General features: G+C 46.6%; 1 protein-coding gene across 2 annotated transcripts; it reads right to left on the reverse strand.

Annotated features, from left to right (window-relative positions):
• Window positions 1–25473: 25473 nt before the first annotated feature.
• h2az2a (H2A.Z variant histone 2a) lies at window positions 25474–39821 on the reverse strand. Of its 2 annotated transcripts, none has more exons than XM_085971360.1 (5): window positions 39716–39821; window positions 35480–35557; window positions 29715–29828; window positions 28739–28868; window positions 25474–25827 (listed from the first exon to the last, which is right to left on the reverse strand). In XM_085971360.1, the coding sequence occupies exons 1-5, from the start codon at window positions 39716–39718 to the stop codon at window positions 25766–25768; spliced, it is 387 nt and encodes a 128-aa protein (XP_085827486.1). In that variant the 5' UTR covers window positions 39719–39821; the 3' UTR covers window positions 25474–25765. The 2 variants fall into 2 exon arrangements, with proteins under 2 accessions (XP_085827486.1, XP_085827487.1); XM_085971361.1 differs by lacking the exon at window positions 39716–39821 and adding an exon at window positions 39600–39706.
• Window positions 39822–72089: the final 32268 nt, after the last annotated feature.

Below are 72089 nucleotides of genomic sequence, written 5' to 3' on the forward strand. Positions count from 1 at the left end.
TCCCATCTTAGTATCATCTGCAAACTTTGATATGTTACACTCGGTCCCCTCCTCCAAATCGTTAATATAGATTGTAAAGAGTTGAGGACCCAGCACTGACCCCTGCAAACACCACTAGTTACTGATTGCCAGTCTGAGAATGAACCATTTATCCCAACTCTCTGCCTTCTGTTAGATAGCCAATCCTCTATCCATGCCAGAATATTACCCCCAATCCCGTGATTTTTTATCTTAAGCAATAATCTTTTGTGTGGCACCTTGTCAAATGCCTTTTGGACGTCTAAATACACTACGTCCACTGGTTCCCCTTTATCCACCCTATACGTTACTTCCTCAAAGAACTCCAGCAAATTTGTCAAACATGACTTCCCCTTCATAAAACCATGCTGACTTTGTCCTATTAAATTATGTTTATCCAAATGTCCTGTTACTGTCTCCTTAATAATGGACTCCAAAATTTTACCTGCCACAGATGTTAGGCTAACCGGTCTATAGTTTCCAGCCTTCTGTCTACTGCCCTTTTTAAATAAGGGTGTTACATTAGCAGTTTTCCAGTCTGCCGGGACCTTTGCCGAGTCCAGGGAGTTTTGGAAAATTATTACCAATGCATCCACAATCCCTACCGCCACTTCCCTTAAGACCCTAGGATGTAAGCCATCAGGTCCAGGTGATTTATCCGCCTTGAGTCCCATTATTTTACCGAGTACCATTTCCTTAGTGATTTTGATTGTGTTTAGCTCCTCCCCCCCTTTAGCCCCCTGTTTGTCCAGTGTTGGGATATTCTTAGTGTCTTCTACTGTAAAGACTGATGTAAAATATTCATTCAGTGTTTTTGCCATCTCCATATTTCCCACCATTAATTTCCCGGTCTCATCCTCTAAGGGACCAACATTTACTTTAGCCACCCTTTTTCTTTTTATATAACTATAAAAACTCTTACTATCTGTTTTTATATTTTTTGCTAATTTACTTTCATAATCTATCTTCCCTTTCTTAATCAATCTTTTAGTTATTTTTTGCTGTCTTTTAAAGACTTCCCAATCCTCTATCCTCCCACTAGATTTGCCTACCTTATATGCCCTTGTTTTTAGTCGAATACTATCCTTAATTTCTTTACTTAGCCACGGATGGCTGTCTTTTCTTTTACACCCATTTCTTCTCAGTGGAATATATATTTTTTGGAAGTTGTAAAATAACTCCTTAAATGTACACCACTGATCATGTATCGTCTTACCCTTTAATCTATTTTCCCAATCCACTCTACTCAATTCCGCTCTCATACCTTCATAGTCTCCTTTATTCAAGCTTAGCACGCTTGTTTGAGATCCAACCTTCTCACCCTCTAATTGAATATGGAATTCAACCATGTTATGGTCACTCATTCCAAGGGGATCCTTTACTAGGACATTTTTAATTAATCCCGTCTCGTTACACAGGACCAGATCTAAGGTTGCTTGCCCCCTGGTCGGTTCAGTTACATACTGCTCAAGAAACCCATCCCTAATAGACTCAATGAACTCATCCTCAAGGCTGCCCTGCCCAATTTGATTTGTCCAATTAATATGATAGTTAAAATCCCCCATAATTATAGATGTTCCCTTATTACAAGCCTCAACTAGTTCCTGTCCGCGCCGGCCATCAAGCCCTGTCTAATCTAATCCCATTTTCCAGCACTTGGTCCATAGCCTTGTATGCTATGGCATTTCAAGTGCTCATCCAAATGCTTCTTGAATGTTGTGAGGGTTCCTGCCTCTACCACCCTTTCGGGCAGTGAGTTCCAGATTCCAACCACCCTCTGGGTGAAAAAGTTTTTCCTCAAATCCCCTCTAAACCTCCTGTCCCTTACCTTGAATCTATGCCCCCTTGTTATTGACCCCTCTACTAAGGGGAAAAGTTCCTTTCTATCCACCCTATCTATGCCCCTCATAATTTTATATACCTCAATCAGGTCCCCCCTCAGCCTTCTCTGCTCCAAGGAAAACAACCCCAGCCTGTCCAGTCTCTCTTCATAGCTGAAGCGCTCCAGCCCAGGTAACATCCTGGTAAATCTCCTCTGCACCCTCTCCAAAGCCATCACATCCTTCCTATAGTGTGGCGACCAGAACTGCACACAGTGCTCCAGCTGTGGCCTTACCAGCGTTTTGTACAGCTCCATCATAACCTCCCTGCTCTTCTATGCCTCGGCTAATGAAGGCAAGTATCCCATATGCCTTTTTAACCACCTTATCCACCTGTTGTGCTGCCTTCAGGGATCTATGTACATGCACACCAAGGTCCCTCTGATCCTGCCTTTCGTAGGGTCTTACCATTCATTGTGTATTCCCTTGCCTTGTTAGTCCGTCCAAAATGCATCACCTCACACTTTTCAGGGTTAAATTCCATTTGCCACTGTTCCGCCCATCTGACCAACCCATCTATATCGTCCTGTAGCCTGAGGCTTCCCGCCTCGCTATTTACCACCCCACCAATTTTCGTGTCATCTGCGAACTTACTGTGAAATTACACATTGCAACGATCTTGATTACTCTCCAGCAGGCAATATCAAATTACACATTCCAGACAAACTGTTTGGTGTGTCTTGCCCTCCAAGTGACCAATCAGAAATCTGGTCTGGTCTGGTCCTCCATGGGGACAAATCAGAAATTTGCGTTTAGATTTTCAGTGTGCCGCGAGGCGGGCTTTTAGGCGTGCAGGGGGCAAAAATCACGAATTCAGGGGTGGGTCCCGACACCATCCCGCCCAAAACCCGCCTCCACGTAAGTTTCAGAGGAGGCGATACCCGCCCCGCACTGGGACCCCGCCGACCCGAGGCGGGAAGGGATTAGTGCCAATTAACTGCCTGATAACAGGTAGTTAACAGGCAGTTTTTAGCCTAATCCCTATTTTGAAGGGTGTCGTGTGGGATTCCCAACGGCTCCAAACCACGCCAGGTTAGAGCAGGCGGGCTGTCGGGTTTAAGGACTTGGAGGGGTCGAGATGTCAGTGTTCAGGTGAGTGATGGGTGCATGAGTGCAAAGGTAAGTGTGTTTGGTGTGTCTAAAGTGTGTAAAGAAGTTTAAATTACCTGTACTTACCTTAACAGCCTTCCTTCCTCTAGGCATCGGGAGTCCATCACCCAGCCGGCACTGAAAGCAGAATGGCTGCGATCTGTCAAAAGTGACAGCCTTCAGCTTACATTGCCGGTGAGAGTTCTAACTGAGTCTGTGGAGAAGGACTCAGGTTAGAAGTCAGACTGTCAGTGTTTGACAGCTTCAAACAGCTGTGAAACACTGATATTTCATCTGTCAACACCTCTTGACAGATGAAATTTCAGTCTGTGACGTCACCTGTTGCCGGGTGGCCCTTAATTGGCCTGCTGAGCACGCTGGGCGGGCTCGACAAGGTCAACCAAGGGAAAATCGCGTGGATTGGCCGGACGGCGATGGAGGCGGGACTACAACTCGAAAGTTGTAGTCCCGCCTCCTTCCCGACTGCTGAATGAAAATCCAGCCCTTGGTGTTGCAAATAGACACGGCTATTTGTGTGGTGCGAATGTTACTGGAGGCCTTGAAACTAATGACCATTCTAGCTGTAAGGAAATTCTAACTTAAACAGCATTCTCTTTACTAATTCTAATAAAGGAGAAAATAAAGCTGTAGTCTAGCAAACTTAATATTAAACTGCAACCTAGCAAAGTTTTAGTACTGAAAAATGATAAAAGGGAATGTTATATTTGGGAGTTATTTAGTACACATGACTACATCTAGGAGTGATAAGAGGTAACAGTACAGGTGGCTTCATGTCTCAAACTGGTCCTGCCTTTCTTAGCCTGCGATAACACTCGTGTGTAAATCGGACATCCTCCGCCTGCCACCAGTTGATTTAAAAGCCAAAAAGCAGTTCATTTTTTTCTGCAGAACAGTAATTCCAGCCAAAGCTTTAGTTATTTAACCCCTTCAAGCCTAGTCCCTCTAAACACCCTCCTAAGCTTATATTCTTACAGTCCCTTCCTTAAGGCGGAGGATCTACCTCCGTCCCCTCACTCAATCATATTTCTTATCCTTCTGCAGGAGGCCCCCTAATTCTAGGTTATTAGTACGTCGGCCAAGTCTTCTCAGCATACGTCTCAAGCAACACATCATGATACAGACAAAGAAAATCATAATACATTGTGCAGAAAGCTACAGCGTGCCATCATCAATAAATCATGGACTTAAAAGATTCTCCAGCTCTTCCTTTACCCGTATCCATCTTGTGAATAATCCTTGCTAAGTATTATTTCTCCCTAGCCCTCAATGGTTCCAATCCAAATTCTTTATGGCTCTTTACTTAAAGTTTAATCCCTCTGACAGGTACCAGTGTGTTTAACTCTATCTTTGTTGTTTCAAAGTTGGGTTCTCTATGTGTCAGTGCCTTGATGATTTAAAAAGTTGTCTCACTCTCCTGAGCCACATTAACCACTTCATATCGTGCTGTTATCAATAACTGAGCGTGTCTGAGACCCATTCTTCAGTGCAAATTCATCATGCATTTCGGCATGCGAGTTGCTTCACCTGTAACAAATCACATTTGCACACACACACCGGTATCCCAATATCAACCCACATGTGACATCAGATGCAAGCCATTCTTGGGCTTTCAGGTGATGTTATCAAAAGTTCAGAGGTGCCTGGAGATCTTTGCTCATCTCCCCCCACCATGGTCCTGATGTCTCAGATAGTGGCCAGGCTATCAAAAGCGGTTTTCGTAAAAAAAATGTTCATAGGCAAGGACACAAACATCTCCAAAAGGAAACTATCAATTAACTATTCTTAACTACACTTTCCTGACTTTCACTAGAATGTACGTTAATACCAGATTGATCTATTTTAGTGAATTGCACCCAGGTAATTTATTCCAATTCACCCAAGAAAAAAATGATATTAGAAAAAATTCCCATTTGGTGGTGTAATTTTCCAATTTCTATCTTATATCCTCAATCACTTCCTCTCAGTCAATTTTACACAGTAATTACTATTCTATGCTCATTCATGAGCCCTGAAGGAACTTTACTGTCCAATACAATATTCTCATAATATCTTTAAAACATGGATCAAACGTTCCCACTTGGTCCAAGTTTTAACACATTTTATAGGAACATAAGACGTAGGAGCAGGAGTCGGTCATTTGGCCCCTCGCGCCTGCTCCGCCATTCAATGGCTGATCTGATCTTGGCCTCAAGAAATTCCTCCTCATTTCCAATTTAAATGGGTGCCCCCTTATTCTGAAATTATGCCCCCTAGTTCTAGATTTCCCCACGAGGGGAAACATCCTCTCTGCATCTACCCTGTCAAGCCCCCTCAGAATCTTTTGTTTCAATAAGATCCCCTCTCATTCTTCTAAACTCCAATGAGTATAGGCCCAACCTGCTCAACCTTTCTTCATAAGACAACCCCTTCATCTCCGGAATCAACCGAGTGAACCTTCTCTGAACTGCCTCCAAAGCAAGTATATCCTTCCTTAAATAAGGAGACCAAAACTGTACGCAGTACTCCAGGAGTGGTCTCACCAACGCCCTGTACAGTTATAATAGGACTAACCTACTTTTATACTCCATTCCCTTTGCAATAAAGGCCAACACTCCATTTGCCTTCCTAATTACTTGCTGTACCTGCATACTAACTTTTTGTGATTCATGTACAAGGACCCCCAGATCCCTCTGTACCTCAGCATTTTGTAATCTCTCCCCATTTTGTTTAGTTTTACTTGACTGAACCTCTTCTTGGATCTTTTACTTCACAAAATAACCTGCTGTATTGTGCGAGAGTCTGTTTTATCATTTCAAAATGATTCCAAATCCAAACAGCAGTATTGTTGGACTGACAGGTCTTTTCAATGTTCAATTTTATTTCCCCACCCCAAAGATTAACTTTCTTCCTGGGACCCCCTAGACTGCACCCCTCGCTTTCCTTTTAATGAAAAACTTGATTACTCCCTTAAACTTCAGGTAAATTTTCCCTTCTTGAGTGCTTGAAACAGCAAATCATATCAATTTATCTTATTAATTCCAATTTCAGAATCAAATGATGCCCAGGCTTTGTGGTTTTACATTAGAGACAGAAGTGCTTGCCATCTGGCTGGCTGCGGGCAGGAAACAGTGATTCTAAATGCTAATCAGGCCCTGCCGTTAAATTCAGTAGAGCCTGCGAGAAACCCGTTCTCCCGGGTTTCCCGACATTTTCCAATCCGTCCCCCCTGTTCTCTACCCACCTCCAAATTAAAATTCCTGCCCCTGTCTTGGAAGATAACAAATGACCCTGAATGGGTTAAGTCCAAGCCCTTGAAAGGCAAAAATCTTAAGTCCATATCGTCACCATGCTGTGGCATTTGATGTCTGCAGGTAAGTTCTTAAACTCTTGCTATGGATTTCTTGCTATGCCATCAATATTCATACCGTCCGAAAAGCCATGGTCCCCGTCTAAAAGAACAGAGAATCCATTGTGGCTCTGCTTAAGAGCCCAAGGGGTTAATTTGTCAATTCAAAATTTGTCAATTCATAATTACCTTCCGTCACTGTGGGGAAATATTCACTTAAAATTAAGAAACTTAATAATGCCCAATATATAAATTTGCATTCAGCAAAACAAAAGATGTTGCTTGCTGATTTTTTTTTAAACTGTCAGTGGAAAGGGTTAACTCCTTTGTAGGTTTATAAGGCGGAGCGAAACATTGTCAGATGCCATTGCGTCATTTCACGTAAATATAAAGAAAACTTTCCCATCTAAAAAACACTATTTATCACTTCCACCCAGCAACCCCCCAAGTCTTTGTAACTTTTAAAACTTGCACAAAATTTCCTGATACAATTAAATTCAGAAATAAATTTCAGCTTCTCCTTTACTTTCAATTTGTCAAAACGTGAGCCATGAAGGCACAAAAATGTTACCGAATTTTTATCCATCCCCGGGAATTAAAAATCAGTTAAAGACAGCAGAAATTGTTAATAACCCCACTATTAACTTTAAACATTCTGTGAAACAATCGAACTACAAGATGTCTACAGATGGTTATCATACTGCTCGATAGCAGTAACATTCCCTTCCCGCAGCCCCCCACACACATTCCAGTGCCACCAAGATAATTAAACAATCAGAATCACCTCAAATCATTGAGTCCTTGACATTGGTCAGAAACTCAAAAGTGCCAATTATTTACGTGGATGTCTCATGAACTGAACTAAAGACACAATTTACAACAACCAGAATTTCACTGTGGTCACAATGGAGGTTGGGTTTCCACAATTAGTTAACCTCAATGGTTCCAATTTAATTCAGACCAATATTTTAGTAACTAAACACAATACAGTCCAGATAAAATAAATCAAAATAACGCGTGCTTACAAAAACCCAGTAAATTGTGCCATCCTTTTCTTCAAGTGGCTTTCCAAATGACTGTAAAAATACTGAATATAACTGAAGAAAAGGTTAGCTTTCACAGTGAAATAAAACCTTCAACATTCTTACACAAAAGAGAAAAAGGGTGAGGAGCTTCCCACAGCTTGCATGCTCTGAATCACAGCAACATAGGAACAGGAGGAGGCCACTGAGCCCCTCGAGCCTGTTCCGCCATTCAATGAGATCATGACTGATCTGCGGCCTAACTCCATTATACCCGCCTTTGCCCCATATCGCTTAATACCTCTGGTTAACAAAAATCTATCAATCTCAGATTTAAAATGAACAACTGATCTAGCATCAATTGCCGTTCGCGGAAGAAAGTTCCAAACTTCTACCACCCTTTGTGTGTAGACGTGTTTCCTAATTTCACTTCTGAAAGGTCTGGCTCTAATTTTTAGACTCTGCCCCCAGTCCTAGAATCCCCAACTAGCGGAAATAGTTTCTCTCTATCTACCCTAGCTGTTCCCCTTAATATCCTGAAAACTTCGATCAAAACACCCCTTAACCTTCCAAATTCCAGGGAATGCAACCCTAGTTTGTGTAATCTCTCCTCGTAATTTAACCCCTGGAGCCCAGGTATCATTCTGGTAAATCTACCCTGCACTCCCTCCAAGGCCGATATATCCTTCCTAAGGTCTGGTGCCCAGAAACATTCACACAGGCTTTTTAAAGAGCCTTAGGTTGAAAACAACAGAACTCTTCCAACTTATGACAGTAGAAAAGGGACCAAATGTTTCCCTTTTCTCCTTCTTTATTCAATCATAGATTAATTTAGGTTACTTTCTCTCATCCCAATTTACAATTTCTGATGACTTTTTACTTGTCAAAACCTTAGGGGGCGGGGAGAGGTCAATCACAATAGCAGGTCTCGGATTTGCAGTAACAGTGCTTTGTAAATACTGATTTAAAACCAAACCAGGCATTTTTAATTTAAACTGCATAAAGCAATAGCATTTTTTTTTGCTGTAATCCAATTAAAACAAAGTGCTTTGTAAAGTTCAGATTGATCTAACACATTGCTTTTCACAGTTGCACAAGCAAGCTTTAATCAAAATAAATCCACACCAACATCTTTAACTTAAAAATGTAATTCAAAGTTTTTCCCAATTCTGGGTGCACAATCTTAAATTGAAGTGAACCTACACAGTCAACTATAGTCACTCTTTCATACTTACATGCAACTTAGAAATATTGATCCCTGTAATGGGTAATGAACTCAAAGCGCCAGATTTTATGTGATATTCCCAGGTCGCGAGCCCAAGAATATTCACAGTGTAAATCAGTTTAAAACCAAAAACATGACTCAAATATCTCACAAATAATACACACGTGTATACATACACAGAGCAGACAATTAACAAACTTAAACAGCACATGTCTGCAGAAAAGATATCAATTAAAAATGCTTAATACTTCCTACATCAAAGACAAGACTGCAGTGGGTTAAACAGCTTTTAGCTCTGTGAACAGAAGGGTAGGTGGTGCAGACACCAAACACTAACACAGCACAGACACTTTCTTTTACGACAGTCTGTCATTCGCAGGTCAGGAAACCTCCACACATTCACACATACTTTCGGAAACTTTCTCCTTTAAAATAAAAACAGAACATGCTGAAAACACTTTCCTATTTCTTTCTCACAGCAACTTTAACTTTTGCTGAAATGTCTTTCTCTTTTTCCCGAACCCTTGCGTTACACCTCAGTTGTTTAACCCAGGGCTTTTTATGGAACTTTCATTTTACAACATGTGCATGCTGTGAAAGGCCTGATCTTAAATCTGTTGATACTAACTCCCCCGTCCTCCTGCACAACCTCTTCTGTGATGCAATGCCTCAACTCTTCACCCCTCATTCCAGCACCCTTCACTACTTGTTGTGCTTTCTGCCACTCCTCTTTGAGAGCTAGTTATCAGAAAGCCTCCTGTTCTTCTGGCTCGAACGATCATTATCACACACGGTGCACACCACTTGCCACGGCTTCTCTCTCGCCGCTATTTGAGAACATAAGAAACAGGAGCTGGAGTAGGCCAATCAATAAGATCATGGCGGATCCAATCTTGGCCACTTTCCCGCTCTCTCCCCATACCCCTTGACTCCCTTGTAGTTCAAATGTCTGTCAATCTCCGCCTTGAATATATTCAATGACTCCGCCTCCACAGCTCTCTGGGGTAGAGACTTCCAAAGATTCACGACCCTCAGAGAAGAAATTCCTCCTCATCTTAGCCTGTGTGAATGTTTCTGGGCACCAGACCTTAGGAAGGATATATAGGCCTTGGAGGGAGTGCAGGGTAGATTTACCAGAATGATACCTGGGTGACCCCTTATTCTGAAACTATGCCCCCTAGTTCTAGATTCCCCCACTAGGGGAAACAGACTAGATGCAGGAAGGATGTTCCCAATGATGGGGGAGTCCAGGACCAGGGGTCACAGTCTAAGGATAAGGGGTAAGCCATTTAGGACTGAGAGGAGGAGGAATTTCTTCACCCAGAGAGTGGTGAACCTGTGGAATTCTCTACCACACAAGGCAGTTGAGGCCAATTCATTAAATATATTCAAGAAGGAATTAGATATATTTCTTAAGGCTAAAGGGATCAAGGGATATGGGGAGAAAGCAGGGACAGGGTACTGAATTTGGATGATCAGCCATGATCTCATTAAATGGCGGAGCAGGCTCGAGGGGCCAAATGGCCTACTCCTGCTCCTATCTTCTATGTTTCTATGAAACATTCTCTCAGCATCCACCCTGTCAAGCCCCCTCAGAATCTAAGGCCTAGAAATTCAGTATCGCCACATTTGGGACGCTACAGCTGGGCGTTCGCTAAATTTAGCGCCCGGCGCAACTTAGCGCCACCTTCGCCGAAATTGAGTTGCATCGCACCAAGAGGTTGCTGCTGCGCTAAAGCAGGTGATGCACGACCATCATAAGGCGCTAACACTGAGGGCGGGCGCAGCGCAGATGCGGCGAGTTGCTGATTGAAGGCAGACACGCTGGCGCCGGTCAGCTCTTAAAGGGGGAGGGTGGACTTGTTTAGCTGCCACGCCCTGCACACTGCAGCCCTGAAGCAAGGCCTGACCATTGCTGGATCATCATTTCTATGCCCAGGACCATGCAGAAGGCTAGGGAGCGAGCGGAGCGCTTCAGCGAGGGTGCCCTGAGGCTACTGGTTGGCGCAGTAGAGCGCAGGTGACCTGTCCTCTTCCCTGACAGTGGGAGGAGGTCGCTTCCCAGTGAATACCGAAAAGCCTGGAGGGAGGTGGCAAACAGAGTTGCCAGGACTCCACTTCAATGCAGGAAAAAGTTCAACGACCTCACTCGGGTTGTCAGGGTGAGTACCCTTTCCACTATCCTGTTCATCTCTGTATGTGCACCTCACTTTATGGCCAAAGGGACCTGAAAGCCCCAATGCCCAGCCCTCATCCAAGAGCTATGGGACTCTCATGAAAACCACTTGCACATTCAGCACTTTACACACTGTCAGGGCTATTCCACCATGGGAGGCAAGATGAGGGCTTGACACTGTTGGGGCTATTCCACCATGGGAGGCAGTGCAGGCAAGATCAGGGCTTGACACTGTCAGGGCTATTCCACCATGGGAGGCAGTGCAGGCAAGATCAGGGCTTGACACTGTACTTAGAGGCCATCCTTTCTCTTGCAGGGCAAGCTGGCCCACAATCACAGGCAGCAGCGACGGACCGAGGGAGGCCGTCCTGACCTCAAAGAACTCAGCGACCTGGAGCAGCGTGTGGAGCGCATTATGGCAGGCTGGCTGATTGGCCCCGTCGCCAGTGGAGATGCCGACCCTGTTCTGGACAGCAATGGTAAGGTCATCACCTTTTTGACCTCTCTCTTTCCACTTGTGCCTCACATCGGCATCCGTTGCCACTATCGAACCAATACAGTGCATAGCAGCACTCATGCCTCCCTCGCTGCCGCCCTGTCCTCACTCTAAAGCAACTCTTGTGCCTCCCTGCTTCCAGATGCTGATTCGCCAGGTGAGGAGGCGGGCCCTCAAGCTGCCACTGTCAGTGATTCTGAATTCGAGGAGGAGGAAGAGGAAGCCGGCCCATCAGTGCCACCCTCAGCCGAGGCTGCCCATGGCCATGATGGGGACACGTCTTCCCTGGAGGGGAGCAGGGGGGAAGGGTCTGAGGAGAGTGAAGCTCCGGGGCCCAGCGGGCTGTAGCAACGCGGGAGGGGTGGGGAAGCTCGGCGGCCTTCTCCCCAGAGGGTGAGTGTGGCCTCCAGTCCTGTTGCGGTGAGCGCAGAGGAGGTGCGGCTCCTTGGTGAAATGGGCGCCAAGGCTGAGCAGAAGCACACTGCAGTGGCAAGGATGCCTGACTCCATAGAGTCACTGGCAAGGAGTGCTCAGGAATTTGGGGCAGCACAGGCCAGGAGTCTGCAAGAATTCAGTGCAGCACAGGCCAGGAGTCTGCAGGACTTCACGGCAGCACAGGCTAGGAGTCAGCAGGACTTCGCTGCATCACAGGCGGCTTCCTGCCAAGTGCTCAGTCGTGCCGTGCATTCACTGGCTGGTCTGATGCAGACACAGATCAGGGCCACACGGGCACTAACTGCTGCCACCCTCGCTGGATCGGCCAGGCATCGCCGGGGCCCTCGCCGCGCCGCAGCAGCCCAGCAGGCTGTGATTCAGCAGATTGCTGCGCATGCTGCAGTGCTGGCCCGTGCGAGTGCCAGTGTATCAGCCGACCAGGGAGTGCCTGTGCTCTGTCAGGTTGGCAGCATTCCTGCAGCCAACACTGTCACTCCTCCACTGCAGCTGCCACCACCCGTAGGACAGACTGCTGCCGCCCAAACAGAGTTGGAGCAGTCAGCAGCCGGGCCCTCCAGGCCCAGAGCTGGTCCAAGCCGTCCCCCAAGGGCATCTGGCGTCTCACCATCTGACCGTCAGCAGCCTTGCTGCAGCCACTGGGGTCCCATTGAGGAGGAGCTGCAGGGCGGGAAGGGGCCATTCGCGGAAGCGAGGCGGATAACCCTCAGGGGAAAAAGTAGAAACTGTGGCCAAATGTTGTGTTTATATATGAAGGCCGAGAATATTTTTTTTTATATATGAAGGCCGAGACCGTTGTGTTTGTTTTTTTATATGAAGGCCGAGGATCATGGTCATTTTTGTTTAATTGTTTAACGGTGGCATAGAAGTTGAGAGCCACCGTCACCTTCACTGCCACCGACAGAGACGTCCTGCTCCTCAGCTGTGGCTGCAGATCTCTGCAAAGCAGGTGGCAGATCTCAGTGATCACCTCCCTTCTGAATCGCAGCCTCCGAACACACTGCTCCTCAGACATGTTCAGATATGAGAACTGCTGGCGGTATACCCTGGGTGGGTAAGGCCTCCTGTGCCGACACCTGTTGGCCCTTCTCTGTCTGGCCATGACTGGCACTCTCTCACGGCGTCTGAGCCCTTTGAATGCAATGCAGTAAGCCAACGTTTCCACCCATTGCAGCCCCCATTATATGTGGCGACTCAAGGCTATGACACTGAAAGTTAAATCCAAGTGCAAAGCTCTGGCCTGAAACCAGCGAGCGCTGAGTCAAAGCAGAAAGCTCTCTCCCTTTGTCTCTCTCCAAATATCCGTCTCTCACACAGAAGGATTGCCACAAAGTGGCTGCCACTTATAATGCAGGAGGAGTCCCCTTTAAAGAGCGCCCCCCCGCAGCGACTGGGAACCATTCCCCTCTACCAGTCGCTGGGGGCGCCAGGCGCACAGAAGGGCGGCGCCACTGAAATCCCGGTTCGGGGCGCACCAAGGGCGTTGCACCATGAAATGACATCAGGATCTGCGCGTGCAGCTGAGCGGGCGCTGCGGTTTTGCGCCGCCGCTAAATCTTGAGTGAAGTTCGCGAGAGGCGCAGATCGCGTCGCGCCCGGGCGCTAGCCACTTAGCGCCCCACTTCTCCTCCTAAGGCGCTAGCGGCTGGTGCTAACAACTGAATTTCTAGGCCCATGTGTTATAATAAGATCACCTCTCATTCTTCTAAACTCCAATGAGTATAGGCCCAACCTGCTCAACCTTTCATCATACGTCAACCCCTTCATCCCAGGAATCAACCTAGTGAACCTTCTCTGCACTGCCTCCAATGCAAGTATATCCCTCCTTAAATAAGGAAACCAAAATGGTACGCAGTACTCCAGGTGCGATCTCACCAGCGCCCTGTAAAGTTGCATCAAAACTTCCCTACTTTTATACTCCATACCCCTTGCAATAAAGGCCAACATTCCATTAGCCTTCCTAATTACTTGCTGTACCTGGATGCTAACGTTTTGTGTTTCCTGTACGAGGACCCCCCGATCCCTTTGTACCGCAGCATTTTGTAGTCTCACTCCATTTAAATAATAATTTGCTTTTTCATTCTTCCTTCCAAAGTGGATAACCTCACATTTTCCCACATTATATTCCATCTGCCAAATTTTTGCCCATTCACTTAACCTATCTATCTCCCTTTGCAGACTCTTTGTGTCCTCCTCACAACTTGCTTTCCCACCTATCTTTGTATCATCAGCAAACTTGGCTACAGTACACTCGGTCCCTTCATCCAAGTCATTAATATAGATTGTAGATAGTTGAGGCCCCAGCACTGATCCCTGTGGCACCCCACTAGTTACTGATTGCCAACTGGAAAATGACCCATTTATCCCGACTCTCTGTTTTCTGTTAGTTAGCCAATCCTCTATCCATGCTAATATATTACCCCCCAACCCCGTGCTCTCTTATCTTGTGGGGTAACCTTTTATGTGGCATCTTATCGAATGCCTTCTGGAAATCCAAATACACCACATCTACTGGTTCCCCTTTATCCACCCTGTTTGCTACATCCTCAAAGAACTCTAGCAAATTTGTCAAACACGATTTCCCTTTCATAAAACCATGTTGACTCTGCTTGATTGTCTTAATGATTTTCTAAATATCCTGCTATTACCTCCTTAATAATGGATTCCACCATTTTCCCAATGACAGATGCTAGGCTAACTGGGCTATAGTTTCCTGCTTTCTGTCTCCCTCCTCTCTTGAATAGTGGCATTATGCTTCAGCACATGGCCTCACACTGAGCACACAGCTCTTTCTCCAGGTACTTCGTTAGGTCTTCCATAGTAGCTGGTACAACCAACCTAGTCTACAAATCTATTCCGGTGGTCTGTCTTAGTGCTCAGGTCCCTTTTCGGGCACCAATTACTGTGGGAATTATTTATGACTTTTACACCTCCCACATTATGTGTTAGAGTGCGGTTCGTGGACTTGAACCCACCTCAACAGAAACACACGGATACACTATCTCGGAGAGATCTTTTATTTAACCACTAATACACAGATTAAATAAGAAACACAACTAGACCTGTCCTGCAGTTTTCCAAGCGCCCGGTGGACAAACCGACGATCACTTGCAGTCTGTTGAATCTTTCGACGTCTTCTTTCTGTTAAACCAGGACGTGTCTGTCCTAGCCGACTGCAGTAAAAAAGCTCAATATTGTATTAGTTCTTACATTCTTTGTGTCCACACGTCCTGTGATTCTCACACACATCTCAATGATTGGTTCCTTCAGGCGTGCCTATATCCCTTGTTGTTCATGGTTGGTTCAAAGTTTAGTGGAGTTACCTCATAATGCATGTTACCTGCTGCTGTTTAGTGGTGTCTTATCTCAAGACTGTTCGACTGATCCTGTAGCAACCCAAGATTTGCCCTTGGTTACCAGCTGCCTTTGTCTGACAGATAATGTTTGTTAAATGTTCCTCAGCTTGCAGTTAATGTGGTTTAGCCTTCATTAAAGTTCTTCTTGTTGTTAGGGATGTTTAAGACAGATTTTCCCTTCACTTCAGTCCTTTTAAATTTATACTCCTAGAAATAAATCCTAGTGCTGTTCGCATTTTTAATTGCTTTGCTGACCTGCGATGCTGCTTTTAATGATTTGGTTACCTGTATCCCTAGATCCTTTTGCTCTTCTACCCCATTTAGTTCCATGTTTCTATTTTTCCCTACCAAAGTGCATCGCCTCACATTTATGTTAAAGTTAGTTTGCCACTTAACTGCCCAGTCTGCAAGTTTTCGAATATCTTGTATTATGTTGCATTCTTCCTCAGTTTGGCATCATCTGCAAATTTTGATAACGAGTTACTTATTTCCAAGTCCAAATTATTAATGTAAATGATGAATGTTATCCCAGCACAGATCCTTGTGGATCACTGCTTTCTACCTTCCTCCAATCTGAATTGTAGGGGGTGGGTGGTGTGTGCCCAGCCAGCTTCACCTCTGACTGAGCGGTTCGAATCGCTCCCACACCCCTGGGTTCTCGACACTGGACTTAGGTACAGGCGGCGATACAGAAAATCGAGTAGACAAGTGGTTTGGTGCAAGAAAACCGCAAATTTTATTAAAGGCACAATAAAACACAATCTTACTGAGAATTACTGATATAGTTACAGGCATAAACAATTACACTTATATGGGAATGGGGGAACACATAGCACATCGAGGGAAACAAATAAATTAAAAATCCCCTTATCCTTATCCCACCCCCAATATCCAACTAGATTAAGCTACGAGGGGTCAGGAATTCATGCTCACCAATTCGGAACCTGTTGATATAACTGGTTGGGGGATTTGAAGTTCACTCTTGTTGTCCTTTGGGGTTCGTCGTCATCACGTGGTCACAGGGCGCGGCGATGGAGTGGTTTGTGTGAAGCACCCTCCTTTTCCTCCGTTAACGTCTTCGTTGGATACTTTGTCGCGATGGGTCTTCTTCGGGCAGTCGCCAACGGTATTACTGCGGTTGGGGTTCGGTTGGCGGTTTTCACTGTTAAGATTTTCCTACCCAAGCTTCAACCAGCTTATTCTTAATTGGGCTTTACTGTCCATGCATCAAACGCCAGCTTATAACTAGGCTGTTTGTCCCCCAACGCGTCTTTCCGCTGCCCTTCTCTGCCTTTACTGGTTTTACCGTTTTTCTCGTCTCGTCCGTTTGTGGCCCTGTGTGTCTTCGAATTCGGGTCTCGTTCTCCTCCTGCGTTTGGCCCCGGTGTAGCAATGGGCGTCCTTGGTGTCGAACGGCGCGAGAGGCAGGAGCCCGGGGCAAGCACTAAGAGACCGATCACTACTGGTGGGCCTACAATTATACGCGGTTCTTCACTCATCTGCGCGGCAAATCAGGTCAGTCCTTTGTCTTAACTTTTGGCGGGCTCATTTAAAATGATTACAGCCATTTACTTTAACGACTTCTGGGGCAGTTGTCTCCTGATATAATGGCTTCGATATCCTGGCTGTTTGTCATTTATGAAACTTAATCGGGTTTCCTGGCTTGGCAGCTACCTGTGAGCTGTTACCGATTATTTATGCGAAGAGTTGATGGCTTTCAGATTAGAGCCACCCTGGCTTGATCTGTTCCAAAGTGAAGAATGCATATTCTGTGTTTACCTAGCTGTCTGGCTTTACAAAGTCTTTTCACAGATTCATGCATGTTAGGTTTCATTTCAGGGCCTGCCTTTTTGCAGGGCCTTGCTTTTAAAATCCTGTCGGTTTTGGTCACGAGGTTTCAGAGGCCATTTTGGGTACCCCTTTTAATAACTTGTCCATACAGGGCCCCTTTATCCATAACTTTTCAGGGAATGTGGGAATTTTGAGAACCCTACAGAATAACCACCCTTTACCCCTATTCTCTACTCTACACTATTTTGTTAGCCATGGCAGTTCTATCGCGATTAATCCCAATGTTCTGCCATCTCTATATCTTTACTTTCCAAATAAGTATTTGCTTCCCTTTTAAGCAACTCAATTAACGCTGCAACCGTGGCTTTCTGGGGCAGTGCATTCCATGTTCTCAAAAAAAAGTGTAGACATTCTCCCTGGATTTACCTTAAACTAACATTGTTCTAATGTTGAAAGAATGTCTCCTTGTTCTGAATTCCCCAACGCGAGGGACGAGCCACTCCCTATTTATCTTAATTCCCATCATTACTTCAAGCACCTCAATCCAATTCTAAACCCACAATCTCTAGTCAGATACCCAATAGATCTCCGAGTAAACATCAGATATGAGCTCACAAACCCCAATTCATTAATTCATTTATCCTATTTAATTCCTATAATGGAGCTTCAACCCCATGGACACCAAATATAACAGCAGATCCTGTTTCTTTAGGAACATAGGAACAGGAGGAGGCCATTTAGCCCCTTGCGCCTGTTCCGCCATTCAATGAGGTCACGGCTGATCTTTTCCTCACCCACCGTTCACACACAAGCATTGTGGATGCTGGATAGCAATCAAAAGCAAAACGCCTCGCTGATTTTTCTGCTTCACCCATTCAGCCAATGATAAGTACACCAACTACAGCTGACGGAGATCAGCTACCACACCACAGACCGAGGATCAAACCAGAAACCTTCCTGGTCTGTATGGCTTAACTACTCACTGCCTTAATTAACTAAGCCATTGGGGGGGGGGGGGGGGGGGACCGTTTGTTACATGTTTTATGATACAGAGGAAGCAGCACTGTAATGTGAGTTACCAAACTCAGCCACACCACTTCCAGGGAGCTAGCAAGGAGAGGACAAATACCGACTCACAGGGAGGGACTATCAGAGGTGGGATCACTTGGCACCCAACAGGTTGTGAAGTGCTTAAAAATATCCGAAGGTTGCAAAAGGTGCTATATAAATGCAGGTTTGTTCTTTGTTTCAAAAAAAATGACAAGATTAACACCATGGTATCTAAAAATGGAAAATATCCCCCAAGATTATCTGGAGTCAAGTGGGAGAAATCCAGCCCCAAGTGACAAGTCTAGTATCCTCCAGGTTCCATTAATGAGCGAGAAAGAAAATATATATAATCTTGTGCATGCACTTCCTGTCAACTTTTCCCATCATAAGTTCCTATGTCCCCACTTATAATGGAAAGTGCTACCACTAGCAGGAGGTGCTAATTGCAGGCTGTCAAGTTTATAAAAGGCAGTTTCCATTGTAAATGCGGACATAGGAATTCACACTGGAAGCACAAACTAAACACAAGGGGAAAAATTCGGTTGATAGCGCCACTGATTAACGCCTAAAGAGGCCGAGAAGTGGGGTGCTAGCCAATTTCCGGGCGGGCGCTTAGCGCCTTGCCCCATATTGAGCATGCATTTAGCGCTGGCGCTAAATCTTAGCGCCCGCTCATGGGCGCAGGCTGATTATGATGTCATTTGAGTGTGCAACGCCTTTTGGGCGCCCTGGACCGGAAATTCAGTGGCGCCCCCCTCCGTAGCGCCTGGCGCTAATAGTGACAGCTTACCTGGAACCTTACCAAGTCGCTCTCGGGCTGGAGGAGCGTTATTTAAAGGGGACTGGTGTAGTTTAAAAGCAGCAGCCATTTTTGGAGCACAACTTCGACAGCTACAAAGAGTTGCTGAGCTGCACACAGAGCCATTTGACCACTGAGCCAGCGCAGGCAGACGATCTTCAGCCTTCTGACCATCACCTTGCTGTTGGTGAGCCTTGACAACGGGGAACCTTCCTGTGGGCACTTATTATGGGGGCTGCATTGGAAGGGAACGTCCTGCTGCTAAATCATCTGGAAAGGGCACTGAGACGCTGGGAGGGGGGCAGGCATGGCCAGACGGAGGAGGGCCAACAGACGTCACCACAGCAGACTTTACGCTGGCAGGGTTTTCCGACAGCAGTTTTCCTACATGAACATGCCGGAGGAGCAGTGTCAGAAGGCTGCGATTTAGAAAGGAGGTGGTGACTGAGCTGTGCCAGCTGCTTCAGCCAGATCTGCAGCCTCAGATAAGGTGCAGGACATCTCTGTCGGTGGCTGAGAAGATGCCTGCTGGCCTGAACTTCTACACGAGCGGCTCTTCTCAGGCTGCGTGTCAGAGGCTGATCAGAAGTAGCTTCTAGGCCCCTCTCACAGAATGCTTGCTGCCATTCCAAAAACAGGAATAGAACCGGTCCGATACCCCCAAGCCTGTGAAGGGCAAGATGGATGCATGTAAATAGCAGGCATGGCCATTGTAAATGAAGAAAGTGTTTCATTACACAAAATGTGGTTCCTTCAAACATGAGAAAGCTATGGCAACAGAAACAAAACTAATACAGACACATAACTGCTTCTCACACCCGGGAGACTGTCCAAAACATAAATCACATTCTGACCATCTTCCTTGGCCTTGATTCCACTGCGCCAACCAAAGCATTCAATGCCCCATCAGTGAGGCGTTCCGCCCTCTGCCTCACCCTTTCCATTTCTTGCTAGGCTGGTGCGCCACAGGTAGGCTCCCACTGCTTTGAAGGCCTACAAGGCAGAGTGTCTGGTGATGCCAATTGACCTGCCCCTTTAAGAGCTGGCCGGCGCCAGTGTCTCTCAGGGAAAGTGATTGACAGCACCCTCGCTGCCGCGAAATTGGGTTGCGCCGCCGGTTTAGCGCCTTAAGAGTAGCGCGCAGCGCCTGATTTAGCGCCGCAATCACCTTTAGGGGCGCTGCAACCCAATATCGCGCTAGGTGGCGCTAAACTTTGCGCATCACCAGGACTAGCGCCCCAAACGCGGCTATACCGAATTTCTAGGCCAAGGCGTTTAATTTTAAAATGGGTTCTGAATTACATTACATTACACCCTGGTCGAATCATTCCTTGCTCTCTAATCCCACTTCTTGTGAAGATTAGACTTTACCTTGTCTAAACAGCCAATCACATTGAAGAATTCTCAGGCAGCAAACCAGGAAATAAAAAGCACTGATTTTCCTTCACTTTAAAAAAAAATTTCTTAACAGAGAGCAAAACAACGAGGCTACAGTAGAAGCTGAAATATCAAACATTTACTTTAAAAATCTTGTAATTATCAGAATGGAGAAATTGGACATTCCACAAATATAAAATTAATTTTTCGGGACCAGAACGGTTGTTCAGCAGTCAATATGCCATTAAAACTCCAGTTACACCTATCCCAACAAGGCTTAACTGTTTATGGTGTGTTTAACAGCGATATTAGATTAGAAAAGCTCCCATTTTCATCAATTCAACTTATTTCACTGATTGCCGGTTGTGGGGAGTTCCACATCGCAGCTTGTGGGGGAGCAGGGAATTACTGACCGCAACTTCAGGATTTCCACACATACACTAAATCCTTAAGTTATGGTCAGTTTCAGAGGAGTAATGACAGCGAACAGAGTTTCGGCATCATTACCACCACAAAATCCATGCCATTTAGTGTCAGTGCACAGAAGATCCTAGATCGCATTCTTTTGTTTTGGAAGTTTTTAAACTGTAAACTTTGCTTGACTGAGATATACAAAAGGCAGAGAATTCTCTTATCTGGTGGAAATCCTAGCTGATTTTTCCCTTCCTTAGCCTAGTAGTGTTCACCACGGTTAATTGTAATTAACTGCTGCCCTCGCTAGCGGAATCACCTGGTCTACATAGCTTAGTACATATAGTGACTTTACCTACTGAGCCATTACAGCCCATATATTTGCAGCGTAATGGAGGTGTGTTTTTGTGCTCTTAAATTCAGCATTTGTGGAGGTAAAGAAGTTTCAGTAACAAAGCTACCGCTCACTTTACCCCAGCTAAGTGAAGTTATTGCTGATGCTTTACTATTAGTTAGGTTCAGAGACAATGGCCCAGAAATTCGGGTCGGGAGCTTCCCATGGGTGTAAGCCCCCGACCTGCACTTACCTTGCGCGCCGGCTGTTGTGCTTTGGGCCCCTGTGGAATTCCGATCCTGGGCCTCCTCCAACTGCCAGCGCGCAGTGCTTGCGTATCCCAGGGGCGCAGTTAGTTCGATGCATCCCCTGGGATCACATGGGCCACGGAGAGCCAATGGTAGCAGGGAATGCTTCATTCATAAGTTTGACAGGAAGGGCTGTCAAACTTATAAATACTATAAGCCCCAAAACATCACAATCCTCAAATAAATTTTTAAAAATCACTTTTTAAACTATAAATTACATGAAATAACTATTTTAAACAATAATTTAAATTTTTGAAAAAAATAATTTTATTTTCTAACAGGGCTAAAAAATAAACTTACCTTTCTTTAAAGTATTTAAAAATAATAAACCTGTGGAAAAAATGTTTTAATTTTAATTACTTCTCCACTTACCTTGTAAAAAGCAGGCCTTGCGACTGCTTTTTATGTGTAACTTGTGGAGACTTCCCCTCCCGGGAAAACCTGCAAAAAAAACGTAAGTTCGATGCGCACGCGCAACCTCTCCTGCGCACACGTTCGACTTCTGAACCCCTTCTTTTAGGGGAACAGAAGTGCCGGTTTCCCGCGCATGCGCAGTGCATGCAAGAAACCGGCACTTCCATTGGGCTTACGGGCGAGTACCCCGTGCGTTCTCACCCGTGGAGACCCGAATTTCTGGGCCAATATTTTAAAGCAAGATTTTTTTCTTTAAAGAAAATACTCCATTTATAATTTGCAAGGGAGTTTTTTCTGTACCCAAGAAATAAGTTTGGTATTCTTTTCCTTATAATGGAAGTCACCGGGCCACGTCCAAACTAATTGATTTAAGTTCAGTAGAGGTTAACTGAAACCCATTCACTACTTGACACAGCACTGACCAACAAGTGTATTGGATGGTAGTTTGATACTGTGCCAGCCAGGTCATTGTTCGGAGAACAGGTCAAGTTTGAACATTCTGATCAATGTTTGGTTCAATTATTTGGACTGAATCAGGCAATCCTGTGTAAACTGTTGGATTCCTAGTCACAAAAAAGCCAACAGGAGAGGCAGAGAGAGAAATAGCACTATCCGCACATCAGGAAACATTCAGGATGAACTAGATTTAGCAATTAAATCACAAAGACAAGGTTTTGCACCAATTGCTGCTTTAGCTATATAATGGATTCAATTACATTGGGAAAGTACAAATAATTACACCTGACTGGTATGTCAAAGAGTTGACAATTTCTACTACACAGGAACAGAAGAGCACAGATTTAAGTAACAAATAGGGATTCAAAAATGCAGATTTAGGAAATAAATTGTACACAAGTGACGATAATCAGAATCTACAAAATCTCCAACAGTTGCCGTTTCAATTTACCAGTTGTTGGGAGTGCTGATTTCAAACTGCACAGAAAAAATAGCGAGGTACCCAAGTAGTGCAAACCCTTGTTCCCACACAATCAATGCTGGGAAAGATTTTGCTATCCAATCAAACACAAGCATGGAAAATAATATGCCTCCACACTTCCCAAGAGTTCTGACAAAGGTCTCAAACCAGAAACATTAACCAGCCTTCTATAGTCAGTGCTGACAGACTTGCTCTGTACTTCTAATATTTTCTATTTTTATTACAGGTTTTCAGCTTTTCTTTTCACCTCTTCCCATCTGTCAATTTCCAGAATAGTGCTCTCTATATCAGTCCAATATTTCCATTTCCCATCCACTTAATGCCAAGTCAGTGCTGAATTAAAAGCTATTTTGTGCTACAAACCATATCCACCAGGTTGTAGCTGTCCAAACTTATGCTCAGGATCCAAAGTTTGAACAATCTCCTATCCACTTCCCCTAGAAGGCCCACACATGTCGAAGGAGAGAATAAACCATCAAGTCTCAGATGAGTGAAAATTTTCTCCAGCTTAAATGTAGACAAAACTGAAGCTGCAAGCTAATTTCAAGTGGTACAAAACCTGGGCATGCTGCTCAATCCCATTATCACTCCCACCAATCATCTTAACTTTGCGAAACCTCCATTGCCATTAACTAATCCATATCTTTATTGCCTCAAGCAATGTTCGCTAGCCAGCCACCCAACTTCCACTTTCAAACTGCAACTCACAGAATACTGCAGTCCTATGCCCCCATGCTCACTAGACGCTACTGGCACTTACGAACCAATTCAAGATCCTTACACTCACTTTCAAATCCTCCACAGCCTCACATCCTAACCCTATTATCCCCTCATGACTTATCTCTCCTGACATTCATCATTCGCCAACACGTTATGCCTTTATCCTCAGAACACTTTCCTGCGCGCCTGCTTTCAGAAGCCAAACTTATTTTAAAACATGCTTCAGTCACCTCAAGTTCAACTGCATTTAACTTATTTCTAATTCAGGACCCATTTAATTCTCCAGTCTGTAAAGTACTCTAGGACATTCTTGACATTAGCACTATACACTATGCATCAACAATTATAAAAAAGTACCAATTGATAAGACAAATGGTTTGCAGCCATTTTTCAAAAATTAGAAGCAAATTGAAAATTTAGGCAGAACTATTCCATGCGAAGACAAAATTGAACATCACTCACAGAACTACCGAAGCAAGCAATATAATGGCCGAGATAACTTGAAGAGGGATTTTGACGAGGAGAAAGCAAGTCCAACCCAATTTTAAAAAGCCTTAAAAAGAAACACGCTTGCTAGGCAAAGTACAGATGAGGGAAGCCATTTGTCCTTCTAACTAACCTTTCATAGAAACCCATCACTAGTCATGCCTACTGTACGCAGTTCTGGGTTCCATACTATAAAAAAGGACTTAAAAGCGCTGGAGAAAGTGCAAAAACGATTTCAAGGATGGTATCAGAAGTGAGAGATTACAATTACCAAAGACTGAACAAGTTGGGACATTTTTCTTTACAAAAGAGAACACTTAAAGGAGACCTGCTACAAGTTTTAAAAATTATTAATGATTTGGAATAGAAAGATATGCTGAAAGGCTGAGAGAAGTGGAATGGGAGGAGACCCGTGTGAAGTATAAACACCAGCACAGACTAGTTGGGCCAAATGGCCTGTTTCTGTGCTGGAATTCTAGGCAATAATTTCAAACTCCTCTTCAACTCAAGTTTTTGCCTTAAAAAGGAAATGACCAATGCACATTTGCCTACGTTCAGTTTTAAGTCACCTTTTCCAAATCAGTTATTTAATAACTGCAGAATGTACACAAATTATACAAAGTATGTACTGGTTATCAGTGCAGCACTGTTACAGCAAAACATTCTCAGTTACAATAGCTTTCACATTAGGAAAACAATAGCGCACCCTACTCAAGGCACTCAACTCAAATAGGACAAATATGAAAATCACATTGCTGGGCAGCATAGCCCCCAGAGCTACACTTCTATAAAGCCCGAACAAACTGGCAGTCCCACCTCTGTTCCATAAGTAAGAGCAGGAATAGGCCATACAGCCCCTCGAGCCTGCTCCGCCATTCAATAAGATCATGGCTGTTCCGTGACTCGAGAAAATACAGCACGAGCTACAGTAATTAAATCATGGAGAATGTAATCCCGAATAACAGTTTTCTGTGGGCTCATTCGAAGGACAAGGGTAGTAACCCCCCCACCCCCACCCCCCAATCTCAGAACCAAGCCAAGCATTCAGCGTAAAGACACAATTATATATAAATTCTCAAGTAGTGGAAATTTTGCACTGCACAGGGGGTGCTGCATCACAGAGCAGTTAAATGCAGGCTGACGCTTACAAGGTAGAGACAAAGTCCATTGTGTAGGACACTAAAATCAAAAGGAATAGAAGACAATGATAATTAAGTAATGATTAGATGGTGCCAGGTTTGGGGTTTTAAAAAGCTACAGATTATAGACGGCTGAGCTAAAGAGTTCTATAGATTTGAAGTCTTGGGAAATCTGGGTCTTGACTCATTGCTAAAGTACATGTAAGCTGGTATTTCTTCTCATTACTGCAAAGATCAGAGCACTAACCATAATAGTACTGATGAGAGACATGGAACAAGTTAATTCATCTGGTATGTGGCACAGCAAAGAAATTATCTGAGAAGAATCTTGGCCTTACCACACAATGCAGAAGCAAAACCATGAGATTTGTTGCTACTGACAGACCGAGTAAGTGGTGAAATCAAGTACAGGCTTCAAAATGTATCGACATTAAAACCACAGATAAATTTATCGCCCAAACCCACCAGCCTTTAGTCATTTAATTCAGTTAAAGAATTTTTTTGCAATTTAACTACTCTTAAGTATTGAAAAGCCAATTGTATAAAATGATTACTTTGAAGGACAACACTACTTGCCCAATTGCTTCCAACCTTCCCTGGTAATTACTTCAATAAACTTTTGAAAGGACACACGGTAAACACAAGATTTTTAAAAAATGGTTTTATGAATTGTTTTATTGTATAAAACACACTTGTGTAAGCTAGTAGTTGACAAACTGCTGTATTTTCTAGTTATATTTTCATACAACTTCAAATCTAAACTGTAAGACATACAAACGGGTCTCAGATTATATTGAACACTAAAGTCATCTCCTAAAACTCTTCCATTTTATTTTAACTACTCTTTTTAAAAAAAATATGCCAAGTATCCCCAGGTTTCTTCTGTCCAAATTACAGTACGACAGTAGGGAGGAAGAGGGTAGGTTCAAAACTGGGTTTTATGCAGTTTTCTGCTGTCCCTTCTTCCCAATCAGAGACTTGTGGATGTGGGGGATCACACCTGTAAGAGAAAGCAAAATAAAATGTACAACTCCAATAACTGAGTATAGCTTCAGCAAGTTTATGCACAGTACAGGAAACTCTTTGGTATCCGGCACACCGGCATGTTGCCGGTTGATCAAAAATTCTGGATGACGGAGAGGGTTATCTACCGAGGCTATTTTTAACAAAGAAATTTTTTTTTAAATCAAGAAATGTGCAATATACAGTAATTGGGTACTCACCTACAGAATGTTGTGTTAAATGGATGGTGGAAGATGCTTGATTAAGTACAGTACTGCCAGTTGAGGGTAATGCAATGCAATGACTACCAGCAGCGTGGGAGACACCCAGTACCCCTGTAAAATGGCGGATCAGAAGAGACTACTGGCAGCGCGGGAGAGTCAGACTCCTGTTATTGAGGTGTTCCGACTTCCGACAGCACCAGGAAGCCGAATAGTGGCAGTTTGGAGAACTACCCCCACTGACTATCTCGACCACCGCGGGAGACTCGGACTCTGCAACATTGCCGGTTATTGAGGTGTTGTTTTCGGAGTGAGCATTTTGCCAGTTAATAGAGAATTCCGGATATTTAGGTGCCGTTTAAACGAGAGTTTCCTGTATTCATCCCCCCCCACAGCCTGAGACTGCCCACCTCCACGATCCCCTTCTCAAAATGATCATTCTGGGAGATGGGAATGTCTCCCTCCATAGCTTTAAAAGTAGGCCAACATGTGGCAGTTAAAACTGAACACTATGGACAATAAGCAGCTATTATGGGAACAAAATCAGATACAAGCTAAAAAAAATTACAACCATGGTCTAATATTTTATATACATGAGCCCCCCTACTGCCCCATCGGTATTTCTGTTAGTGAAAATCAAGCATCTCCCATAGATTATTTGAAACATCTATGTTGAGAACTTCAGGTTGAAGCCCCTCCATGACTTATTTTACAGGGAAGGGCCTCCTGCATACCATAGGAAGGCCATTGCAGACTAGCCTGCCCAGGAACTGATGGAGCTGCTCTACTACATGAGCAAACTTTTCCTGTGATACGCCACTGTGGGGAGGGGACAGGAAAGAGAAAGCAGAGTAAAGAAACCTGAATAAATCTTTGTGCACCTAGAAAAAGTTAATTCTTCAGAAAAATATCTTTCAAAGCTTCGCCCCTCAAGATACCAACTTGCTGAGGTACAGTTCCAAAGCCGCCTGCCACCCTCCAGTACCTAACCCAAGCAATCACACTTCACATAAGGAGCTTAGAGAATGTACTTATTGACAAGCTATTCAATTAGAATGGGCATTAAAGCAGAGCCTCATTTTGTCCTCACTGGACATTCAGGAGTATATTTTTCATAAGGGATAGCAACCAGAAGTAGGGATTCTGATGATTTCCCTCCATTACAAAATGAGCCTTCCCACCAGCAACCAGTGCAGAAATCAGCTAATGGCATAGACGAGGGATCTGCCTGGTCTTCATAGTTCTGTTCCACAATGGGCAAAATGAACAAAAGGTTTGCGCCACTTCCCTTCCTTAAGTGAATGTGTCCCTTCAATATTGTGCTATATGTTTCATTATAATTAAGTTACTATATACACCAAATGAAAGATTGGGTAAGCACACAGCACCGAGCAGACAAAGCTCCAGGTCGAATCCATTAGTCAGGGTGGCCATTCCTTTAGGTAAAGTAACTCCCTGCTAGAGACATAGGTGTATGGATGTTGAACAAGTACAGATCAAGCTGAACCATAATGCCCTCCTCACCATCCATGGCACTCACTGACATTCACCAAGTGTAAGCACCTGGTTAGATATTGGAGATCCAGTGCTTATTAAAATCATATCCAATGCAAGTCAACTTAGAGAAGGGATATAGGAAGAAAAAACCAATACCACTACACTGAATTATCACTCAGCAGCTACAGTGTGCACACTTTTATAAAAAAAACTAACCTGAACTAATCACTAAGTTTCTGTTTTTTCACACTAAGACAGACATCTGAAACTTCACTGAATTGTTATTGCTCTTCGAATACAGGACCATTCAGGTGATGTGAAAGCATTAATGTGCTGTGACCAATGCAAAAGAGCCATTCTAAACACGCTGATGTACCCAAAGTAGAGTGAATAGCATGCATAACCATCAGCAAGATTCTGATCTAAGAGAACATCTATTTGACACCCTATTTGGTGTTATTAAAAACTAGCAGACAATGCACCCACCACCAACATGTCAAAGGCCAGCTCAAGAGCAACAGGATGGCTACCCACCTTTTTGTGGAACAGTGTGCAATACTCAAGAATATACAACAAAGCAGCTCATCAATGCAGAAAGTGCAATGAGTTTTTAAGAACGTTCTACAATTTAGTCAGTCAATAATTTAGACCAACATTAAGATCGAATTCAGAAATTCTCCATTAAAAAATCCCCCCCCCCCCCACCCCATATGTGTTGACTGTATAATCCCAACAATGTAGTTAATGAAGTAAAAAAAAAATCAGCACAATTAACATCCACCGTCAATGGCAGAATAGAGATGAAGCGTTAGGTAATGCAAGATAACTAAAAGTTCTGAAGGTAATGCAAGTTAACTAAAAGTTCTGAAGTAACTTAAGACTCCAAAGTGCCTGCATCACCTTAACTGTGTTCCCCCCTCCAGAAAGTTTACAGCAGATCTTAGCGATAGAACCTTCCCTTAAATTGCTCAGTTTCAGCTACATAATTATATTGAATACTTGAACTGTAATTCAGAAAAAAGCTCAAAACAATACCCCAAAACTACAACAGCTCATTAAGTTTTGCTCCTTTATGAAAAATATATCTTGGCTGTAGCATGTCTTATGCAAATCAAATGTCCATCTCAGCTCTATTCATGCACATCAGCAGCTCCTCTGAAACCACTACTTCTGTAGCAGGTTAACACGTACCTCCGCCAGCAATGGTTGCCTTGATCAACGAATCCAGCTCCTCATCACCTCGGATGGCCAACTGCAAGTGACGTGGCGTGATGCGCTTTACTTTCAGGTCCTTGGACGCATTTCCTGCCAACTCCAACACCTATGGGATATCAAGTTAGCAAGATAGTTTTAATAGTTCTTTTGTTTACAGCTTCTAAATAGATTAAAGCTAAAATTGCAGCATCTATATACTAAAATACGAATTCCAAGAGCATTAAGTATTTGTTTTGGCAACACAGGGTTTGTTGCGAGTAACACAAGATTCGAAGCAGGCCAAGGTTCCCAGATTTCCAAGTTTCAGGAGTTCCCTCCACATGGTCAACTCCCTCCCTGCATTCAGAAACTCCCCCTTTGGCTCCCCATCCTAGCTTTGCTGTGTCCATCTGCTGCCCCTTATGCTGAAGTCCACTGTATCCCTTTCGTCCTCCTGTATGTGAGGATCACTATGCAAGTTACTGTACGCACTTTCAAAACCCTCCATGGCCTCACCCCGCCGTATATTTGCACAAGCACTCTGCTCCTAACAAGCTTCTCCTCATCGCCCGCACCACCATTGGTGGCCAGTCACTAAGCTTATGCTTCTGGAATTTCCTGCCGAGTTATTTCTGTCTTGTAATATCCTACCCAGTTGTTGAAAATCTCTCCTAGAGCCTTTGATTCTCTTGCCTCAACTGGATCCATTCTCTCTGCTCCTTGGGATACACTTTGTTGTTCCTCACTAAGCTGCTTTAAGTCTTCTTGCAGATGAAGAATGCTATAGAAAGGCAAGTTTGTGTAAATATCACTTGGAGTAGTTTACATTAAGGTAGTCAGGAACGTCACCAAACCAAAATCAGCAACACAGGCAGGTCATTTGTAGCCTTGATTTTAGTCACACTCTTCTCATCCTAAACCAAAAAGATTGTGTCCAGTGTTTGAAATACAGGTCAACTCCATCATCACCTACCTCAGCAGTGAGATACTCAAGGATAGCTGCACTGTACACTGCAGCTGTAGCACCCACCCGTCCATGGCTAGTGGTACGAGTCTTCAAATGCCTATGAATACGACCTACAGGAAACTAAAAGAAAGAATACCAAGTGAAACCTGTCAGCCTAGTCAAAAGGCACAAGAGTGTATACATCCTATGCAAGGAATAAAACCCATTTATACATCATCCATTGCTACACAGTTCTTCCAGTCCTAATAAAATATATGATTAGACCCATAGCTTAATATGCAAACCAGAGGTATTTAAGCATGAGAAGTCTATTTTTCTTCAAAAATTGGCTGCTAAATGTCACTTCTAGTTTCTCCAACTGCCTCACCCTCAAATCTCGAGCCCAAGTTTCTCTCCTGAAGATAACTCTTGCTGGAGTAATTGTTCCACAGGTGGTGACAATGAATCTCATCCAAAGCTTTTGGACTGTTAACAGAAATCCTGGCTAATTGCCTCTGCTATTTCATCTAATGATGGTTCCTCCTCAAACCCAAGTCACAAATGCAAATTAATTTCTGCAGGCTTTGTAATTGATTTGGACTGCTGTTGCATTATTTTAACCTCATGTTTAAACATTTCACAAAATTCGGTTTCAAAGGTTTGCCACTTTCACTGCTTTGAGTAATCCAAAAGGAAGGCGCACAAAAAACCCTAATCATTTTGTTAAACAACATTTACTGTTAATGTTCAAATGCTTAACTACCTTCCAATGGTCATTCCTTCTATGCAAAACCCCTTGTATTTCTGCACCATTTCACGACACTGAAGATGGGTTACCTTTATAAAAACACTGGTTAGCTGGAGTATTGTGTCCAATTCTGAGCACCACACTTTAGGAAGGATATCAAGACATTGGAGAGGGTGCAGAGGAGATTTACTAGAATGGTACCAGGGATGAGGGATTAATTATGTGGCGAGACTAAGAAACTGGGATTATTCTCCAAAGAGCAGAGAAGATTAAGGGGATGGGTTAGGAGGGTTTTTGATAGTGGAAACATAACACATAGGGAAAAACTGACAGGAGGGTCAGTAACCAATCAGAGGACATAGATTTAAAGTAATTGTCAAAAGAACCAGAGGGGAGATGAGGTGAAATGTTATGATGAAATGAGTTATGATCTGGAATGTACTGCCGGAAAGGGTGGTGGAAGCAGTTTCAATAATAACCTAAGGGAATTGGATAAATACTTGACAATACTTCCTGCCCAGATTCCCAACATTCACCGAGTTCAAACTACTGGGAGCTTCTCTGGACACAGAAAAAATGAGCAAAGTAAACCAATTTTAACCATTTAAAGGGCAGCAGGTGCACAGATGTCACTCATACCAACTAAAAAAGTGAATCAAAAGTGCCTTATAACACAGTGGGAGCGTTAGATGGAGTGCCTAACATTCCCCATTTAAACACTGAAATTAACAGACATTAAAGCGCACTGCATCCTGGTAGAAAGTACATCCATATATTATTTTATTACACCTTGTGCTAAATCCTGCATCACCTCAATTTCAGAAACGAACACTAAAAATAAGCACAGGAACCTCATGGCTATCCACGGGATGCCCACTGAAGATTTATAAGTAATTCTACACTTAAACAATAAACAAGCAATTCAACAAAATTAAATCCCCCCCCTTCCCCCCCAACTCTCTTCCTGAAGGCATTGCCTTCACTCTGGGGTGTGATTCCCCAGTAGACTTCAGTAACTCATTCAACTGGGCATTCCTCCTGCAAAAGCCCTAGAAGGATACATGGCTGCAAGGGCATCATCCAACATTCACAGAGGGGGTGGAAAGGGGAGGAAAAATCCTAGCCCCTTTCACTTTCTTGTGCCCAGGGGCCAGGAGACCAATTATAACAGACCTATCGTCATCTTGGGCGAGATCAACTAACCCAGCACAGACTGGGAATCAAACCGGGAAGCTTTCCGATGCGGCTCGCTGTCAATTGTTTGATAATGCTCCCGTGAAGCACCGTTGAGGCGTTTTACTATGTTAAATGCAATTTGCTATTCATCTACATGGTTTAGCTACTCACTGGATAAATTCACTGACCAAAAAGGGCGAATCAGTCATGTTCAACCATGACTGAACAGCCCGAGTTTATATGTGGACAACTTTGTGCATTATGACAAGTTACTACAGGAAACTGTGCGTTATCCGGAGGCTAAATGTCCGACAAGCTCGAGCCACCGGCAAAAATCAGGAGCCGTTTTGTTAGGTTTTTTTCCTTCTCGTGGCTTTCCCCCCCACCCCCCCCAACAGTCAGGCTCTGCAAAGTCTCTGTAGCTTAGCAACAGCTTCAGAGAGGCGCTTCCAAGGTACGGGCTGACTGTTTAGAAGCTGTTGCTAAGCAACAGTGTTTGTTGTCAGATACGGAGATGAAAAGCTCCGTATGCTTCAACATTAACGCTGGTGTGTCCGGCAGTTTTGAGGGAACGGCAACAGCTCGGTCCCGTCGGTGCCGGATAGCACAAAGTTTCCTGTAGATTGTTTTTTTAATCTGTACGTTTTTTAAATCTGTACTAGGTTTAAGAAACGATTTCTAATAACAACGATTACTTAATACATCAATTTTAGCTCATGCCAAGATATCAGATCCACACTTGTTCATTACTGAACAGATGATGAAGACTGGTAAAATTATTTGAAAATGGAAGCCCATAGGATGATGCCAAATTTCAATCAGCTCTAGATGACTTCTACAATACCTTCTTTCAACCCTATTTTCAGATTAGCTGACAATTCATTAGCCACATCCCAGAGTCAGGGCCGGGGGAGGGAGGAATCGCAAGAGTTCTGCAGCCTATAATATGCTACCTTCTGTCTCCCCTCTCCAAACTTTACAAAGCTTCAGGAACTATATACAAAACAAACAACGCTACCCAAAGTACTTGAGCCAAATATGAATGTTTGCTGAAGAAAAACAATCCAACAAAAGCACCAACATAAGCCCATGTCAACTTTCATTCATGCAACATTTTACAGTTAGTGCACAGAATTCTCCGCCCTCAGTAACACAAGGTTGGCGAGTAAGCAGCCGAGCGGCAGAAACCGCAAACATCCCACTTCTGATGCGAGTTAGCTGATCTCAGCCGAGACAGCAGGTGTTCTACAACTGACCGTAGGAAGGGGGGAAACGAGACAGTTTTGTGGCTACTCATCAACACTATGTTGCCAGGATAATGGTGACAGAAGGGTGAGAATCACTAATGTTGCACAGCCCAGCAAGGCAACAGGGAGTGACAAACTCTCTGGGTTTTTCCTCTTCTCTCTCCCTCGAGGTGTTGGACTACTTATGTATGGATCAATTGGCACCCTTCAGGACCTTGACAGTGGCAATTACTCACCAATTTCTAGATAGTGATCAGGAAGCTTATCATTATCCAGCTATTTAAAAAAAATATATAATTGGTTATCTGGATGTGGGCAGCAATGGCAAGGCTGCATGAGAATGTGGTGACTGGACTTCGCCTTGAACTTTGCAGCAGGCACAGTGGTATACAGCTGGGTGGGAGTGGCCCAGGGAGTTCTCAACATTGACTCCAGAAAGTCTTATGGCTTCTGGTCAAATAAAGTCATGGAAACCTGATTACTTTACGCGCTGCTCCCCCATTCCTCCATACTGAACATTACCTGGAGGAAGCAAAAACACAGATGTACTTTGAATGGCTTTGTTGTCCTGCTGCCTGAGCTGGTCATGTCCTGAAGGGCAAAGCTGCCAGATTGGGATTGTCAGGTGATGAGGGTACGTCTTGTGCTGGTGGTCTCTTCTCCACAGTAAAGGTATTCTCCATTGGGTAGAGTGGCACTACTACTGTGCTAAGTGGAACAGACAAAGGACTGATCTAGAAGCCCAAGACTGGATAGCCGTGTGGCACTATGGACCACCAGAAATGTATACCACCACAATCTAACTCATGGCTTGGCAGAGCCCCCCCCTCATCAATGGGGAGGGTAGAAGGATGTGCCAAAAGCAGCACCAGGCACACCTCTGAATTAGGTACCAACCTAGTGAAGTTAAAACACAGGACTACCTGCATGCTAAAACTCTAAAAAGCAACAGGCTAGAGATAGTGCTAAGCAGATAAAGCCGAAGGCCTAGAAATTGACTATAGCCCCGTTTGGGGCGCCAGCCTCGCCAGGGTGCTAAAAGTAGCGCCCCGGAAGCATTCGCGGCCGCCCGCCGGAAATTCAGTTGGAGCGCCCCAAAGGGAAGCGCGGCGCTACTGGAGGCGGCCCGCATCCCTCTTGGGGCGCTGCGACTGAATATCGTTGCGCAACGCGCCACACGCTGCGGCACGTCGCGCTGCGGTACTGCAGGCCTTCCTCCCCTTCTTAAAGGGGAGGGGCCTTGTTCAGCGCGATCTGGGGCCCAGCTGGGCCCCGAGGATCGCAAGTGCCGGCACCGAGAAGTGCCGGGCTCTTGGAACGCAGCCAGCACTCCGCGGGGGGGTGGGGGGCGGTTCAGGAGGCTGGGGACAGGAGCGCAGAGATGTGCTGGCAGGCGGCCAACAACAAAAATGGCCGCCCCGCACCTCTCCTTTAATTAGCGTCTCTACCGCCGCAGGTAGGCCACCCTGAACCGGTCGCACATAGCATCCGGCGGTAAATCAGGGGGCGCTTCCAAATATCACGGCCGGGGCGTCAGCGGGGCGCTGCGCACACCGATTACGTCATCGGTAGCGGCGCCATGCTAACGGCTAGCGCCACCACTAGCGTCCCGCTGAATTTAGCGGGAGGCACGGACAGTGGCGTGCGACCCACTTAGCGCCCTCTTAAGGCGCTAACGGGTGGCGCAGCCAATTGAATTTCTAGGCCGAAGTGTTTGCAAATATCTTTAGCCAAAAGTGCTAAGTGGACGACGCCACTTGATCTTTTTCCCCTAGATCCCTATCGTCATAGATGCCAGTGTCCAGCCAATTCAGTTGACTGACATTAAGCAGCTTAGCGTTCTGGACAGTGAAGGCTTTGGGCTCTGACAACATCCCAAATGGAATGAAGACCTGTGCACTAGAATTAGCTGCCCCACTAGCAAAGCTATTCCAGTGTCGCTGGTATCTGCCCAACAAAGAGGAACATTAACCACCAAAAACAGGATAAATCTAATCAAACCAGCTGCTGCTGCATCAGCCCTTTTGCAGTCATCAGTAAAGCAATAGGTAGGAGCATTAGTAGTGCCATTAAGCAACACCTAATTGTCAATAACCTCACTGATGCTCAGTTCAACTTCTTCTAGAAACACGCTGCTCCGGAACTCATTGCAGCCTTGAAACAGACATGGATACAAGAGCTGAATGCCAGAGGGGAGGCAGGAATAACCATCCTCGACATGCAGCATCTTAACTAGTATGGCATCAAGGAGCCCCAACAAAACGGAGGTCAATGGGAAAACCGTCGAGTGGTTGGTGTAGTACCCGACATGTTGGGAAGATCATTATTTGCTGGAGGCCAATCATTGCTGCAAGTTCTTCAGGGAAATGCCCTCAGCCCAAATTATCTTCAGTTGTTACATCATAAAGGTGTAGAGCTGTTTGCTGATGATTCCAGTGAAACCCTGAGGGCATTTTTAAAAAACGTTAAATGTGCTTATTAAATGCAAGTTGCTGGTGTAGAGAACGCATTCATTTGCCTTTTTAGAAGTAGCATCTCAATTATTTGGAGGCAGAGTCCCAATTCTGAAAACACACCCATATCTGTACTCTTGTCAAATCCATTCTGAACACAAAGCCTACCTGTAATCCTGCTCTCTGAGAGCGGGAAACTGCTTTAGCCTTGGCCTTTCCCGAGTCCTTCCCAGCTTTCCCACCAGCCTGTCAGAGAGAGAGAGAGAGAAAGATAAATAGACCATCAACACAAATTAAACTTCGACAGATCTAGAAAAGCCTCCAACACTTGCACAAATAAAGGACAGCTCTACTATTGAACATTTTTAGTTTACAGGGATGCAATGGGGCTGCTAAAAAAAACTTTTAATACAGAATTTCTCTTGTATGCAGTTGATCATCAGCAAAATCATCAAATTGTCTCATGATAATGTATTCTGGCTTCACGTTAGATCAGCGAGACCCACATTAATATTACAAATGCCCAATGACTATAAATTTGTATAATCTGAAAGTAGGAGCATTTATATTTAGTGTTGATCAGTATAGACAATTAAAAAAAAAAAACATGTTAGTGCTTTAGAAAGACACAAGATCCATTTTAATTCTCACTTGAGACATCACATGATGCAAATTCAACATTTCCAGTTGAAGTAGCAGGCAGTACTCCAGAACTAAGCTGGAAAGCAACTGCATTGAACACTCGAAACAATTTTATAAACTCAGAGCAACCTCTTTATTGGGCTAAGCAAGAATTTAACAAACGGAGAAAAGTTAGTTATTCAAACCCCCCATTCAAGGTAGACAGAACGCCGTTTAATTATGCAACTGCTGGTACTTCACAACTGAAGAGACATGTGACATACTGGTCCAGTCTTCCAAATTTAATAAAGTATTCAAGAAATTTAGGAAACAAAAAACGTGTAACGAACTTTTAAGACAATGAGCCTACTTTCAACACACTTTTAATACTACTTCTGTAACGATGTACGTTCACAAGATTAACCAAAACTTTGGTTCTCAAGTGCACTTCTGCCTCAAAAACCAGCAATCGAAACTTGGATTTACTGATCCGAGTATTGTCTGGCCTATGAACAATTATATACTACTCTCAACATGTGTTTGGGATGCAAGTAACTAACATCTGAAATGGGATTTTGAACATAAACCAGCATCCAACCCTAAGCAAGTCACACATTGGTTTTGAATCTACCGTTGATTGCCAAAAGGCAGCAATAAATTGTTGTACACCAGAAATAGTTATAGCTAGGTAGTTTGTTCAGTGGCTGGAGTTATCCAGTTCAAATACCACAATTAGATCTTCATTTTTTGATTAGCCGGCACCACTTACGGTAGCAGCATCTGCAAGTTAAATAATGCCAAATAAATGTACTGCAGTTCAATGTTTTTAATCAGTCATTTAGCATAAAACCAGACTAATGCATCTTCAGCCAGTCAATGCCAACCTTCCTCTAGATCAGTCACAAACGCAAGTCTAAATCATCCACGTGTCTACTAGTCTGGAAACTGGACAATGCAGGTGGCCAAGAATCCATCTGCTTGGACACAACTGCCATTAGTGACTCTACCAAAGAACACATCCTTAATCCAAGTGAATGTAGCTTTAAATATTATATAAAAACTTGTGACAAATACAAATAGCTCGATAGCGATAAATTCCCTCACATGAACCCTTTAGGCATATTAGAATAATTGAAGTTGCAGAAGATTCCCACCCTCTCAAATACAGTGCACTGTTGACACTTCATTTGAATTATCTGACAATTCAAATGTTTATTCCTGTTTTATGATATTGCTTGGTTTAAGTTACTGTGTATTTCAAAAAAGTTTACGCACGTTAACACTTCAACTCATCAGGCGTAGACTGTTTAAAAAAAAAAAAAAAAAAAAATTGAAAATACTCTATACACTTGAAACTGGGCTGACACCCAAAACAAAAATGTCAACCCAATCCTTGTAAAAATGAAGGTTTGGTTATCACCTTGTAAGCTTCATCAACAAAATCTCCCCATTTGTAATTTTTTAGTAGCTCTGCCAAATATTTTGCTAAACATTAAATCAAATGGATCAGAATAAGGTACTTTTGCAATTAAACCAGTCTGGAATTGTGTGTTATTTTTTTTTTAAAGAGTTGCACTGGTGTTCAAAAAAATCGAGAAAGTACTTGAGTGAATAAGACAGGTAACTTCATACAGTCTTTGTCCGATAATTATAAATTATCTGTAAGTTAATCAAGTCTGAATTTTTAGCGACTGCAATTTCAGTTAGTGGAACTGTTCAATTTGAATAGTTGCTTGCAATAAATATGGTCACCAAATGGGGTCAGCACTAAAAAAAAATCACATCATATATCGGGTATCTACAAAATGTCAAATTAAGGATAGGCAATGAAAGCTGCGCTCAGTGACAAGCCCAAGCCTCTTGCACCCAGAGGCCAGCCTCACTGAGCAAGGAAGGACAGCGCTTCCCGCCAGCTCACCTTCACTCACACACCATACAGCAACAGAGCGAGAGCCAGAACTGGCAGAGAAGAAAGGCACGGGGAAACCATACCCGGGCCAGGCGCCCGGTAATGGGTACCCGGGCCAGGCGCCCGGTAATGGGTACCCGGGCCAGGCGCCCGGTAATGGGCACCCGGGCCAGGCGCCCGGTAATGGGCACCCGGGCCAGGCGCCCGGTAATGGGTACCCGGGCCAGGCGCCCGGTAATGGGTACCCGGGCCAGGCGCCCGGTAATGGGTACCCGGGCCAGGCGCCGGGTCACGGGTACCCGGGCCAGGCGCCCGGTAATGGGCACCCGGTAATCGGTACCCGGGCCAGGCGCCCGGTAATGGGTACCCGGGCCAGGCGCCCGGTAATGGGTACCCGGGCCAGGCGCCCGGTAATGGGTACCCGGGCCAGGCGCCCGGTAATGGGCACCCGGGCCAGGCGCCCGGTAATGGGCACCCGGGCCAGGCGCCCGGTAATGGGTACCCGGGCCAGGCGCCCGGTAATGGGTACCCGGGCCAGGCGCCGGGTCACGGGTAACCGGGCCAGGCGCCGGGTCACGGGTAACCGGGCCAGGCGCCCGGTAATGGGCACCCGGTAATCGGTACCCGGGCCAGGCGCCCGGTAATGGGTACCCGGGCCAGGCGCCCGGTAATGGGCACCCGGGCCAGGCGCCCGGTAATGGGCACCCGGGCCAGGCGCCCGGTAATGGGCACCCGGGCCAGGCGCCCGGTAATGGGCACCCGGGCCAGGCGCCCGGTAATGGGCACCCGGGCCAGGCGCCCGGTAATGGGCACCCGGGCCAGGCGCCCGGTAATGGGCACCCGGGCCAGGCGCCCGGTAATGGGCACCCGGGCCAGGCGCCCGGTAATGGGCACCCGGGCCAGGCGTCCGGTAATGGGTACCCGGGCCAGGCGCCCGGTAATGGGTACCCGGGCCAGGCGCCGGGTAATGGGTACCCGGGCCAGGCGCCGGGTCACAATACCCGGGCCAGGCGCCCGGTCACAATACCCGGGCCAGGCGCCGGGTCACAATACCCGGGCCAGGCGCCGGGTAATCCAGCTTCCATCACTCACTCCCGTCAGGAGTGGGAGAAAAAGGAGGGAAAGTAACTCCCTACAATTCATTCATGCAAATAAACCAATGACCACAGGACGCTTTTAAACACACCCCGTCTCAGCTTACACACAGAAAATCAAATACACACACAATCTTATATAGTTGAGTGAAAAATATACTTTTAAGTGGGTGAAGTGCAAGAGAGAGAGAGAGAGAGAAGACGATTTTGGAATTTTCCCGAGTGTTTCTGAAATCTAAAGCAGACGGCAATAAATAAAAGGGCCAGCAGAGCACGCACCCGGAGCCAGACATCCCCGTGTATAGAGCGAGAGCCCGGGCCCGGCACCCAGACCCAGACTGGGCGGGCAGCGCAGACTGAGACTGGGCGGGATTCGGGCGCGGGGGAATCGGAGATCGGGCGGGATCGGGGCCGGGAAAGCGCAGATCGGGCGGGATTCGGGAATCGGAGATCGAGCGGGGCCGGGAGGCGGGGTGACGCGCGCTCACTCGGCGTCTGTCAAAAAGGCGCGAGCTGCTGCCCGGGGGTGGGGATAAAAATGTCCTGAACCGCCCGCCCGCCGGTGAGGTGATAATGTGGAGAGCCGCGCCGAGCCGGAGCAGCACAGCCGCTATCCGCTCACCCCTGTCCTCCCGCTCTCCCTCCAGTCCCCCCCGCCGCTCACCATCTTTCGCTCCTGTCAGGCTCGCTCCCTCTCCCCATTCCCTCTCTCCTCCGGCCTCACCATCTTTCGCTCCCCAGCCTCTCACTCTCCCCAGTCCCTCTCTCCCCCGGCCTCACCATCTTTCGCTCCTGTCAGGCTCGCTCCTCGCGCCCACTCTTCCCTCAAACAATAACCGACACTGCCCGCCGTCCCGCCCACATCCGGGGCCCCGCTGCCCCGCCAAGCCCCCGGCCAATCGCCGCCCCGCATACTCATTCAAACCCGCCAGCCGGCCAATCGCCGCCACTCTTCTTTTAACGTCCTTTTCCCCCTTGTCAACGGCTTTTTTTTTCACGCGGCGGTTTTGACAGGAATTCGTTTGATAAAGGATTATTTTTCTTGCTTGTAAATTCAAATGTGCTTATTTCGCTCGACAGCAATCTAACTGTGGGATGCAACCAAAAAGAGAAAAGCCTTTATTTGACATATGAAGCATGACCAATCGGACTGGAGCTTCCAGTGTCCCGCCCACCCCATGGTATTATATACTTGTCGATAAAATGATTGTATTATATTTATTTAAACACACTGGTTAATACATTATTATTTTTTCGCCTGCTTCTGATGAAGCTGAAAACAGCGAAGCTACTTTAGTGAGCAGGGTTTGGTCAAGGAGGTGGGCAGTCGTCGTGTGATTGACGGCGGAACTGACCACTCAGGCTGCGCAGCGTTTAATTGACAGCTCCAGCAACCAATCAGTAGGCGGAGCCCCCGGTCAACGCCGCGCCTTCCGTTAGCAACGGGAGATGGCAACGGGCAGTGATTGACAGCGGCAGGAACCAATTCACAAAGGGAATGGCAGCTTAAACACAGTTTGAAGCTCATTTTGAAAAACAACAGCGTATGTTTGCTTACATTTGCATCCTGTATATGCAACTTTTACAATTTGCTCTCAAATTTGTTCTTGTCCGTTCTGCAGGATAAGCGCCTATCCATTGCTTGATATATAGCAGTTTATAAATACCACCTTGCAATGGTTGATTATTAAATCAGTGCAAGGCAATGAATTACAGGTTTAAGTGTGTGGTATTCATGTGCCTTTGTGGGTATTTGCATTAACTTCGTGGCCGCAGAGTAAACAGGTGGTCCCTCAACAGGTGGTCTTTAAACAGGTTGCACCATACGCTCCTCCCAGTTGGGAGCTGTGCATAAAGAATAAGTAAGAGGGTTTATGGACTTCAAGATACGTCACATCCACACCATTTCCAAAGGCAAAGAGTGATGAGCTTCCTGACATGTTTACACTTGATTTTATGCATGATGCTTTGCTGTCATTTTCATTAGAATCATAGAATGGTTACAGCATGGAAGAAGGCCATTCGGCCCGTCGAGCCCGTGCCGGCTCTCTGCAAGAGCACTTCAGCTAGTCCCACTCCCCCGCCCTTTCCCCGTAGCCCTGCAAAATTCTTTCCTTCAGATACTTACCCAACTCCTTTTTCAAAGCCGTGATTGAGTCTGCCTCCACCACCCTTTCAGGCAGTGCATTCCAGATCTTAGCCACTCGCTGCGTAAAAAAGTTTTTCTTACATCGCCTTTGGTTCTTTTGACAATCACCTTAAGTCTGTGCCCTCTGGTTCTCGACCCTTCTGCCAATGGGAACAGTTTCTCTCTATCTACTCTGTCCAGACCCCTCATGATTTTGAACACCTCTATCAAATCTCTCAATCTTCTGTGCTCCCAGCTTCTCCAGTCTATCAACATAACTGAAGTCCTTCATTCCTGGAATCTGTACATTCTTCACTTTGTATACCTTGTTTGTATCTCTGGATAAAGAAGTTTCTCCTGAATTCCCTATTGGATTTATTAGTGACCACCATTCAATGAGATCAAGGCTGATCTGCACCTCAACTCTATTTGCCCACCTTTGCTCCCTATCCCTTTATACCCTTATCCAACAAAAGGTGAAGAAGTGCTTCTTTATTTCAGTCCTGAATGGCCTGGATCTAATTTTAAGATTATGCCCCCTTGTTCTGGATTCCCCCAGAGGAAATATTTTTTCTGTAGCTCCCCTATCGAATCCTTTTATCACTTTAAACACCCCGTTGTTCCCAGGTTGTTATTCTGACTTAAAACTCCCATCAAGAGTATTGCGATTCATGGGGTCACCACTCCACTCCCATTGCACATGTTTATCCCGCTGGATGTTAACCCAGTACCCAGAGGTTGGAGCTCTGGTCTCCTGCTCGCCGGGACTGTCTGGAATTGGGCTCGAACCCATAACCTTACAACTCGGAGGCTCCTTGATGGCTTAGTGGGTTAAATATAATACTGAGCCATACAAAGCAGACATTCCAAAATTGGAACCCTGAGTTAGATAATCTCAGCCAAGGCAACAATAAAGGCACAGCAAATGACCTCACTGCCCTTGGGTTGTTGGTGAGGAGAAAATCAAGCAGAGTTTTGGGCTCCTGATCACAATCCAGTTACTCTTGCTGTATGCCATTATTGACACCTGGAGGAGTTTTTTTTTTACATCAACCTTTTACTGTAAGAAATACTGTCACGTATCTGTGCTCTGGGACATTAGCTATTGCTATCGAGACTGTCTTTCAACTGGCTAAAGTTCTACATTAAAAACCCACATTAACAAGCACCTGCCCATATTTTGAATGTAACTAAAACTCGGTGCACAGCTGCTGGATAAGACAGGTCTGAGTAGCGCTTGGACAGTGAAGCTAAGAGACGGCATGGAAACACAGGGTTGCGGTGGACAGTTCCTGAAAGCACAGGCTGACCCAGGCTGCTGCTAGCTCGCCAGACAGATTAGCTGGGAGTGTCACTGCTGCGAACAACTGGCCATTGCCACAGGAACACTGAATGGAAATCGCTAGGCAAGAAAATGGAGGTCGAGATGGCGTTGTGGAGACCTGGCCCAGGGTACCTGACAGACTCCACAGTTTCTGTCCACCCTCGACCTCTGAATCAAATCAAACCCATCTGGAAAAATTCCTTCTTTTACATGTTCATGTTTCCCTTCAATCCTTTCCTCTTTCAAAGCTGCCGATTCTTATTTAGGTAACAACTCAACAGGTGCTGGCCATACTCAGTCCCTTGCCCAGATGCCCTTTCTTCATGTGTGAGTGTCGGCTGGCTATTCGTTCATAGGTGGCATCACAAATGAATCCGACTGATTCTGTCCTCACTCAATGTTCACATATGCACTTTCCAACAGAGATTACTGGAGGCCGTGGAGCAGGGACCCTGGTTAATATTTCCCTCTCTGACCCGGGTGGTGGGGGAGGGGGATGCTGAGGCCACATGTAATGCCCTATTTTGAACTATTTCTTCACTAATCTGAGTTCAATACATTACAAGGCATTGCTGCCCTCACCAACAAACATACAGCTCATCCCAAGAAATAATTAGTTAGAAGCATACTGGGACGATTTTCAGTCCCGTTTTAGGGCGATTGCAGCGAAGCACTGATCGCCCGTTTCCCACCATGATTTTGGAGCGGGTGGAAAACTGGCGAGCAGCATTCCTTATGTTGAAACTTATAAAATACTGACAGGACTAGACAGACTAGATGCAGGAAGGATGTTCCCGATGGTCGGGGAGTCCAGAACCAGGGGTCACAGTCTAAGGATACGGGGTAAGCCATTTAGGACAGAAATGAGGAGGAATTTCTTCACCCAGAGAGTGGTGAACCTGTGGAATTCTCTACCACAGAAGGCAGTAGAGGCCAATTCATTAAATATATTCAAGAAGGAGTTGGGTATATTTCTTAAGGCTAAAGGGATCCAGGAATATGGGGAGAAGGCAGGGACCGGGTACTGAATTTGGATGATCAGCCATGATCTCATTGAATGGTGGAGCAGGCTCGAGGGGCCGAATGGCCTACTCCTGCTCCTATCTTCTATGTTTCTATGTTTCCTGCCCAAAAGAGGCGAGAGCCTACTTACAATATGTAAATTGGCACCCGACACTGTATTTAGAATCCAGTGCAGTTCTGGTCTACCTCTGGACGTGTTCCACACGCTTTGCCCAGTGGAACTGAGTGTTGAGCGGCCTTAAAGGGACCACTGCAGGCTGTTCATAAAAAAAGCTTTGTCAATGCTTTTTGTGAGGCCAGGAGGGGCATCTCCTGCCCCACAAAAACCTTCCCATCATCTGCTGGTCCCTCCATGCCCCCCTCCCCCCACCCACCATATTCCCTCCCCTCCAATTTAATGTTCCACTTCCAGCTCAGCTCCACACTGGAGCCACCGGATTTCCCGACCCCGCCCCGATCAGTGAGTCCTGTCAGCACTGGTTTAACGCTGGCAGCTCACTGTTATTGTAATAAGGCCTTGCCATGAAAAAAGTTGGGGCCTCACATCAATGTCGTCAAGCGGGCATAGTGGACATCTCCCCTCTACGCGCTAATCAAAAATGGCCCCCACTTTGCCTCTGCACCAGCTCTATGGCCTAATCCTGGTATAGCCCCTCAAGTCCCCTGCCTATCAGGGGCATTGTGCACAAGTTTCTGTTGTAATAAGTTAGGTTAAGGTTAGCATTTAAGGGATGGCTCCCAAGTGGCATCATGCAACTGATGTAATAGATCTGCTGGGAGCACACTGTTACAGTGCAGGCAGGGGTTTTAAGGTTCTGCAGGCAAGTAATTCCTGTTAGGAGTGTTGGCAATCGGTAGATACAGAATTAGTGAACCTCTTAACAGTGCAGTGTGAAGGATGACTTGTTCAGCTATACACTTGAGACGGTGGACAGTGTACTGGTGTCCACGGTGCACAAAACATGAAAGGAAGAATGGCTGGTGTGTGACTTTGACTGCCCTTGCCAGTTCACTGAGCCTTTTCCAGTACTCGTCTGCAATTCTGGGGGTGAGAGGGCTGCCACTCAGTGTCACTGCCACCTCCCTCCACACGGTCCACGAGACACACTTGCGAGGGTCCCTCCCCTGGGCTCCCAGCATTCTTTACCGCATCTCATCCAGGAATGTCTAAAGTTCGGCCTCATTAAAATCTTGGGCTCTTCTTTTCTGCCTCTTTCCAGTGCCCTGATTCCTTCTTTGAGTGCCTCTGCCTGCTCCTCCAGTGGTAGGCACCCTTTAAAAGTTCCTCAAAGCCTCACATGGGCCATCTGCCCACAGCTACCTAACAGTCAACCAAGGCTTGCAGAAAGTTTACTGCTTACCTGGTGCTCCCCCAGCTTGCTGCTGAAATCTTCAGCCATTCTAGATGGTTTAAAGGCTCTACTTTAAATTTCCAACCCGTTCTCCTCAGCGCAGTACTCCATTGTTACACAGGAGCTTTATTCAGCCAACGCCAGTGGGGATGCAAGTACGCTCACCCTGCAATTTATGGTGGGGGTCAGCGCTGGAGTGGGTCGGCGCTGGAGTGGGTCGGCGCTGGAGTGGGTCGGCGCTGGAGTGGGTCGGCGCTGGAGTGGGTCAGCGCTAGAGTGGGTCAGCAGGCAGAAGCCTGGCTCAGCAGCAAATGGCCACAAGGAAGGTCAGGTCAGATCTCCAGTCTGTTACAATTCAATCAGTCGTCGTCGTACGTGTCTTCACTCTGTTCCCTTTGGAGAACTGTATGAAGTGGTGGAAGGATTTCTGGCCACGATTAACGCTCCTTCCGTGACCGTAACCATCTTCGTACCAGCCATTAGGGTGGTTAGTCCTATGGCGGGAGGGTTTTACGGGCTCCCACAACCCATACGAGGGGGCCACCCACACCCACGGACGCAAGTATCCCGCTGGATGTCAACCCAGAATTTAGAGCCGGAGCTCCGACTCCACTTGCCGGGACTGTCTGGAGCGGGGTTCGAAACCCTACGCCTTCTGGCCCAGCGGTGGGGATGCTACCGCTATGCTAAAGGCCCACTCCCATTCAATCAGTGTATTGCCTACTCTTCTACTAGTTAGGCAGTGGCATTTCCTGGCAAGATTTCAGTGAGAAATACAGGAATTGTGACTACCTGTAGAGGTAACACTCAGGCAGATTTATAACAGCCCTGTTAAACACTCCTGATCCACAGGAGGAGAGGTTAGATTTGAAGTAAGCACCTTGCTGTACACAGAGAGGCACTGTTGCCTCACACACAAACAAGGGATTGTGAGAGGACACACAGACCATAATGGGATCTGACCCAACACACACTGCTCATTGCTGACAGATTCTGTCAGCGTTAATGCAAAGAATTGGTTGTGTGTTTAACCCCCTCAGGCATGTTTAAATTCTGGGAATGGGGTGGATCATTCACAAAGGGTTCAACATCCTCAGTTGATACAGCGACAGAAAGGAAATTACATTTTTAATCCCATGTATCCTTTTTCTTTATTATGAGCCCATTCTGTTATAAAGCAGCAATTTTTCTTTTCCCCCAGCTTTCTTATCCAAAACTCTCTGCTAACTCGCACCAAGTCCTATTCTCCCATCATCCCATTGCTCCCTGACCTCAGATTAAAATTCTCATCCTTGTTTTCAAATCCTTCCAAGGTCTCACCTCTCCCTCTCTGTAACCTCCTATAGCCCTACAACCATTCGAGATTTCTGCGCTCCTCCAATTCTGGCCCCTTGCGCATCCCTGATTTTCAGCGCTCCACCATTGGTGGCTGTGTCTTCAGCTGCCGAGGCCCTAAGCTCTGGAATTCCCTCCCTAAACCTCTCTGCCTCTCCACCTCTTCTCCTTTAAGATGCTCCTTAAAACCCACCTCTTTGTCCAAGCTTTTGGTTGCCTGTCCTTACGTGGCATCAATTTTTGTCTAGTTATGCTCCTGTGAAGCACCTTGGGACATTTTACTACATTAAAGGAGCTATATAAATGCAAGTTGTTGTATTTTTTCTCCTCCTTTCCCAGGGTTGCTGGTTCCTTGATGCGTTTGGTTCCACAGTCACCCTCTGGTGCCTCACCCAAGCGACTATTCTTTAGGTGTGAGCCCAGAGTGTCGGCAGGAGGTTCTAACCTGGGGCCACTGAAGGGCAACCGAACCTGCTCCTATGCTCACCCAACATTTACCGCCGGGTCACTGGATAATGATCAGGAGCAGGCCGATTTTGCCCTCTCTAACCCGGGGCGCTGAAGCCAAACACTGAGCCCCAGCTGATAATCAGCGAATAGCTCATAGCGAGGATTGATCCTGGCCTCTCCTGCTCTGTGTGGCTCAGTACCAAACCAGCTGCGACTTTTACCGAGTCATCGGCAGGAGCCTCAAGCAGAAAGTTCAATATCAGATGGGCCACAACGGTGCAGAACAAATCGCTCCCACACCAATTAGCAAAAGACATCAAGGTATCAACAAAATAAAATCAGCATTTTGGACAGATAGTGAGGCAAATACAAACAATTCAGATACGTTAAAGATAAACCAAAGAAAAGGAGGGGGCATTGATTCAAACTCTCCATCCATGTTCCATGCTTTCTGGTTAGCAGCTGTTGGGAATCCTGTAGCTTTAAAATCTATTTTTCTGGTGTAATAATATATAAAAAGTTTATACTTCTCAGTAACGTTTTCAAGGGGTTAATCTGCCATCAGGAAACAAATGTGTGTTAGTCCATATAAGGAAATGTTTGTTTTGGGAAGTCTCCATAGAACAGGTGCCTGTGAGAGACGGTTAGAATGGGACTTACTCCATTGACTGCTCCTCCAAACAGGCGCTTGTGACATCTGCTGGAAAAAGCAGAACTCCCAAAGAGCCAGCACAAATGCTGCAGCAGGGTTTATAGCCAACCATACGATGTGCACAACGGAACCACATAATAACAATGTGAAAATGAACAGCCATTCAAAAACCATCTGTATGTAGCGACCCCACCAGCTCACTGGCTAATGTACAGCAACACGTGATACTGAGCCACAAAGACCTGCAAGGTGCAAGCTTCAATACCTGGGCCTGTGCTGGGTTAGCTCAGTGAAACAGTTGGGGTGTTCCAGGCTCCATGGGTTTGCGATGGGAAAGATCATCCCCAGGTTCTTGCCCCTGATCATTATCCAGTGACACCTGCAAGTGTATTTAGGTGTTGAATCTCTGTAACCTTTTCCAGATCTACAACCCTCCGAGATCTCCATGTTCCTCCCATTCTGGCCTCTTGTACATCCCCGTCTTCCTTCACCCCACCATTGGTGGCCTTGCCTTCAGCTGTCCACACCCTAAGCTCTGGAATTATTTTCCTAAACCTCTCCACTTCTCCCTCCTCCTTTAAGACTACTTAAAACCTACCTCTTTGGCCAGGATTTTGGTCGCCTGTCCTCGTGTCTCAGTGCCAATTTTTTTGTCTGATTATGTTCCTGTGAAGGGCCTTGGGACGTTTTACTAAGTTGTTGTTGGGAGTATCACAGCTATGCCTGATCCTGCCTTCATCCAATGTCCACAGCGGCACAGTTTTTAACAGGAGTCACTAGAATGAGATCAGGAGCAGAGCCCCTATCCAGTAGTGCTGAGACCAATTGTAGCATCTCTTGTCTTTGTTGAGTCAGCATATGCAGTCTAGCTGTACTCTGCCAACTTTTTAAGATAATATAATAATGGCCAAATAATCTGTTTTTTTTGTGATGTTGATTGAAGGATAATATTGGCCAGGGCACCAGGGATAACTCCCCCGCTCTTCTTCGGAATAGTTCCATGGGGCCTTTTACGTCCACCTTAGTGAGTAGATGGGGCCTCGGTTTAACGTCTCATCTGAAAGACAGCACCTCAGTACTGCACTGCATTCTTAGGCTAAATTTTTGTGCTCAAGTCTTTGTAGTGGGACTTGAACCCGCAACCTTCTGACTCAGAGGCAAGAGTGCTACAGCTGACTAGGGCCTTTACCTATTGCAGGGTTAGAAGCTTTTGAAAAGTAGCTGATGGAGCAAACCTTTCCCTCCACCCCTACACACAACGGCACTTTCCCGGAACACTGCTTGTGGAGTCAGTCGAAGACAAGATAGTTCCGACATAAAGATAACCCAATGCTTCGCAGCAAAGTAAAGAAGCATAGTTCCCGGTCTGCTTCAGGGAATTAAATAGCCTGCGAGGAACAGATCCTGCAGGTCAGGAAACTGCAGGAAAAAGGCTGGGGAAAGAGTGAATACACAGCAGATCCGTCAGCATCGGAGAGCTGTTAACACTTCAGGTGGGACTGTTTGTCAGGAGGAGTTCCAATGAAGGGTCTCAATCCAAGGTGATAACCTGTTTTTTTTCTTTCAAATGCTGATGGACCTGCTGTGCAATTTCAGCATTTTCTGAACCTGTTTTAATAAGCACACCAGTCTGGGGAAGTGGAACTGACTGGTGGGTCCTGAATCCTAGTTGGGGAGTGGCCTGAGGGTCAGATTGCGTTGTCTGGTAATGAGGCAGCAGATGGATGCTGCAGATATAATGATAGAGGAGCAGGGAGCAGGATGTCTAATTAATAATGTAATAATGCACACACAACAACACGACCTCTTCAATGTCACCAATCGGCCCTCTCACAGATATGCACCGCACAAGCTCTGGGGGCCTATCCTCAACAGGAAACATGTTCAATGTTTCTGTAAAAGATGAAAATTAAAAAGAAAGTAGTTTGGAAATATAAACAATAGGGAACTGCTAACAGATCAAATTCATCTACTATTTAACCTGAAATAGAATCAGCTGTGTAATGGGTGGTGCATGTGTTAGTGACACAGGTAAGGCGAGACTGTGCTCTCCTATCAGTCAGATTTTTATCCTCACTCCTGTTTAAAGGCCTGACTCTTGCTGGACACACTTCTGGGACCACTGGGTGCCAACCAATACCTCGCTCAAGTGATCATTTTTCACGTGTGAGCCTAGACAATGCGCGCCAGTCAGCTACACCACCGGGCAAAGTATCACAACCAAGCCCAACCCGGTCCATGCCTGATTTCCACACGCTTTCCCTTCCCTGTCACGGTTTCTGGATTGCAATCAGGAATGGGAAGCCCAGCCCAATTCCCCCCCTTAACCAAGGAGCAACTGGGAGGCAGGAATCAGGCTGGGCTCCTGCTTCCAATCACCATCCGGTGACCCTTGCTGGAAAATGGGCTTGTGTGGACAACTGGTGCGGATGAGATCAGACTTGGCGGTGATGCCCACTGCAGTTTAAAACAAAATTAATTCATGGGATGGGGACATCACCAGCAAGGCCAGCATTTATTGCCCATCCCTCATTGCCCTTGGGAAGGTGGCGGTGAGCCACCTTCTTGAATACAACTGAGTGGCTTGCTAGGCCATTTCAGAGGGCAGTTAAGAGTTAACCATGTTCCTGTGGATTTGGAGTCACATATAGGCCAGACCCAGGTAAGGACAGCTGATTAGTGAACCAGATGGGTTTTTATGACAATTCGGTAGTTTCATCATTAATTTAAATTCCCCAGCTGCCCGTGGTAAGATTTGAATTCCTGTCTCGGAGATCATTAGTCCAGGCCTCTGGATTACTAGCCCAGTAACATAACCACCATGCTATCGTTCCCGATAATAGCTTGTTAACACTCACTACCTACACTCAGCCATGAAGAACAGTCACGAGGGCAAGGAGGAGGCTGAGCACTGGTGGGACTCTGTACTCTAGGTCAGCTGCCCCTTTTCTCTTACTATTTTTCAGATCAAAACAGATGAAACACAAAAACTCTAGGAGTTGGAGGGAGGGGTGCTAATAAGTTTGAGAGACCGACGTTCACACCCCCGACACTGTGAACATGATGCACTGTCCAATAATCATTGGCCCCTGCATTACTGGGAAGCGAATCCTTGGTTGTTAATTCTGCTGGCGATTTCTTATAACTTGAATTAGTTTTGTATTTATTTTTGAATCCTCTGCCACAATATAAGACAAGAAATTGCCCACAAGATTTCTAGAGAACCCAAACAGTCCTTCCATTTAAAAGCTCAGTTACTGGCCCTGAAGGCTGAATGGTTATTTTTTTTTATTCGTTTATTGCCCAACCCTAATTGCCCTTGAGAAGGTGGTGGCGAGCCGCCTTCTTGAACCGCTGCAGTCCGTGTGGTGAAGGTCCTCCCACAGTGCTAGGGAGGGAGTTCCAGGATTTTGACCCAGCAACAATGAAAGAACGGCAATATACTTCTAAGTCAGGATGGTGTGTGACTTGGAGGAGAACTTGGAGGTGGTGGTGTTCCCATGTGCCTGCTGCCCTTGTCCTTCTAGGTGGAAGAGATCGCGGGTTTGGGAGGTGCTGCCGAAGAAGCCTTGGCGAGTTGCTGCAGTGCATCTTGTAGATGGTACACACTGCAGCCACAGCACGCCGGTGGTGGAGATGTTGCCAATCAAGTGGGCTGCTTTGTCCTGGATGGTGTCGAGCTTCTTGAGGGTTGTTGGAGCTGCACTCATCCAGGCAAGTGGAGAGTATTCCATCACACTCCTTACTTGTGCCTTGTAGATGGTGGAAAGGCGAGTCAGGAGGTGAAACACTCGCCACAGAATACCTAGCTCTTGTTGCCACAGTATTTATGTGGCTGGTCCAGTTAAGTTTCTGGTCAATGGTGATTCCCCAGGTGGTGGATTCAGCGATGGTAATGCCGTTGAATGTCAAGGGGAGGTGGTTAGACTCTCGCTTGTTGGAGATAGTCGTTGCCTGGCACTTCTGTGGCATGAATGTTACCTGGCACTTATCAGCCCAAGCCTGAACGTCATCCAGCATGTGGGCATGGACTGCTTCATTATCTGAGGAGTTGTGAATGGCACTGAACACTGTGCAGTCATCAGTGATCATCCCCATTTCTGAACTTATGTTGGAGGGAAGGTCATTGATGAAGCAGCTGAAGATGGTTGGGCCTAGGACACTGCCCTGAGGAACTCCTGCCGCGATGTCCTGGGGCTGTGATGATTGACCTTCAACCACCACAACCATCTTCCTTTGTGCTCGGTATGACTCCAGCTAGTGGAGAGTTTGCCCCCCCCGATTCCCATTGACTTCAGTTTTACTAGAGCTCCTTGATGCCACACTTGGTCAAATGCTGCCTTGATGTCAAGGGCAGTCACTCTCACCTCACCTCTGGAATTCAGCTCCTTTGTCCATGTTTGGACCAAGGCTGTAATGAGGTCGGCAGCCGAGTGGTCCTGGCGGAACCCAAACTGGGCATCAGTGAGCAGGTTATTGGTGAGTAAGTGCCGCTTGATAGCACTGTCGACGACACCTTCCATCACTTTGCTGATGATTGAGAGTAGACTGATGGGGTGGTAATTGGCCAGATTGGATTTGTCCTGCTTTTTGCGGACAGGACATACCTGGGCAGTTTTCCACATTGTCGAATAGATTCAAGTGTTGCAGCTGTACTGGAATAGCTTGGCTAGAGGCACATCTAGTTCATGAGCACAAGTCTTCAGCACGATAGCCAGGATGTTGTCGGGGCCCATAGCCTTTGCTGTATCCAGTGTGCTCAGCCGTTTCTTGATATCATGTGCAGTGAATCGAATTGGCTGAAGACTGGCTTCTGTGATGGTGGGGACTTCAGGAGGAGGCCGATATGGATCATCCACTCGGCACTTCTGGCTGAAGATGGTTGCACGCTTCAGCCATGTCTTTTGCACTCATGTGCTGGGCTCCACCATCATTGAGGATGGGAATATTCATGGAGCCTCCTCCTCCCATTAGTTGTTTAATGGTCCACCACCATTCACGACTGGATGTGGCAGGACTGCAGAGCTTTGATCTGATCCGTTGATTGTGGGATCGCTTAGCTCTGTCTATAGCATGCTGCTTCCGCTTTTTAGCATGCATGTAGTCCTGTGTTGCAGCTTCCCCAGGTTGGCACCTCATTTTTAGCTACGCCTGGTGCTGCTCCTGGCATGCTCATCTACACTCCTTATTGAACCACGGTTGGTGCCCTAGCTTGGTAGAGTGAGGGATATGCTGGGCCATGAGGTTACAGATTGTGGTGGAATACAATTCTGCTGCTGCTGATGGTCCACAGCACCTCATGGATGCCCAGTTTTGAGCTGCTAGAGCTGTTCTGAATCTATGCCATTTAGCACGGTGGTAGTGCCACACAACACGATGGAGGGTGTCCTCAGTGTGAAGACAGGACCGTCTCCACAATGACTGTGCGGTGGTCACTGCTGCCAATGCTGTCATGGACAGATGCATCTGCGACAGGTAGATTGGTGAGGACGAGGTCAAGTAGGTTTTTTCCTCGTGTTGGTTCTCTCACCACCTGTCGCAGGCCCAGACTGGCAGATATGTCCTTCAGGATTCAGCCAGCTCGGTCAATAGTGTTGCTACCGAGCCACTCTTGGTGATGGACATTGAAGTCCCCCACCCAGAGTACATTCTGTGCCCTTGCTACTCTCAGTGCTTCTTCCAAGTGGTGTTCAACATGGAGGTGTACTGATTCATCAGCTGAGGGAGGACGGTAGGTGGTAATCAGCAGGAGGTTTCCTTGCCCATGCTTGACCAGAAGCCATGAGACTTCATGGGGTCCAGAGTCAATGTTGAGGACTCCCAGGGCCACTCCTTCCCGACTGTATACCACTGTGCCATCATCCATGGTTGGTCTGTCCTGCCGGTGGGATAGGACATGCCCAGGGATGGTGATGGAGGAGTTTGGGACATTTGCTGAAAGGTATTTATATAGCGTCTTTCACAACCCCAGGACATCCCAAAGCGTTTTTCAGCCAATGAAGTACTTTTGAAGTGTAGTCATTCTTTTAATGTAGGAAATGCGGCAGCCAATTTGCGCACAGCGAGCTCACATAAACAGCAATGTGATAATGACCAGATTATCTGTTTTAGTGATGTTGATTGAGTGATAAATATTGGCCAGGATACCGGGGAGAACTCTCCTGCTCTTCTTCGAAATAGTACCATGGGATCTTTTACCTCCACCTGAGAGAGCAGACGGGGCCTTGGTTTAACGTCTCATCCAAAAGACGGCACCTCCGACAGTGCAGCAGATCCTGTCCTCATCCTACAACCACACACAGAGACACTTTTCCAGTAGATGTTACTAGATAGTGATCAGGAGCTGGAAAGGACATGCAATTATATAACGCCTTTCATGATCTCTGTATGGCTCAGTATCACAATATACGGTGCCTTTACCCATTGAGTCATTAGGGAGTGCACTTAAAGGGATGGGGTAGATTCAGGCTGCTGTAGAGCACGGTAACAGGAGAGGTAGGCAGCTCAGAAATAAGTCCGTTCAGACCTGACTGACGATGCTCTGATTGCCTCGTGCTCTCCAAGCTGGTACTATGGTGGCATTTCAACTCATGCTGCAGAGGCAGTACTCATGGACAGCACGGCAGATACCTGCTCCACAAGGACAAGGGCATGGATAAGCAGTTTGTCCTAGTGCAGAGGTCAGGGTAAGTGAGCCTTCAGCAATGAACACTACACACACAGAGCCACAACATAGCATGTCACCACATTCGGCACTAATTGACAATCTCACTCACAAGGTGGCTGGAATGGGAAATGGAAAAACATTGGAAAGGCTGAGATACATTTGTGGAGCACATTTGAGGGAGCTTTACTCTATCTAACCCGTGCTGTACCTGCCCTGGAAGTGTTTGATGGGACAGTGTAGAGGGAGCTTTACTCTGTATCTAACCCGTGCTGTACCTGCCCTGGAAGTGTTTGATGGGACAGTGTAGAGGGAGCTTTACTCTGTATCTAACCCGTGCTGTACCTGCCCTGGGAGTGTTTGATGGGACAGTGTAGAGGGAGCTTCACTATGTATCTAACCCGTGCTGTTTCTGCCCTGGGAGTGTTTGATGGGACAGTGTAGAGGGAGCTTTACTATGTATCTAACCCGTGCTGTACCTGCCCTGGGAGTGTTTGATGGGGACAGTGTAGAGGGAGCTTCACTATGTATCTAACTCATGCTGTTTCTGCCCTGGGAGTGTTTGATGGGGCAGTGTAGAGGGAGCTTTACTCTGTATCTAACCCGTGCTGTACCAACCGCGGGAGTGTTTGATGGGACAGTGTAGAGGGAGCTTTACTCTGTATCTAACCCGTGCTGTACCTGCCCTGGGAGTGTTTGATGGGACAGTGTAGAGGGAGCTTTACTCTGTATCTAAGCCATGCTGGTCCTGCCCTGGGAGTGTTTGATGGGGCAGTGTAGAGGGAGCTTTACTCTGTATCTGACCCATGCTGTACCAACCATGGGAGTGTTTGATGGGACAGTGTAGAGGGAGCTTTACTCTGTATCTAAACCATGCTGTTCCTGCCCTGGGAGTTTTTGATTGGGCAGTGTAGAGGGAGCTTTACTCTGTATCTAACCCGTGCTGTATCTGCCCTGGGAATGTTTGATAGGACAGTGTAGAGGGAGCTTTACTCTGTATCTAACCCGTGCTGTACCTGCCCTGGGAGTGTTTGGTGGGACAGTGTAGAGGGAGCTTTACTCTGTATCTAACCCGTGCTGTACCTGCCCTGGGGGTGTTTGATGGGACAGTGTAGAGGGAGCTTTACTCTGTATCTAACCCGTGCTGTACCTGCCCTGGGAATGTTTGGTGGGGCAGTGAAGAGGGAGCTTTACTCTGTATCTAACGCTTAATTGAAGGAGAAAAAGCTACTATTGAATCTGCTTCCAACACCCTATCAGGCAGTGCATTCCAAATCCTAACCACTCGTTGCGTAAAAGAGTTGTCACCTCTGTTTTTTTGTCAATCACCTTAAATCTGTGCCCTCTGGTTATCGACCCTTCAGCCATTGGAAACAGTTTCTCTTTATTTACTCTATCTAAACCCTTCATGATTTTAAACATCTCTTTCAAATCTCCTCTTAGACTTCTCAGCTCCAAGGAGAACAATCCCAAATTCTCCAGTCTATCCACATAACTGTAATCCCTCATCTCTGGAACCATTCTAGTAAATCTCCTCTGTACCCGCTCCAAATCCTTCACATCCTTCCTAAAGAGTGAATTGGACCCAATACTCCAGCTGGGGCCGAACTAGTGTTTTAATTAGGTTTAGCAGAACTCCCTGGCTTTTGTACTCTCTGCCTCCAGTCATAAAGCCCAGGATCCCATTTGCTTTATTGGCCCAGAAAGTCGGGTCTCCACGGGTGAGTACGCATGGGGTACTCACCCGTAGGCCCAATGGAAGAGCCGGTTTCCTGCATGCACTGCGCATGTGCGGGAAACCGGCACTTCCGTTCCTCTGAACGAAGGGGTTCAGAGGTCGAACGTGTGCGCAGGAGGGGCTGCACGTGCGCATCGAACTTCGGTCTTTTTTACAGGTTTACCCAGGAACGTGAGCCTGCAGAATTTAGAAATGTAAAAAGCAGGCGTAAGGCCTGCTTTTTACAAGGTAAGTGGTGAATTAATTAAAATTAAAACATTTTTTCCACAGGTTTATTATTTTTAAATACTTTAAAGCAAGGTAAGTTTATTTTTAGCCCCGTTAGAAAATAAAGTTATTTTTTTCAAAAATTTAAATTATTGTTTAAAATAGTTATTTCATGTAATTTATAGTTTATTTAAAAAATGTATGTTTTTTAAAAATTTATTTGAAGATTTAGTGATGTTTTGGGGCCTGTAGTATTTAAAAGTCTTGGCAGCACTTCCTGTCAGACTTATGAATGGAGCATTCCCTGCTCCGATTGGCTCCCCATGGCCCACGTGATCCCAGGGGACGCATCGAACTAACTGCGCCCCTGGGATACGCAAGCACTGCACGCCGGCAGCTGGAGCAGGCCCAGGATCGGAATTCCACGGGGGCCCAGAGCTCAACGGCCGGCGCGCTAGGTAAGTGCAGGTCGGGGGCTTACACCCGCGGGAAGCCCCGACCTGAATTTCTGGGCCAATAACTGCTTTGTTAACCTTTTCTGCCACCTTCAAAGATTTGTGCACAAACACCCCCGTGTTCTTACATCTCCTTTAAATTTATACCATTTAGCTTGTATAGTCTCTCCTCATTCTTCCTACCAAAATTTTCTGCGTTAATTTAATCTGCCATGTATCCGCCCATTCTACCAGCCTATCTATGTCCTCTTGAAGTTCATTACTATCTTCTTCACTGTTTACCACACTTCTAAGCTTCGTGTCATCTGGAAATTTTGAAATTGTGCCCTGTACCAACCTCCCGCTGCCCACCCCCCCCTCCCCCCGCCCCAAACAAGTCATTAATGTGTATCCAAAATAGCAGTGGTCCTAGTACTTGTACTGAACCTGGAGGAACACCACTGTATACCTCCCTCCAGTCCGAAAAACAGCCATTCACCACAACTCTCCTTTTTCTATCCCTTAGCCAACTTGTGTCATGAGGTTGCGCATCACGCCCACTGACGCTCATCGTAAGTAAAATGATAATTGGGTATCCATGTTGAAATTAGACATTTTGATGTACTGAAACTTCTTCCGGGTTTGGCGTCCGCTATCCCACCACCTCCACCTCCCCCGCTCAGAACCCACCTCGGGGTTATAATCGGGCCCACTGTGTTTCCTGACTGTTCAGCTATAAAATGGGGTTTGACCTCACATGCATTAGACATAGCACACACCTAATCGAGACTGACCTTTATGGGGATTCTCTCTCCACTTCCTCACTGTATTGAAACAAGTTCACTGCACTATCTCCTACTCTAAGACATTCTTTCCCAGGACCTTTAAACTGTGGAATTCTTTGTGTCCCTCAGTATTCCCTCCCTCCCATAATTTACAGGCCTTTAAAACCCAAGTTTGAAATCACTACTTACTGATTACCTCATCTCCTTTCCTACTCTTTTCAAATTCAGTCGTGTCCTGCAGTACAGACTTTGACCTTTCAACCGCTGTTCTCAATAAAATGAATCTGAGTAATCATGGGCCAGGGAAGTGTTATAAAGAGAGAGCTGTGTGTGCTGGGTCTTGACGGCTGCTGCTCTCTGCTTCCTCAAACAGCCTAGTTTCTCCAGAACAAACCTATTATCTCTATGCCAAGTCTGCCCAGGAGACGGATGAATGGATGAGACTCATTCGCTAGAAGCTGGTGAGGATTGTGTGTCAGTCAGAGCTCATCCTTATCGGCAGCAGCTGAACTGTTTAGGAAATACAGAGCAGCTTTTAGAGATTCAATAAAGATCCTCAGTCCTTGTTCCCTGTTCCTGTCAACGTCGGGCGAGGTTTCTCGATGTATTTTTCAGGATTTATTTCGTTATTTGGCACATGGGACTGATCAAGGTAAGGGTGTGGTGGATAGTGGTGACCAGAAAGCGAACATAATCCACCCTGAGGGCTAGTGTGCTGCTGTACAAGGTCAGGTCAAGTACAATGGGTAACTCCCCTGGCATCAAACCAACAATGAAGCTCACCCTCAGCAATGGCAAACGCCCCCTTGACTACATCTACCTACACAACCACACAAACCCACACGCCCACACTCCCATAGGCTCTCCATCACGCTCATACTTGCTCTCTCACTCAGTCTCTCACATGCACGCACACACACACTGTCTCTGACACTCACAGACTCCCTCAGATGTACAACAACCTACATTTATACAGCTCTCCTCATGTAAAAGAACATCTCACCAGGGGAGAGAGACAGATGACAGAACTTAGGGGACAGACTGATGGAGCGGTTGAAGAATTCCAGTAGTGAGGGGCATACAGGTGAAAGAACAGCCTCCAAATGTGGGCCATAGAGAGCAGAGGAAGATCAGTAATCCAGAGGCAGAGGAGCAGAGGGTACAGCCTTGAACATAAGGGTTCTTAAATAGGGTGAGGCTCAGATGTGGGAAGTATTGAAAACAAAGACAAATATTTTAAAGCAAAATACTGTGGATGCTGGAAATCTGAAATAAAAACAGAAAATGCTGGAAATACTCAGCAGGTCAGGCAGCATCTGTAGAGAGAGAAACAGAGTTAACGTTTCAGGTCGATGACCCTTCGACAGAACTGGAAAAAGTTGGAGATGTAACAGGTTTTTAAGCAAATATTTTAAACTGATTTGCTGGGACACACGGAGTTGTTTGTGAGGATAAGGTTGATGGGTGTGCAGCACTAGGCACACAGAGTCCTGGGAATCACTGAAGTTTGTGAAAGGTGGAGATGGAGACGAGCACATTCAAGAAATCGATCCTGGAGTTATGAAGGCGTGGATGGAGGTTTCAGTTGTGTGTGCTGTTCTGAAGGTGGTCTTAGCAACACACATATGCCTGTACCCACATACTGTACCTACTGTGTCTGCTGATTCTATTTTTTGCAAGGTAGGGTTTAACAAATTAGAAGGCTCAATCATCTTGTACTGGCAATGAACTCTTAACAACTGCAAAGACAAATCCAGTCTAGTTTCATCTGTGACCCTTAAAAGAATTTACCCAGTCTGTCTGGGATTAACTCAAACCTCAGTCCCTGATGTGGAAAGATAGATGAGATGGCTCAGATTGACTGAAAGTTGCCTCCATCACAAAGCTTGCTTAAATGAACAGCTAGCTTGACCATGTTATTGGTTGTGAACCACACAGGTCGGGAGTGGGTTCTGCACCATGTTACATCAACAAAAAGGTAGCAGAACAGCAGCCACACACCTGGAACAGCAGCCACACACCTGGAACAGCCACCACACACCTGGCACAGCTGTCACACACCTGGAACGGAAGTCACACACCTGGAACAGCAGTCACACACCTGGAACAGCAGCCACACACCTGGAACAGGAGTCACACACCTGGAACATCAGTCACACACCTAGAACATCAGTCACACACCTGGAACAGCAGCCACACACCTGGAACAGCAGCCACACACCTGGAACAGCCACCACACACCTGGCACAGCTGTCACACACCTGGAACAGAAGTCACACACCTGGAACAGCAGCCACACACCTGGAACAGCAGCCACACACCTGAAACAGCCGCCACACACCTGGAACAGCCGCCACACACCTGGAACAGCCGCCACACACCTGGAACAGCCGCCGCACACCTGGAACAGCCGCCACACACCTGGAACAGAAGTCACACACCTGGAACAGAAGTCACACACCTGGAACCTCTTTGCAAACGTTTCTTCTCTTCAATTTTCTCCCAGCCTCTCCTGAAACATGGACTGTTGCTGGGGTACAGTTCCACGGGTGACAGGTACCTCACCCAGTGGCCATTATTTATGTGTAAGTCTCAGCAGGGTATTCACAGCTGAGACTGAACCTGTCTTCACCCAGTGTCCACACATGGAGCTCCTGGCAGGAGTCACTGACCACGATCAGAAGTGAGAACATGGGCCGATTTTCCCCTCCATAACCCCAGAGATACTGGGGCCTATGGTAGAGCCCCCAACCCCTGACTGACATCAGCTAACTGAGCACAGACAGAGGGTGGAAGCTGGGACCATCCTGCTCTGTGTGGCTCAGTACCTCACTGAGCAGGAAGGCCCCAGCTGTGCTGTCTTTATTCAGATTGAGGGAAGCTGCTGATGTTGTCAAGGTTTGTTGAGTCACACTTACATTCAGCATTTATAATCATCCATTTGCTCACAATTCCCTGTAACTGTGAGCTCTATATTTGTAATGGAGGCTGTAGTGGAGTTTCCCCCACCGAATGGATTGTGTCTCACACTAACAGAAAGTGGCAGTGCGACCAGTATATCTCACTGAAGCATTCAGCTGTGCCACATCACCAGAATGGAAGATGAGCTGATAACAGGAGCGAGCCAGAGTGATATCCACACATCACAATCACAGTGCACAACACAAGTGGCAGCAGACACACTACCTCTGCAAATATTCTCGGCAGTGGATTAAGTAGATTCATTATTACATGGCATTCAGTTAAATGTCATCAGGAGTTTTATGGCAGGAGCATGATGTTTTGAGGATTCAGTGTTAAAGAGCAGCCTTTACAGAGCCCCTGAAACATGATTCCAGCTCTTGACATGGCCTCATTCTGTCGATTTGCTTACGTCAGTTTATCTGCTTCTCAGCCAGGGCTGCACTGATAAATCACCAGTTCTCATGCACCGTAAATTTGCTGAGGGTTCCACACGCCAAGATTCATTCTTGCAGCTGTTTTTGAGATTAACGATTATTTTTTCCTTTATTCCTCTCCGTACCTCCTTTATCTTATTCTCATGTTCTCTTTCCCATACACTCTCCTTTCTTCTCCCATTTCCCCCTGCCTCGGCTCCCTGCTGCCCTAATCTGCCCTCTTTTGCTCCCCTAGATTTTCCTGTTTCTTTAGCGACAGCAGAAGAAACAAAGAAGAACCTCCGCGCTCTCACAGCTGAGTTCAGGATGACAATGTGACACTCTCAGAGGATTGTGAAGGACACAGAGTCTGTCCCTGCACTCTCAAAACAATGCTGACAACTCATTTCTATCCAGTAAACATGGCATGTTTCATGTACATGGGATAACCATGCTGCCCAACTTGCTCCTCATGGTCACTGTTGGAACACAGTAAGCTGAAAGACAGGCCCTGTATAGTTGCCACATTTGAGTTCTATGAAGACACCAGCTTAGAATGGTTTAGGGTAATCGTGCAGTTCGGTGCAACCATATGCAGTGGCACAAGACAGCTGACAGTGTTCTTCGCTCCTCTACTGAAGGTATTGATGTATGCTGAGTTACAGTTCCATGGGCACCGGCTGCCCTCCTGCACCTTCCCCAAATGGTCATTCTTCTTGTGGGAGCCTAAACACTGACTATTCGCCTGTGGAAATCATCACAGTTGATTCAGACCCTGTCCTTACCGGCTGTCACACACTCGCACCTTCCAGTAGGGAGCCGCTGGCTGACTTTCCCCAACCCCCCCACCGCCCTCCTACTCCTGTTCCACAATCTTTACAATCAACCTTCTCTTTCTCGGGGTTGGGGGCTCGCAGAAAATGATATGAAGATTACCTTCTTGAAACTCTCAAAACTTTCCCTCTGCAATTATTTTGAAGAGATTGTGCTCCCGCTGCCATTGTTCGTGCACTGTGCTCCCATCTCTGATTTCTAAGATTGGAATCTGCCACAGCATTTTGCTTTTAGAAAAGGTGCCATCAGAGTCCCTGTGGCTCTATTGATAAATGCACTCACTGCCCGGTGTGGTAGTGAAGCCACTCAGACCAGAAAGGCCCAGGTTCAATCGCCAGTCTGTGCTGGGTTCGCTGATCACAGCCAGAGCAGTGGTTGGGCCTTTGCAACTGGCCGGCGCTGGGCAAGGGGGGAGCAAAGCCAGCAGAGCTCAGAGGAACATAAGTAAAGTAGGGTGAGAAAACACTGCAGGGCCCATCAATGTTCACCCTATCTGCTTGACAGTGTAACTTTCTCACTCATCAATAATGTTAACACAAAGCAAAAACTTCAGGAAAAAAACCCGGGGGAATTCCTTCCTGACAAGCAAGCTCCAGTAGACCATTGTTACCTATGATGCATCATTACATGTCATTAATTAATCTTCCCAATTGCAAATGTCCTGAGGAACATAGGACTATACAGAGTTGGAAAAGACCCTTTTCAACCACTGGGGCAGTCCCAAAGGTCACAGACTTCCTGCCCCCATTTACCTTTAATAGCTTTATCCATCACCCTCCTGAAATTTAGAACATTGTCCATTTCCACTGTCTCAATGGGTCAGCTATTCCACACTAACCACCCTCTGGGCCAAGAAGTTATATATTAATTGTGTATTCACTTGTTTAGGTTAGATTTGAAAGCCTGTGTTAATACTGAACATAATCTGAGATCCAATTGATTTATTCTCTTTCAGACGACAGATACCTCAATAAGGTGACCGCTAAACTACCTCTTTTCCAGTATAAACATCTTTGTATCCTCAGTCTCTTTTCACAGCTCAGGTATTCAATTGCATTTAACAATTTATTTGCTCTTCGGTGCCCAGAACTGTACACAATAATCAAGGTGGGTGTGGGCCAGTGCTTTGCACAGCTATCTATCACACCCTGGGACTGGTGCTTTATTCCTTGAGCTATACATTGCCTTTTCCACCACCACTGCACATTGTGTTGATGTGTTTAACAGCGTTTTCCACTCAAACCCTGGGCTCTGGAATTCCCTCCCTAAACCTCTCCGCCTCTCCACCTCTCCTCCTTTAAGACACTCCTTAAAACCTACCTCTTTGACCAAGCTTTTGGTCACCTGTCCTAATATCTTCTTATGTGACTCAGTGTCAAATTTTATTTGATAACTTTCCTGTAAAGCACCTTGGGATGTTTTACGATGTTAAAGGTGCTATATTGTAAGAGCTTCTACAAGTATGTAAAAAAGAAAAGAGTAGCAAAAGTAAGCGATGGTCCCTTCGAGGCTGAAACAGGAGAAATGTATATTGTATAGTATATAAAATTATGAGGGGCCTAGATAGAGTGGATAGGAAGGACCTATTTCCCTTAGCAGAGAGGTCAATAAGCAGGGGGCATAGATTTAAAGTAATTGGTAGAAGGATTAGAGGACAGTTGAGGAGAACTTTCGTGTAACACCAGAGGGTGGTGGGGGTCTGGATCTCACTGCCTGAAAGGGTGGTAGAGGCAGAAACTCTCATCACATTTAAAAAGTACTTGGATATGCACTTGAAGTGCTGTAACCTACAGGGCTACGGACCAAGAGTTGGAAAGTGGGATTAGGCTGGATAGTTCTTTTTTGGCTGCCACAGACACAATGGGCCGAATGGCCTCCTTCTGTTCCGTAAATGTATATGATTCTATGAAATTATATTGGGGAACAAGGAAATGGCAGAGACTTTAAACAAATGTGTTCACAGTAGAAGACACAAAAAGCATACCAAAATTAGTGGGGAACCAAGGGGCTTACGAGAGTGAGGAAAGTAATTAATATCAGTAGAGAAAAAGTACTTGAGAAACTAATGGGACTAAAACCCAACAAATCCCCTGGCCCTGATGGCCTAGATCCGAAGGTTCTAAAGAGGTGGCTGCAGAGATAGTGGGTGCATTGGTTGTGATCTTTCAAAATTCCCTAGATTCTGGAACTGTCCCAGTGGATTGGAAGGTAGAAAATGCAACCAAGCTATTCAAGAAAGGAGGGAGAGAGAAGTTAGACTGACATCAGTCATCGGGAAAATGCTGGAATCCATTATTAAGGAAGTGGTAACAGGGCACTTAGAAAATCATAATATGATTAGGCAGAGTCAACATGGTTTTATGAAAGGGAAATCATGTTTGACAATTTTATTAGAGTTTTTTGAGGATGTAACTAGCATGGTAGATAAAGGGGAACCAGCCGATATAGTATATTTGGATTTCCAAAAGGCATTCGATAAGGTGCCACGTAAAAGGTTGTCACACAAGATAAGGGCTCATGGGGTTGGGGGTAATATAGTAGCATGGATAGAGGATTGGTTAACGGATAGAAAACAGAAAGTAGGGATAAACGGGTCATTTTCAGGTTGGCAGCCTGTAACTAGTGGGATGCCACAAGGACCAGTGCTTGGGCCTCAGCTATTTACAATCTATATTAATGACTTAGATGAAGAGATCGCATGTAATGTATCCAAGTTTGCTGACAATACAAAGCTAGGTGGGACAGTAAGCTGTGAGGAGGAAACAAAGAGCCTCCAAAGGGATATAGACAGGTTAAGTGAGTGGGCAAGAAGGTGGCAGATGGAGTATAATGTGGGAAAATGTGAGGTTATTCACTTTGGTAGGAAGAATAGGAAAACAGAATATTTTTTAAATGGTGAGAAACTATTAAATGTTGGGGTTCAGAGAGATTTTGGTGTCCTCATACAGGAAACACAGAGAGTTAGCGCGCAGGTACAACAAGCAATTAAAATCATCATAGTATGGCGGAACCACCAGAGGATTACGGACAATTGTATATCATTCCTTTTACAGCAATGTAGTACAGCTGGGGGCTGCACCTTTAATGTAGCTGTTAACTGTACTAGGGCTTCTTTCCTGTACTCCGCGTGATGACGTCATGCCGTCCGTCACGTGATCTCTCAACGGCGGGAAGAACGTGATGATGTCATGACGTCAGAGCTCGGAACCTTCTAGCAGTAGAGCTCGGAACCTTCTAGCAGTTGAGCTCGGAACCTGCTAGCAGTTGAGCTCGGAACCTTCTAGCAGTTTCCAGAGAGGCTTTCAAGCAGACCAGACCTATTTGCATTGTATCCTACAGTTTCCTGTACAGCTTCGTTTGTTCATTAAACTTTTTTTTTTGATTTTCTGAGTCGATCTCAATTCTTCGGCTAGGAACCCCAGTTCCTACATTGGTGACCCCGATTTCTTCGAACAATTTTCGTTGAAGTTACATCATGGACACGAACGCAGTCACCCTCAAACTGCCGCAATTTTGGGAGCAACAACCGGCCACGTGGTTTTTCCAGGCGGAAGCCCAATTTGCAATCCGGGGAGTAGCAGCGGATTCGACCCGTTATTATTACGTGGTCTCCGCCCTCGACAGCGCCACGGCCTCGCGGGTCGTCAGCCTCCTCGAGAGTCCACCGAACGATGGTAAGTACGAAGCTTTAAAAGCACGTTTACTGCAGATTTTCGGTCTGTCCAAGTCGGAGCGCGCTCGCAGACTTATCTTCATGCCCGGCCTCGGGGACTCAAAACCCTCAGAGCTAATGAGCCAAATGCTCACGCTTTTGGGCTCGGAATCGCAATGTTTTCTGTTCCGCGAGCTGTTCCTCTGTCAACTACGAGAGCCAGTACAGACGGCCTTGGCCAATTCCGCGATCACGGATTGTGCTGAACTCGCCGCGGAAGCGGATAAAATATTCACCGTCTCACAACAATCTTGTGCAGCCACGAGGCGCCCATCCCCCACAAGAGAGAATCCGATTCCTCCTCCTGCAGGCTGGTGTGCATACCACGCTCGTTTCGGCGCGAAGGCCAGAAATTGCCGTCCGCCCTGCAGTTTCTCACCAAAAAAAAAACCTACCTCAAACCAGTGGTTTCTGAGAAGATCAATAAGGCCTAAGGGACGCGCCGGAGTTGCGATGGCCGTCAGGTCCACAGGGAAACTCCTATACATTACAGACTCCCTGTCAGGGCGATGTTTTCTCTGTGATACTGGCTCCCAGTGCAGTATCCTACCAGCGTTGAAGCTAGATCTTCAATCCGGCGGTCAAGGTCCCCCCCTCGAGGCAGCCAATGGTGCGGCCATTCGCACGTTCGGAAAGCGTAGGGTCCAGTTGAGTTTTGGCGGCCAGCGTTTTGTTTGGGAGTTCATCACGGCGAAAGTCTCACAGGCCATTCTGTGGGCAGATTTCTTCTGTGCAAACGGGTTTCTCGTCGACGTCCGACACTGCCGGCTAATCAGTGCCTCCACTTTTCACTCGGTCCCCTGCCACCGAAGCACCGCGATGTCTTGGTCAGTTGCCTGTGCAGTCCCATCTCCAAATGAGTTCTCTCGCCTTCTCAGTGAGTTCCCTGAGCTCACCAGGCCCACATTTTCTTCTTCAGTCGCGAGGCACAGTGTGGGGCACCACATTACCACGACAGGATCCCCCGTTTATGCGAGAGCTCGAAGGCTGGAACCTGGTAAACTCGCGGCCGCCAAGGCGGAGTTCCATACAATGGAACGCCTGGGTATTATTCGACGTTCGAATAGTCCTTGGTCCTCACCATTACACATTGTTCCTAAGCCGGGCGGCGGATGGCGACCATGCGGCAACTACAGACGCCTGAATGAGGCTACCACACCGGATCGGTACCCAATTCCTCACATTCAGGATTTTTCGGCCCATCTGGCAGGGAATTCCATCTTTTCCAAAGTAGACCTCGCCCGAGGCTATCATCAAGTGCCCGTGCATCCTCAGGACGTCCCCAAAACTGCCGTCATCACACCTTTCGGGCTCTTTGAGTTCCTTCGTATGCCGTTTGGGCTGAAGAATGCAGCACAAGCCTTCCAATGTCTCATGGATTCCGTGTTGCGCGATCTGCCGTTCATCTTCGTCTACCTAGGCGACATCCTTATTGCCAGTAACAGCACGAAAGAACACATTATGCACTTGCGTACCCTTTTTCCTCGTCTCAGCCAACATGGCCTTCTTATCAACCCGTCTCAGCCAACATGGCCTTATTATCAACCCAGCCAAGTGCCAGTTTGGGTTGCACAGCATTGATTTCCTGGGACACAGAATCACCTCAGAAGGCGCCGTCCCGCTGGCCACGAAGGTGGAAGCAGTCACCTCGTTCCCTCTTCCTCAGACCATCAGGGCCCTCCAGGAATTTCTGGGAATGGTCAATTTTTATCATCGGTTCGTCCCCAAGGCGGCATTGTTGATGCAACCTTTGTACCTCAGAGGTAAATCGGGCAAAGACCCGATCGATTGGACACCCCAGATGGACCAGGCTTTCCTCGACACTAAGAACGCTTTGGCTGCTGCGGCCATGTTGGCACATCCCCTTCCGGGCGCAACCATTGCCCTTACCACCGACGCATCTGATTATGCCATCGGGGCAGTACAGGAGCAGTGGGTCGACGGCACATGGCAACCACTGGCTTTCTTCAGCCACCAATTGCGGAAGAACGAACGCAAGTATAGTACTTTTGATAGGGAGTTGTTGGCATTGCTTCTGGCCATCCGCCATTTTCGCTTCCTACTGGAAGGACGCCCATTCACGGCTTTTGTAGACCACAAGCCACTTACTTTTGCGATGGCCAAGACAGCGGAACCATGGTCGGCACGGCAACAACGTCATCTTACGTACATATCTGAATTTACAACCGACATACAACATGTCTCGGGCAAAGACAACCTGGTGGCGGATTGTCTCTCCCGCGCCCAGCTCCACGCAGCACACCTGGGAGTCGACTATGTTGGTTTGGCAAAAGAACAGAAGGCAGACCCTGAAGTGCAGGCATACCAGACCGCACCTTCCAGCTTACAAGTGGCTGATGTCAGTTTCCAGGCCGCAGGGACCACACTCCTGTGTGACATCTCGATGGGCGTCCCACGTCCAATCGTTCCAGTCGAATGGCGCAGGAGAATTTTCGACACTATCCACGGGTTGTCACCCTGGCATGAGGACGTCACAACGACTCATGGCAAAGAAATTTGTCTTGAAGGGCATGCATCTCGACGTCCGTGACTGGACCAATACCTGCGTGAGTTGCCAGAAGTCCAAGATACAACACCATGTTAAGGCCCCAGTCGCCACTTTTCCGGTTCCGGAGCGTCGATTCGACCATGTGCACGTGGACCTGGTTGGTCCTCTCCCTTCCTCTCGCGGGTACACTCACCTCCTCACCGTGAGACTGCACCACCAGGTGGCCAGAGGCAATTCCTTTGGTTGCCACCACAGCGGCAGACGTCTCCAGAGCCTTCATCTCGTCGTGGGTAGCTCGGTTCGGGGTACCGGCTGACATCTCCTCCGACCGGGGGCCTCAATTTACCTCTGAGCTTTGGAACGCCGTAGCTCAAGGTTTGGGCACCAAGCTTCATAGTACCACCGCCTACCATCCACAGGCGAACGGTCTGTGTGAAAGATTCCACAGGTCCCTTAAAGCCGCACTGCGTGCTAGGCTCCGTGGGCCTAGTTGGATGGACAGGCTCCCTTGGGTGCTGCTAGGTCTTCGCACGGCGCCTAAGGATGACCTGCATTCTTCTTCAGCAGAGCTGGTTTACGACCAACCACTCAGAGTGCCTGGCAATTTTCTTCCTCCTCACACGGGTCCCTGGTCCCCAGCTCAGCAGCTCGTCAGCCACCAGGAAGCGGCTAGGAATTTCATCCCAGTGCCTACGTCGCATCATGACCTGCAGCGCTCCCATGTCCCAGTGGATCTTAAGAGCGCAGAATACGTGTTCATTCGGCAGGATGCTCGCAAAAACCCGCTCAAACCGCCTTACACAGATCCGTTCCACGTCATCTCATCAGGTGACAAGTCCTTCACAGTCGACGCCGGCGGTAAGCCTGACCACATCTCCATCAACTGGTTGAAACCGGCGCATCTGGATCTGAGCGAACCAGTCGTCACCGCTCAGCCGCCTCATCGTGGTCGTCCACCGTTGACTGCCGGTCCAGTACAGCCACAGTCATCCGCCGAGTCACCAGTGCCCGCCTCACCAGGTCGACCACAGCCGGCCTCTTCTTCTCCTCCGCCTGCGGCGTCATCCCAACCACAGCCAATGGCCAGTTCGTCTTCTAGTGCTCCGTTCCAGCTGCCGGGGTATCGCAGTCGGTCGGACAGACTTGTCAGACCCCCTTCTCGCCTTACCTTCTCTGTTAAAAGCAATTCTGGGGGGGCGCATGTGGCGGAATCACCAGAGGATTACGGACAATTGTATATAATTCCCTTTACAGCAATGTAGTACAGCTAGGGGCTGCACCTTTAATGTATCTGTTAACTGTACTAGGGCTTCTTTCCTGTACGCCGTGTGATGACGTCATGCCGTCCGTCACGTGATCTCTCAACGGCGGGAAGAACGTGATGATGTCATGACGTCAGAGCTCGGAACCTTCTAGCAGTAGAGCTCGGAACCTTCTAGCAGTTGAGCTCGGAATCTGCTAGCAGTTGAGCTCGGAACCTGCTAGCAGTTGAGCTCGGAACCTTCTAGCAGTTTCCAGAGAGGCTTTCAAGTAGACCAGACCTATTTGCATTGTATCCTACAGTTTCCTGTACAGCTTCGTTTGTTCATTAAATTTTATTGTTTTTGATTTTCTGAGTCGATCTCAATTCTTCGGCTAGGAACCCCAGTTCCTACAAAAGAATCATAGAAAGTTACAGCACGGTAGGAGGACATTTTGGCCCATTGTGTCCGCGCCGGCCAACAAAGCGCTATCCAGCCTAATCCCACTTCCCAGCTCTTGGTCCGTAGCCCTGCAGGTTACAGCATCCCAAGTGCACATCCAAGTACTTTTTAAATGTGGTTAGGGTTTCTGCCTCTACCACCCTTTCAGGCAGTGAGTTCCAGACCCCCACAACCCTCTGGGTGAAGAAATTTCCCCTCAAATCCCCTCTAAACCTTCCACCAATTACTTTAAATCTGTGGCCCCTGGTTTTTGACCCCTCTGCTAAGGGAAATAGGTCCTTTCTATCCACCTTATCTAGGCCCCTCATAAGGTCTCCCCTCAGCCTCCTCTGTTCCAAGGAACACAGACCCAGCCTATCCAGTCTTTCCTCATAGCTAAAATTCTCTACTCCCGGCAACATCCTTGTAAATCTCCTCTGTACCCTCGCTAGTGCAATCACATCTTTCCTGTAATGTGGTGACCAGAACTGTACTCTAGCTGAGGCCTAACTAGTGTTTTGTACAGTTGAAGCATAACCCCCCTGCTCTTGTATTCTATGCCATGGCTAATAAAGGCAAGCATTCCGTATGCCTTCTTAACCACCTTATCTACCTGGCCTGCTACCTTCAGGGATCTGTGGACATGCACTCCAAGGTCCCTTTGTTCCTCTACACTACTCAGTGTCCTATCATTTAATGTGTATTCCCTTTCCTTGTTAGCCCTCCCCAAATGCATTACCTCACACTTCTCCGGATTGAATTCTATTTGCCACTGTTCTGCCCACCTGACCAATTTATTGATATCTTCCTGCAGTCTACAGCCTCCTTCATCAGTATCAACCACACAGCCGATTTTAGTATCATCTGTAAACTTCTTAATCATGCCCCCTATATTCAAGTCTAGATCATTGATATATACCACAAAAAGCAAGGGACCTAGTACTGAGGCCTGCAGAACCCCACTGGAAACAGCCTTCCAGTCACAAAAACAGCCATCAACCATTACCCTCTGCTTCCTGTCTCCGAGCCAGTATTGAATCCAACTTGACACTTTGCCCTGGATCCCATGGGCTTTTAACTTCTTGATGGAACAGTGTAGAGGGAGCTTTACTCTGTATCTAACCTGTGCTGCACCAGCAGTTAGAGTGTTTGATTGGATAGTGTAGAGGGAGCATTACTCTGCATCTAATCCATGCTGTACCTGCCCTGGAATGTTTGATGGGACAGTGTAGAAGGAGCTTTACTCTGTATCTAACCCATGCTGTACCTGCCCAAGGACTGATTAATGGGACAGTGTCGAGGAAGCTTTACTCTGTATGTAACCCGTGCTGTACCTGCCCTGGGAGTGTTTGACGGGGCAATATAGAGGGAGCTTTTCTCTGTATCTAAACCATGCTGTACCTGCCATGGGAGTGTTTGATGGGACAGTGTAGAGTGAGCTTAACTCTTTATCTATCCCATGCTGCATATGCCCTGGGAGAGTTTGATGTGACAGTGTAGAGGGAGCTTTACTCTGTATCGAACCCATGCTGTACCTGCCCTGGGAGTGTTTGATAGGGCAGTGTAGAGGGAGCTTTACTCTGTATCTAACCCATGCTGTACCTGCCCTGGGAGTGTTTGTTGAGGCAGTGCAGAGGGAGCTTTACTCTGTATCTAACCCATGCTGTACCTGCCCTGGGAGTGTTTGATGGGACAGTGTAGATTGTAACCAGTTTCTGCGGTGGCCAATTGCCTATGGCCCCTGCCGCAATCACCAATTATTGTAAGTGGTTTCGCCCCGCCCATAGCGAGCACGCAAACCCCCTTACTACAAGTTCTGGATGATAGGGATTACTAAGGACAGATTGAAACACGGTAACCTTTTCGGGCTCACCCGTACAGTGTTTATTAAGTGTTAGATACAAAACCACTCCACTCGCATATAGTACGATCGGTGTGAACACAACAGTGCAGCTTAAAACAGTACAACAGACTTGTCCAACAAGCCCCTGCCATGCTGACTTAACACAGCCTAAAAACACCGTCCCGTGAACTAAGCTATCACTGGACCCGTCCAACGCTAAACCCCCTCTGGTTTGGTAGGAACACACAGGCACACCCTCACACAGCTAAGTGATCTTGTGGGTGTGCAGGCTTGGCAATGCTCATCTAGATTGCCCTTGATCTTGCTTGCAGCTTCCTCCCGTACGCCTTGGCTACCTGGTTCCCTACCGGCCTTGCGGCATGCGAGTCCCAGTCTGAGTCGAAGTCCATCTCGGTTGGAAGAGCAAGGCTCAGCTCCTCTTGATGTTCCATTGTGCGGAGGGCAAGAGAGAGGGAGAGCTATCCAAAACAGCTCTCTGATATATCCCTTCAATAAACAGACCGCTGTCTTTGGCTTTAATGGACACATGGCCTCAAGGAAATGGTTTCCAGACCTCCTCCCAGGTTTGGATGGTTTAGATCTCGTTTTGATCTCACAGCCAATTTAACTTAACGAGCTCATCTTCTTCAGAAACAATGGGCTAGATTTTTGGGGAGCCATCAGGCGGGGTTTCAGGCGTGTGGGGGGGAGGGAATCCTGAATTTGGGGGTCCTGTAAGGGGTCGTTTTAACGAGCTTATGGTGTGCTAATTCGGTTTTGATTTTCGCACTACTCATGAGCGGTTTCGAAGCGCTCCCCCCTCACGGTTCTAGACACTGGGCTTATTGCCAGACAACCTTTGTGTGTTGGCCCAACTCGTGACTCGGAAGACAAATGGTCAGATGAGACAGATTGAGTTTTAAATCAAAACGATCTTTATTTTTGAAAGAGAATGTACACAGAGAAAAATGGCAAGAATAAATGCAGACGAAAAATAACGTTTCTCACAGAGGACTAAATTATACACTGAGAAAAATAACTTTAAAGCATATAAACAGTTCTAAAATAGCGATAAGCTAAAAGCAGGGGTGAGGGAAGCGCACGG

The sequence above is a fragment of the Somniosus microcephalus genome, chromosome 30 (assembly GCF_052327205.1).
Source record: "Somniosus microcephalus isolate GS21.2 chromosome 30, FLI_Smic_1.0, whole genome shotgun sequence".
NCBI lineage: Eukaryota > Metazoa > Chordata > Chondrichthyes > Squaliformes > Somniosidae > Somniosus > Somniosus microcephalus.

What these genes read in the sequence shown, in the direction of transcription:
- h2az2a (XM_085971360.1), bottom strand. An exon ending in CTCAGAGAGCAGGATTACAG is followed by an intron (nt 29,829 to 35,479) that starts GTAGGCTTTGTG and finishes TCTTTCTTTTAG; the next exon opens with TTTCCTGTAGGTCGTATTCA. An exon ending in GGCAACCATTGCTGGCGGAG is followed by an intron (nt 25,828 to 28,738) that starts GTACGTGTTAAC and finishes TTTCTCTTACAG; the next exon opens with GTGTGATCCCCCACATCCAC.